The sequence below is a fragment of the Chlorocebus sabaeus genome, chromosome 20 (assembly GCF_047675955.1).
Source record: "Chlorocebus sabaeus isolate Y175 chromosome 20, mChlSab1.0.hap1, whole genome shotgun sequence".
Lineage (NCBI taxonomy): Eukaryota > Metazoa > Chordata > Mammalia > Primates > Cercopithecidae > Chlorocebus > Chlorocebus sabaeus.
In genome coordinates, this window is record NC_132923.1 from 117,367,259 (window position 1) to 117,439,347 (window position 72,089).

A 72,089-nucleotide genomic window follows, 5' to 3' on the forward strand; every position below is an offset into this window, starting at 1 on the left:
TCCTGAGCTCAAGTGATCTTCCCTCCTCAGCCTCCCAAGTATCTGGGACTACAGGTGCATGCCACCATCCCTGGCTAATTTTTGTGGTTTTTGTAGAGATGGGGTCCTGCTATGTTGCCCAGGCTGGTCTGGAACTCCTGGGCTCAAGCAATCCACCTGCCTCAGCCTCCCAAATTGCTGGGGTTACAGGTGTGATCCATTGCGCCCAGCCTGCAACAACCCCTTAGGTTAAGGAAACTCCTCGTGGTCACCTGGCAAATAAGTGGTAGAGTAGGAACTTAGATCCAGTCCCCTGATTCCAAATTATTTACAGCCCTGCCTCTCCCTTGGTTCCTCTCCGTCAAGGCACTTGACAGCAGAACAGTTATCACTGACTCTCACTCTTGTTCCACACAGAGGCTACTCGTTAGACATGGGGTTTCTCCCCTGCTCCTGCCCCGGTCTGTCTTTACCCCAATCCCATGCTTTGGTGTCCAAGGGGAAGCGATGCTTGCAGCGCGCTTAAAGAAAAAAGTGGTGATAGCTTCCAGATGAGCTTATTATTCTAAATGTAACATTCCTTTTGGTACTTAGAATTTCCACTTTCTCCCTTCCACCCCGTTTGCATTTAGGTAATTAGAAAGCACGCAACAGGAAACCATTTGTGTCTCAGTACCATTCAGGATGAAGGCTGTCCAAGCGCCATGGAGTCACATCCTTGTGGAAATACTTTGCAGAGTTTATTTGGACAGGTTCAAAAATAGTCCTTCAACAATACAATCAGATCGAACCACGACAAGCAAAATGCAATTATGGCTTGGTTACATTTTTAAAAAATGTAAACAGTGAGGTTTGGGAAAACTAAAAGCAAAAAACTACATCATCATCTCCATTCCCAACCCCTGCATTTCCTACAAGCAGGACTTCGAGACGGCATCTGCCATCTTTTGAAATGGATGAGAGGATGACACTCACTAAAGGAGACAGCTCAACAGTGTGTTCTGAGGCCATTTCTCAGAACAAAGGCATACTTCTGCATAAGGTAAATGCAGCCTGATAAAGGCTCCCCTGGTGGGTACTTGGAATGCCAAAGTCATTCACCTAAATGAGCTCAAAATACATATTGTTCTGGGCCAAATTATACAGTGTCAAGCTCAGACTGTATGTATTTATGTATGCTGGCAGAGCAGGCCACTTTTGGGGCGCCACTGCTTTATCCTAGCATCCTGTGCCCCGCTGGGTTCCCATCACTGTCTCCCCAAACCCATGAATTTCCTTGGATTTGATTCCAGAAAGGCAGACAAGAAACAAAGTCAGTTGCACAAGCCCACAAGGGAACAGGGCCCCAGAGGACTTGAATTTCTAATGAAACTTAAGAGTAACACAGAATGTGTGCCTTTGCCAACAAGCCAGGACTTTCTGAAGGTTGATCTGAGATGGGGGCAGGGAGTGGGGACAGGATCAAGTGTGCCTTGGGCCAGCCTCTGCTAACGGCGACAAGGTGGGAATACAAAGCTCTCTAGAACTAAAGCAACTGGCCAGTGCTTCCTGTGGCCTCTGTCCAGAACTATTCCCTCAGACAGCTGACCCCTTTCTCAGAGCACTTCAGTGGTGCTTCCAAGATGCCAAAGAGATCCATCCAAATAAATGCCTAAAACCTAACAGCTAATGAGATAGAGAACTTTCATTCCAATGTCCCTCTCCACTCCTTATTTTTCTGACGTGTCTAGGGAATTTGTGGTCACCTTATGTTTTGTTGTTTTTGGAAGAGGGCATGTTATTCTTCTCTCTGCCTGAAGATGGGAAAATGACAGAAAAACTGGGGAAGGAGAATGCTTTTTTTGAGACAGATTCTCACTCTGTTGCCGGGCTGGAGTGCAGTGGCGCGATCTCAGCTCACCGCAACCTCTGCCTCCCGGGTTCAAATGATTCTCCTGCCTCAGCCTTCTGAGTAGCTGGGACTACTGGTGTGCGCCACCATGCCCGGTTGACTTTTTTATTTTTAGTAGAGACGGGTTTTACCATGTTGGCCAGGATGGTCTCGATCTCTTGACCTCGTGATCCGCCCGCCTCGACCTCCCAAAGTGCTGGGATTACAGGTGTGAGCCTCCACGCCCAGCCAGGAAAATACTTTTAAAGCAAATAGGAGGCCGGGTGCAGTGGCTCACGCCTATAATCCCAACACTTTGGGAGGCCGAGGCGGGAGGATCACCTGAGGTCGGGAGTTTGAGACCAGCCTGACCAACATGGAGAAACGCCATCTCTACTAAAAATAAAAAATTAGCTGGGTGTGGTGGTGCATGCCTGTAATCCCAGCTACTCAGGAGGCTGAGGCAAGAGAACCGCTTGAATCCAGGAAGTGGAGGTTGCAGTGAGCCGAGATCGCCCCATTGCACTCCAGCCTGGGCAACAAGAGCAGAAACTCCATGTCAAAAATAAATAAATAAAGCAAATAGGAAGAAAACAAGTGGAAGGGATGAAACAGGTTGTACATTATTTTTCTTTCAATTACATGGGTTGCCTTCATCATGGAATGAAGCAGACCAAGTGAAAAACAGCCAAGCAGCAATGACAAGCCATGGCTGAGACTTCCAGTCTAGGGCTAAGCCCATCTTTGGACTTCAGATGACCCAAAGAGGAAAACAAGCCCAGAAGGCAGAGAAGCCTGGACAGTTTATAGGGCAGAGCCTAGCAGACCTTTCTGGAAAAGGGAGTGGGGAGGCTGAGGGAGGGTATTTGCTACCCTGAATGTACTCACTATAGCACTTGTAAGAACTAAGGTCTAATCAATGTTCCAGAACTGGAGTCAGACATGAGTTGTACCCTACTGCCCAGCCTCCCTCTCCATGCCTCTTCCCTGCCCCTGCACACCCTGGCGATGCTGAACTACTTGCGATTTCCCAGCTATAATATGCATTACATGACCCTGAGCACACACAGAGGCTACCCTCCTTCTGTTTGGGATTCCCAGTCAACTTCGGGTCTCAGTACAGGCATTCCATCGCCTGTGGGGCCATCCTAAGAAGACGTAGTTGCTCCTTCTCCTTTGTTTTCAGTACTTTGCCTACACCTCTCCTCTCCATTAAAACACTTCTTTCAGAGTTGTGTTTGCATGTCTGTCTTTCCATCAGACTCTAAGCTCCTTGAAGGCAGAAGCCTGTGTCTTTTTATCCATTTATCTCTGCTGCTTACAAGAGTGTTTAGCTTACAGTAGATGCTCAATCAACATTTACAGGATACGGGGGCAAGTGAGATCGGGCTCTGCTTGTCTTACTTCTATGTTAAGGAAAAATAAGAAAGGCTGAGCTCCAGGGTTCTGTATATCGTCTGAAGAAATTGCTAAAATATGACTTTTGCATCTAGCATCCCTGGTTCAAGTGAAACCACAGGAACAAACTCAGAGGGGTTTGTCCTCAAACCTCAGCTGCTACGTGAAGACAAAGTTAACCCCAAACGGGCCCCGCCGGCCAGGTGGGTAGGCCATGAGCTTTCCTCCACCCTCCAGAGCTGAAGCTTGGACTGTCTCAAACTCTATGAAGCTGCAGGACTTGACTTCAGTGGAGTGGGCCATCCACACAGCCAGGATTCCTCCCCTGCTAATACAGCAGCAGTGGGACCGCCTCTCGGTAGGCACAGCTGAGATGTGCCCTGCCAGGTCCCCAGGTGAGAACACATGAAGAGTTGCCACAGAACGAAAGGCACCTTAAGACATCAGTCATCTCCATCAGGCCACACAGCAGCAATCTTCAACTTCTGATTACGAGGCGGAAGCAGTTCTGAAAACTACGCATGAGGGGCCAGTGGGAAGGAATACCCAAAGACTGGTCTCAGGGGGTTCTCAGAGGGGCTGTGAGCAGGTGGCTACAGCTGCCGGCAGTTCACACACAGGCCTCCTCCAGCTCAGAGACCACAGGTGAAGAAACAAAGGCCATGCAATGGGCTTCCTATTTTTGTTTAATTTATTTAAGACCACCTCCTTACAACTTCCAGAGAGAAAATACAAAACAAGAAACAGACTTGGTTTCAAATACATAACCAGGTGCTGGAGTTTAAAGCATCACTGATAACATTGTTACAGAAGAATGGCAGCTTACTCCAGGGCACTTCAGTATTCCTGAGGAATAAACATGATTTCTCTTGTCCTCCCGCTGGGATGTTCTCAGGTGAAGTCACTGCTCCTGCTCCTGTAAAGCAAGGACACTGAGCTTAAAAACACGGCATTCTGACAACCCTCTCTAATTGCTGTATCAGGTCAGACCCAAAGAGCCAGAGGCCAAAACCTGATCACACTGTTTACATTAAAACTGTATCACAACAGGACTATGTACACCCCACCCAGGTTTCTAAGAGTGCCCCCCGGCCCCAGTCTTACAGGAAGAAGAGAAATGAGTGGAACAGGGCCAAACCATCATGACCTGGATAAAGATTACTAAAACCTGTCAAAGGCGTCCCAGGGGAGCGGGAGAGCATGGTTCTAACCAGCCTACGAACTACATGGCCTTGCCAAGTTTCTCAACCCCGGTAAGAGTCTGCTTTCTCATCAGCTGAATGAGGATAGTAACATCTCTCACAAATCCACTGGCAGGTCTAGAGGGAAAGACTATTAACGATAAAGCACCCAGGATGGTCTTGGGGGCAGATCAGGCACTCAAGAGGCAGTTATCATAATAGGACTACACTGAATAAGGCCAAGTTGGGATTTTCCTCCATTTTTCAGGGAATAGAGGATGACAACATCAAGGCAGAGACTCAAGTTCAGATACAGTTACAAGGCCATTTTGGAGCAGGACACACAAATGTAAAAAATGGAACAATATTTTCCACAGGAACTCCCAGTCATTAAATACATAATATGCATACAATCACCCCGAGCCATTATCCCTGACAACGCAGTTTGGAACAATGGAAATGTTTTAAGCAAAAGAGCTGAAGCTTCTCTCTCTGCTCCTTTTGTTTCTCCCCACAATGAGCTCTGGTGCCAGGAAAGTGAGGAGCCAGGGGGCGGTGGAAAAGGCCGGCTGCCGGCTTCAGTGCCACGCAGCAGCGCCTCTTCTTGCACAGTCACAGTCCCTGTGATGACCTCACTCTTGGTTTGGCGCAGAGATGGCTCCGCTACTCCCATCTCTCCAGCACCCATGGGCTGGCTGCAGGCAGCTGACGGTGTGAACAGGTTCTAAAATGGCAGGTGCAGGGCCGTGGCAGGATACTGCAACTTCAGATTTGGTGGCCCTTGTGGCCACAGCTCCTGACTAGAATTAGGATATGCATTTGTACCACATTTTCCACTCTATTTGTTATTACAGTGGAACAATGGACAAGTCAATCACCCTTTCTGCGCTGGCCTCATCTACAACAACCAATGTTTCTATATATTTAGCACTTCACAGCTTAAAAACATTTTCGTGTCTAAATCTCACAACCACACTATAGGTAGAAATTATTACCCTCATTTTATGGAGGAAAAATGGAAGCTCAGAAGTGAAACAACTTAAGATCACACAGGAAGCAAGTGACGGGCTTGCACCCAGGTCTCCTGGCTTCTGTGCCCTTTCCACTAGCCCAGCTGCTGCCCCGTTCACAGTGATTCTAGCCCAAGAGTAACCTGGAAAGCGGAGGCTTCTGTGCATGCAGGGAATGTGAAGCTGTTCACTGAGAATTGTGCTGCTACAAAGGTTATGCCTTGGTAAGCCTGAGGCCATCAGCACTTACCTCTAATAGAATAATTTACTTCGTTCATTCATTTTACATTTATTTGAGTGCCTATTTTGTTTCAGGTCCTGGAAATACAAAATAAGTGCCACCTCTGTCCTTGGGCACCAGCCTCCAATGTTCCTGTCACTTAAACCCCATAGTAACTAATCATCGAGTAAGGAAGACTGCTACACATGAAGCCCTAAGGAAGCCTGCCGCCCTCTTCCCTTTGGAAGTGTGGGTAAGAAGTTTCCAGCTTGTGTGCAGCATTAAAAATCCACCTGAAGGCCACGCGCGGTGGCTCACACCTATAATCCCAGCACTTTGGGAGGCCAAGGCAGGTGGATCACCTGAGGTCAGAAGTTCGAGACCAGCCTGGCCAATATGGTGAAACCCTGCCTCTACTAAAAATACCAAAATTAGCCGAGCATGGGTGGCTCGTGCCTGTAATCCCAGCTACTCGGGAGGCTGAGGCAGGAGAATCACTTGAACCTGGGAGGCCAAGGTTGCAGTGAACCAAGATTACGTCACTGCACTCCAGTCTTAGTGGCAGAGTGATACTCCATCCCTCCAAAATAAATAAATAAATTAAATTAAATTAAAATAAAAATCCATCTGAAGGCAGGACTTCAGCAGAATCATGTGACACTTACAGTCGAGACTGCCTTCTTCAGTTAAAAAGCAGAACCATAGCCTGGCCAACATGGTGAAACTCCATCTCTACTAAAATACAAAAATTAGCCGGGTGTGGTGGCAGGCACCTGTAATCCCAGCTACTCGGGAAGCTGAGACAGGAGAATTGCTTGAACCCAGGAGGCAGAGGTTGCAGTGAGCCGAGATGGTGCCACTGCATTCCAACTTGGGCGACAAAGCAAGGCTCCATCTCAAAAAACATAAAATAAATTAATAAAAAGCAGAATCATGGCTGAGTCCCGGAAGTCTTTGGGTTTAGCTTAAGTATATGTGAGATGTTTATAGGGCACTCAGATCTTAAACGAAAAGTGCTACTTACAGATAGTTAACACAATCTACCTTACCATTGATGATAAACGTTCAAGCAGGTTCCTTAATTCCAATCAGCTAGCACATGAGTATGTATCTGAACACACATATGCATCTGAAGGCACAAGGGAGACTTTAGCACCAAAGCAGTGATGACATCACTGGAGGCCAAAGAGCAATTAGCATCTCAGAGTGGTGCCACAATGACACACATGGTTTACTCATTACATACAGTCTAAAGAATTCTTCAGGGGCTCAGGAGAAATCTTTTTCTTCTGAAGGAAAGAGAAATATATATTCTGTACATACTTTGACATATTTTCCGTGTAGAAGATATGGAGCCTGGAAATCATGCTGACAGTTGGAGTAAGCCATTCCTAATCCCATGCCAGAACCGAAGGCTAATGGCCACATTCTTCCTAGTGAGCAGAAAAGGGAAAATCCCAATAGGGGACTATTAAGAGAAGATAAAGCTCCCCATCCTCTTAAATACATTTACTTAGGATTCAACATGCATCATACTAATGACTATCATAACCATACATTTTTATCAATGTTTCACAATGGCCCCAAAAAAGAGGTGTAAATTAGTGAAGTTATTCGTTTAGCAAATACTTGTTAAGTGCCTATGCTGATAACTTTGAGGAAAAATTAGTAGTAAAGGCTGGGTGTGGTGGTTCATGCCTGTAATCCCAGCACTTTGGGAGGCCGAGGTGGGCAGATCACGAGGTCAGAAGATCGAGACCGTCTTAGCCAACATGGTGAAACCCCGTCTCTACTAAGATACAAAAAATTAGCTGGGCATGGTGGCGTGTGCCTGTAATCCCAGCTACTTGGGAGGCTGAGGCAGGGGAATCACTTGAACCAGGGAGGCGGAGGTTGCAGTGAGCTGAGATCGCACCACTGCATTCCAGCCTGGTGACAGAGCAAGACTCCGTCTCAAAAAAAAAAAAAAAAGTAGTAAAATATGAAAACAGTAGATAAATCTTTTAACTTTTCTATATTAGTTCTAATCATCTGCTCAGTTTAACTAATATCTTAGCCAGTAAGATGCATGAATTCTAAAAAGATGTAAGCATTTTACCGATATTTACATGCTTTGATTATAGTAGTAAGTCATGGGGTTTACATAAGCCACTCTGTAAGTGATTCTTTCATATCAGCACTATGTGTCAATTATGATTCTCTAGTCAAGTATTTCCCACTGGTCTTCACGGAAAGAGGTCAAAAGGATCCCTCGGCATCTATTCAGTATCCAAACTTCAGAAGTTCTTCCACAGAATGAAAAGAATATTGCCTGCCCTTTGCTTAGGAGAATTTTTGACCAAGAAGTATGTGTTTGGTCTACTTGTTTCTATTACCAGCAAGATTCTCATTTTCAATTCCTCTAGAAAAAAATTACAATTAATTAGAAATATCTGAGCATGCAGACTTGGCCAAATGACTCACTGGCATCAAGTACAGGCTTCTGCAATGATATCATATTTAGGATAACAGGCACCTGCCTCAGTGCCCAGGGGAATGCTGGAAATGCCCAACCCATTTTGACCTCTTTCAAGTCCACATTCTTTATCTAATTCATTTTATAATGGGCTACCTAACCCCATAAATGGATGGGTTGGCAACCCACAAATTGATGGGTTCCAATGTATCCTCTGGAAGTGTCCCTGCTACATGTATGTATACACTACGACATTATGTTGAAAAGACAGAGTGACACTTACTTTTAAAGAAGGTAAGTGAGAAAACAATTCCTAATCCAAAACCAGTACCTACAAAGAGGGAGAAAAGACATGATCAATCTCATAGCAGTAACTTCACAAAGCTAACATTAACCTTTCTTAAATGTGAACATTGTAAAACAGATTTTCTTTCATAATTTGGTAGAGAACTAATTTTCTAATTTCTAACTGTCTTTATTTGTCAGAGGTTTTACTGATGCCTTTGGTTCTCCTGCCCAACAGGAAATAAAAACTTGACTCCCTGTTCTCTCTACACAAGTTGTGGGATGTGGGGCAGGGAGTCGACCCTCTCTACACTGCTGGCAAGTGGCCTCCAGCATCCTGGGGTCTCCTACCAACCTCAAAGAGGGATATCACAGCCAAAACAGGAGACAGTGCCAACAGGGCGCTCCCTTGCCACCTCGGCACTTGGAGGAAGATAAAAAGCAGTAATCCAGAACAATTCCTAAAGGCTGCGCTATCACACAAGCCAGAATATCTAGGCAGAGGAAAAAGACGTCCCTCAAGAGCCGCAGATGAAGAAAATGACTTGCCCGAGGACACTGTTTAGTTAGTTGCGGCACAGTGATCTGGGCTCAAGTCTGCCAGACTCAATGATACTGTATCTGCCATGTCCAGACGCTGGATTCCTCTAGAGTTTCAACCCCTAAACAATTACTACCCCTCAAGGGAAATTGGAATGTCAAGATTTCCACTGCCAGTGAAATAACAGCCAAAACATGACTGTGCTCCCCATACAGCTCAGAATGCTAGACAACCCGGGTAGTAACAAGTCTTCACAAAGCCGAAAGGGCCTGTTAGATTCATTCCCAGACTAATCCTACCGCACAAGTCACAGACACAAGAAGACGACCTGGTAGGTGTGATTCAAGAACTTCAGGGACATGGAAGCCATTGATACTGATATTCCTTGGCAAGATTCTGCTGTTGCTTGGCTTATAAAATGGTACAGGTTCAATTTTAAGGCGATTTGCCTCACTCCTTGCAGCTGGAAGATGAGTAAGACAGTAAATTGGTACTAGAAAATGAGGTAAAGGATTTGGACTGGCTTACAGATTCCAAACCTGGCAATGGAATGGGGAGATAGGCCAGTAAAAACATAATGGCTTACAATCAGAGCTTTTGCTCTTCTCCATCTGGAGGCAATTTTTTGGCAAAGAAATCAAAAGCCCCAAAGGAAAATATTTCAGCATTTTTCTTGTCCCCTGACTCCACGCCTGTCTCTTCTATTTTCCCCCAAGGAGAAAAAGCTATCTGATGCTCAACTTTTCCTAGCAGCAGACCAAGAATGATGCCAACTCCATAGCTAACAGTACCACTCAATCAAAAAGATGAGCAATGCTTCCACATCAATCAATATCAAGCAGAAAATCTTTAATCTCTAGAATTCAGATAGATGCCCAACCACCCAGTTTTGTTCCTATTATAGGCATTTATCTGCAAGTATAAATATGAAGTAAAAATCAACAGTTCAGACCAGCAAAAAGGAGTTATCAAAGAATGTGCTCTATGGTCTTAGTTCAGCTGGGCTGCTGTATCTTCAATTCTTAAGGGTGATTTTTCCCTCATTTCTATATTTTTAAGACAAAAAGTAATAAGACTATTCTCTTCAGAAAAAAATAATTCAGAAAATGATTTTTAATTGCAATGTTTTACTTAGAGTTAGCTATCTCAGTTACTTACAAGATAAACAATGGTGGAACCGCTGATGAGTTTTACAGATTCAAGTTCTCACATGCACAATTCTCTTTTAAAAGGCAACATGTTGCTTCAAAGAAGTCCCACCTGATCAGGGGACACCAACTCTGCAGCTGTTTCCACTAAAGATTGGCACCTCTAGGCCAGGTTTAGACTTCATAACAATAAAACATGAAAGGTTTGTCTTACAATAAAAACAAACCAACATGGAAAAGAGAAGAGTTTTCTCTGCCTTTGGCCACTTTTTGTTGTTGCATGACAAGCTCTTTTGAAGGAAAAAAGCCAAAGGAAAAAGTACAAAGCATTTTTCACCTTCCCTGGAAGCAAATATTTAACAATGAATACAGTTTATGTAACCCTGCCTTCCCCAACTTAAGCCTGTTCTCAAAAGTCCATGCTGTCTGAAATGACAAATAACCCTAAAGTAAAGAAATGCCTGATTATAGGCACACATCTTCCTCATGGCAGAGGCCAGTTGCGGGCGTGTGGTAGGGGGTGGGGAACATAACAAAGGAGCCTTATGGAATTAACATTAGGCACAGGGCCATGCTCTGAAACCATGCCTTTTGGAGAGGAAAAAGAATTGGCACATATTCCTCTAAAATGAAATTACTCCGAATCAGTCTAACCATGCAATTTAATGCATGCCTAGTGCCCAACAGAACATCATAAAACCGGCTAATAGATAAATACACATTTTTAAGAAGGAGCAATTCCTTAACATTTCATCGGATGGTATTTTAACAGTAAAAAGCACAGAGAACTCTGGCCCAGTATATATACAATATATCAGTATATATACAATACTGATAAGATACAGAAGATAACAGGACTTATCTTATGCCTAAGAGGATTTTACAACAAATTTAAAAGGAGAACAACCAGTGGAGGTACAGCAATGTACACCTTAAGCCACGTTTTGGTAAGAAAAGGGGGAAAATGTATGTCGTTGGCCATTACAGTTATGGACAATTTCTAATTGCTCGATGCAACTGTATTTTACATTTAGAAAATTCTTTGTTCTCACCATGCCACAGATCATAAAGCTTTACCTCACTGCAAATAATTTGAAGCAAACATAATCAGCAGGAATTAACAAGCAGGCTCTATAATCTGATTGCAGTCTCGGGGCAGCAATGTATTTTGGATGTTAGCCCCTAACAGAACAAGTTGTAGTCACATATGCTCCTGTACAACCAACTTCACAAAAGTTCCAATTGCCTATGGACTTTCAATGAAGGAAGAACAACTCACTGAAGAGGAACAGAAACAGAAATTTACTTGGAAACATTTCTATAAAAGATCAAAGGGGAAAAAAGACTATAGACCCATTTCATCTATCAGTAACTTATGGCAATTATAAAGACCTCACTCCGGCTTACATGTAACATTTTAAACAAGGCTCCTACATTCGTAAGCCTAAGGTATAGTTGTCAGTGCTACATTTTAATCTACAACTAAAAGATTAGTTAAAATAGCAAAGTAACTCCATTTTATTTTGTATAACTTACATCAAGATGCATGAACAAAAACTTAAGTACCATATTCAACTGGCAGTTCACAAATATGAGAAGCTACAGGAATTACCAGTCTTTAAGATCCTAGAAGTCTTGTGCTAGAAAACTTCTTCATTCTTACATGTCTGAAAGAAAGGATCCAATTTCTAAATAAATGCTGAATGTACTCTCCTGCTGAGTGAGTGGCAAGAGCACTGATGCTGCAGCAAGACAGGCCGGGCCCAAACGGCTGCTCCAGTCCCTACAAGTCAGCTCTCTGACCCCAGGCCAATTAGTCAACCCTACCCAGCCAAAACCTGCTCATCTGTAGAGTGAAAACAACCTTACAGGGTTGCTACATTAGAAAAATGGAAAGTCTCTAATAGTGTCTGACACGGAATTCACTAAGTGGTAGTAAGTTCTGCCACCTCCCTGATAAAAGATTTCAGAAGTGTAATACAGGCTGTGTGCAGCAGCTCATGCCTGTAATCACAGCACGTCAGGAGGCCAAGATGTGGGGATCGCTTGAGCCCAGGAGTTTGAAACCAGCCTGGGCAACATAGTCAGACTGCATCTCTACAAAAACAAAAACAAAACAAAGTAATAATAAATGAGTAAATAAATAAAAATTGGCCAGGCATGATGGTGCATGCCTGTGCTCCCAGCTACTCAGGAGGCTTGGGTGGGAGTATCACTTTAGCCCGGGAGTTGAGGCTGCAGTGAGCCTTGATCATACCACTGTACTGCAGCCTGGACAACAGAGTGAGACCTTGCCTAAAAAAAAAAAAAAAAAAAAAATTGTAGTATAATAGCTAATCCTTTATTAAAATACAACTCACTGGCTGTGTAGGATCACACTGTGGATGAGCCACAGCTGAAAATGAGAACCAGTTTTTTCCTGCCCTTTGCACAGTTGACTGTATTTCATCAACATTAGCAATTGTTTATATGACACATCAGGCTTTGGTGTGTATGTGTATACATATACATATATATACATTTTTTTAAAATAGAGGATCCTTTCAGACTTACTGCTGAACTAGACTATTTTGGTTTAAAATGTCATCAATATTTTCCTAGAATTGTCTTGTGTCTAATAAAGCTATATCTGTGCTTTGAACATAAATTTATATCAAACTGACCCATTTATAATGGCCATGCTTCCTGTTCAATCGTGTTTCTGTCAACGCTATTACAATCACCAAATGCATGTGTTATGACAGAACAAACAAGAATGTGCTTTTGTAGAAAATACGCTTGGAACTGAGTTTAGTGAGAATTACATTTCCAAGACACATATCTGATTTATGAAAGATGCTCAGGGCCCCATTAATGAGGGAAAAAATAGTTTTAAGTCAGCTTCAAACTGTGTTACTTAATCCTTTGAGGAAAAGACAGATTGTCCCAGGTGTCCACATGTAAATGCCATTCATGTGAAAGTGCCAGACTAAGGACTCAGAGATGGTGATTTTGGTCTGTATTAATCAGCTTCTCAAAAGTCAACACTGCCATAGGGCATTTAGGAAACATACTAAGAAGGTGGCTATTTTACAAGACCTTACCCTTCCTGTGGCTATCTGGACTAGACAGGGGCTAGAACATCTGCAGGGATTTCTCGGGTGGACATCAATTACCAGGATTCTGATTAGAACAAGCAAACAAACCAGGCAACGGAAAGGAACAAAGATATGAAAGGTAAATGTGGAGTCATTACTGGTGTGCTCTGCTTCAAGAAAAGCCAAACTCAAAAAGGGGTCCTTTTAAATGAGTGTGTAAGCACTTAGTTCAACTTTCAGAATTCTGACAGCCATACAGCTTCCAAGAATGCATAAAACAAGAGACGTAGTTGAAGAAATTTTACCAAAATATAATTTGTTAATGCACATGTAGATAAAGTATGTAGGAAAATGAGAAGCAGCTCTGAAGATTAATTACTAAAGGGAAGCTGAGAAAAAAGATACAAAATTGGTAAGTTTAGATAAACATATTAAAGACAGGTCACATTTATGGGGGGTGTGCTTTGGAGGTACTAACATCTACAAAGTGTCAGGCAGTGTATCACATTATAAAGTTTATTATGAAAACCTATAAAAAGTAGAATTCAAACCCAGGCTGTCTGACTCCGAGTCATGGCTCTTTCCTACACAAAGGGATAGAACTCATGAAGAGGTCAGCAGAGCAGCAAGGTGAGTGTCTCTTGTTACATATGACAACAGTGTGTTTTTCTGGATTTTAACACTATCCATGGTTAATTTACGACTATGTTACTCTGCAGCCCCTCCAGGAAACAGAAACCACAGATGTTTGACCTACAGGAGTGGCAACAAAAACCTGAATTACTTAGAAACAATGAGAAATCATCAACAAATCAAGCCAGAAAATACTTTCCTTCCTTCTGTGCACTGGTTGGAGATACAATGAATCCAAATGCGCTGAGGTCTATAAACTGCTGAAAAGGGTATTTTCTTTTTTTTTTTTTTTGAGACGGAGTCTCGCTCTGTCGCCCAGGCTGGAGTGCTGTGGCCGGATCTCAGCTCACTGCAAGCTCCGCCTCCCGGGTTCACGCCATTCTCCTGCCTCAGCCTCCCGAGTAGCTGGGACTACAGGCGCCCGCCACCTCGCCTGGCTAGTTTTTTGTATTTTTTAGTGGAGACGGGGTTTCACCGTGTTAGCCAGGATGGTCTCGATCTCCTGACCTCGTGATCCGCCCGTCTCGGCCTCCCAAAGTGCTGGGATTACAGGCTTGAGCCACCGCGCCCGGCCTGAAAAGGGTATTTTCTATGGACTCCCTTTTTCCCTAACATCTCCAATATCTCCAGCTCCTCCTCAACTGTACCAGCAGTAACTGGATTCTCATCCTCGTGAAATTAAATATAAGAATCAGGGATTCATTATATCCTATTTATACATCATTATAGCTATTGTGTTAATGTTTATTCCTATGATTCAAATAAAAAATTCAATGTGGCCAGGCGCGGTAGCTCACGCCTGTAATCCCAGCACTTTGGGAGGCCGAGGCGGGCGGATCACGAGGTCAGGAGATCGAGACCATCCTGGCTAACACGGTGAAACCCCGTCTCTACTAAAAATACAAAAAATTAGCCGGGCGCGGTAGTGGGCGCCTGTAGTCCCAGCTACTTGGGAGGCTGAGGCAGGAGAATGGCGTAAACCCGGGAGGCGGAGCTTGCAGTGAGCTGAGATCGCGCCACTGCACTCCAGCCTGAGTGACAGAGTGAGACTTTGTCTCAAAATACATACATACATACATACATCAATCAATCAATCAATAGAAAGTGGCCTGGTGCAGTGGCTCACACCTATAATCTCAGCACTTTGGGAGGCCGAGGCAGGCGGATCACCTGAGGTCAGGAGTTCAAGCCCAGCCTGGCCAACGTGGTAAATCCCATCTCCACTAAAAATACAAAAATTAGCCGGGTGGTGGCATGCACCTGTAGTCCCAGCTACTCGGGAGTTGAGGCAGAATTACTTGAACCTGGGAGGCAAAGGTTACAGTGAGCCAAGACCACGCCAACTGCACTCCAGCCTGGGTGACAGAGCAAGACTCCGTGTAAAAAATAAAAATTCAAAAAAAAAAAAAATTCAATGGAGAAACAGCATCATTAATGTATTTCCCTTCATACACTGACTTGATCAACATTTATTAACATTTATTAAGTAGAAGGCACTCGGGAAGATTTCCTTTATCCTTGGAGAATATCAGTCCAGTATAGAGTGTTTATTCTTTGAAAAATGGAAAGTTTAGCAGGGCATGGTGGCGCACGCCTGTAGTCCCAGCTTTACTCGGGGGCTGTGGGGGGCTGAGGTGGGAGGATCGCTTGAGCCTGGGAGGTCAAGGCTGCAGTGACCCGATTGTGCCACTGCACTCCACCAGCCTTGGGCAATAGAGCAAGACTCTGTCTCGGGGCGGGGGGGCAGGGAAGGAAAGTGTTGTACAATGATTATTCTTCAGTTTTGAGGTTATAAGGATTTGGGGTAAGACAGGTTAAAACCATTGTGAATACTATTAGATTATTTACTAGCTGTGTGTCTCAGTCCCTGGGCAAACTATGTAACTTCTCTATGTTTCACTTTCTGCATGTGGCAAAGAAGAACACTAACAGTGCCTTTCTCTAACTGGGGAACAGTGTGAGGATAAAACCGCACGAGATGTGTAAAACCCTTGGAAGAACAGTACATTGCACATAGTAACTGTGATTCACCTTCTTCCCCCACAAAAAAAAAAAAAAAAAAAACCACTTCAAGAACAAATCGGAAGTCCAAATATTTACTGGGCACTAAAGGGCAAGAGTACTGGCTTCAGCAAGGATCACAGAGAAATAAGACAGTCTCTTCCCTGGGGAGCTTGTGATAAAGAAGGGTAAGAAGTCAGAAAGAAGTCCATTTCACCCAGAAAACTGATTAAAAGCATAACTGCAGTGCTATGAAATGACACTGTTCTATGGGTCCAGAGAAGGCAGATGGGAATACATTTGGCTAGGAAGATTTTTTTTAAGTTGTCAAAAAGAAGGTGGCATTTGAGTTGTCTCCGAAGGGCAGACATTTAACAGCCAAAGTTTGTGGAGAAGGGAATGCACTCCACTCAGTGGCAGAAAAGCAGGGCAGTGCAGGGAACTGAGGAGTGGCCCAATCCAGCTGAAGCATGAGGCACATCCAGGACAGCAGGAGAGGAGGCTACAAAGGAATCTTGGGCCTTTCTGCAGAAGGCACCAGAAGCTGGGTCTACAGCACTACACTCAGTCAGCAGTGGGCTTCCCTAAAGAATGTTTTAGAAGGAATAACATGACTGAAGCTCTGCTCTAGGCAGATTCTTCTAAGGTGTGTAGGATTGCTTGGAAAGGAAGAGCATTTTGCTGGCAGAATATATAGGGCTTAACAATCGATTAAGAGAGTGAGTGGTGGCCGGGCGCGGTGGCTCACGCCTGTAATCCCAGCACTTTGGGAGGCCAAGGCGGGCGGATCATGAGGTCAGGAGATCGAGATCATCCTGGCTAACACGGTGAAACCCTGTCTCTACTAAAAATACAAAAAAAAAAAAACAAAAAGAGAGTGAGTGGTGTGCGTGTGTGTCTAAGAGACAGGAGTGAATGTGTGTGTGAAAGAGAGAGTGGGGGTGTGGGTGTATGTGTGGGTGTGGGGGGTGTATAGCTGGGCTTTTTTATAAGGTGAGGTGAGTGGGGAAAGGCTGTCAAAGAAAAAGCTGAGAACTTCCACCTGGATAATTATAAAAACAATGATGCTACTTACAACAGGCATCAGATAATCTTTTAACACTAAATTCCCTTAATCAATCTAAAATATAACTGGATTCTTGAACCTGGGAGGCAGAGGTTGCTCTGAGCTGAGTATCACGCCACAGCACTCCAGCCTGAGTGACAGAGTAGGACTCTGTCTCAAAAATAAATAAATAAATAAAATATAATATAACTTGATTTATAAAAACATCTACATTGTTTTCTGGAATAGTAAATAAAAGGAATAGCATTCACTAAGCACTTATGCTCAAGAATTAAATTTTCTCATCTAATCTTCACAATAAACTTATTTTATGAGCCCCATTTTATAGAGATACTGAGGCACAGAACCTCAGGTCAGACATGTGAGATGTGAGCCAGGCAGCCTGACTCCAGAGGCGTGGTGCTTCATCCCCACACTATACTGCTCCCAGTGCAGCCTCCTCACAGACACATGAAGCTATTATAATACATTTTAAACCCACCACAGGAAAACTCAACATCTTCCAAACTTCTTTATGGCCAACATTATGTGTGGGCATTTCCTTAATTATACAAACCGTGTACCTACTGTGTGCCAGGCACTATGCCATGCCCTGGGGAATGATAAGTTCCTGCACTATGTTCCCTGTTTCAGTGTTGGAGCCAGCTGATAATCAGACCCACGAAGTACAGGGTACAATGACAGAAACAGGATGTACTAAGAGCACTGAGGATACCCAAACTGTCCAGGGGGGCTAGAGAAGGAAGTGGGAGGGAAAGTGGCAAGAGACAGGAGCTACAGCAAGCTCCTTGCTGCCAAGTTATCAAGTGTGAGGTAGGAGATAAAGCAAGACAACCTTTTATGCCATTCATCTAAGGATCCTGGCCTCTACCCTGTAAGCAATAAGGAAGCAACAGACGGAATTAAGTAGAGAAGCTATACATCAGATGTGTACTTTTTGTCGTTCACTATGGCAGCAATGAGGACAGATCTGAAGCAGCCGCCATCAGAGGTGAAAATACCAGTTGGCTTCTGCAGCCCCAAAGCAACTGCAAGTGGGAGATAAGGTCCAGACTTCAGACTCTTCTCGGCTCATCTGACTGGAAATGTTACGGCCTTGCATCCTGTGGTCTCTCAACAGCCCTCCCTCCACCTTTCCTGTATTCCATGATAGGCAGAAATGAAAGAGACGGTATGGAAGACAACCAGTACAGGCAAAAGCAAGGGTTTGACCAGGACTAGGAACTTCTGAGAAGGGGGAAGTGGCCACACTTAATGACAATTCGTAGATCAGGGATCCATAGGAAAGAGTATATTAAAAAGCCTCATGGACAAAGACAAACAGAAAAGGCAGTCAAATATTTTTAAGTACACCCATGTTTCTGCATTTAGGATGTGTTGATACAAACGACGATATCCCAAGTCAGCATCTAAAAAGGTGTTGAAAGAATCTGCCTGAGTTTCAGGCCTTCTGAGAGCCTGCTAAAATCTGGCAAGGACAGTAAGGTGAGGAAGCAGCACCCAGCTGACATGACAGTACAGCGGCACTCTAGAGTCTTTCTTTTTTGAGACAGTGTCACTGTGTCGCCGAGGCTGGAATGCAGTGGAGCGATCTTGGCTCGCTGCAACCTCCGTTTCCTGGGGTCAACTGATTCTCGTGCCTCAGCCTCCCAAGTAGCTGGGATTACAGGCACGTGCCCCCACACGCAGCTAATTTTTGTATTTTTAATGGAGGTGGGGTTCCACCATGTTGGCCAGGCTGGTCTCGAACCCCTGACCTCAGGTGATCCACCCGCCTGTCTCCCAAAGTGCTAGGGTTACAGGCATGACTCACCACGCCTGGCTAGAGTCTTTCTTAAAGGTTGCACTACTCTACCAAGCCCCATAAAAAACCTCTCCAAATCCCTGGACTTGCATACATTATAAAACCAAGAACTGGCCTGGCATGGTGGCTCACACCTGTAATCCCAGCACTTTGGGAGGCTGAGGTGGGCGGATCACGAGGTCAGGAGATCGAGACCACCCTGGCTAACATGGTGAAACCCCGTCTCTATTAAAAATACAAAAAAAAAAAAAAAAAATAGCCAGGCGCGGTAGCAGGCACCTGCAGTCCCAGCTACTTGGGAGGCTGAGGCAGGAGAATGGTGTGAACCCAGAAGGCGGAGCTTGCAGTGAGTGGAGATCGCGCCACTGCACTCCATCCTGGGCAACAGAGCGAGATTCCATCTCAAAAATAAATAAATAAATAATAAAATTTTTAAAAAAAGAATTTAGCTTTCATAAAGAAAAAATATGTTTTTTTTGAGATGAAGTCTCACTCTGTCACCAAGCTACAGCACACTGGCGTGATCTCGGCTCACTGCAACCTCTACCTCCCAGGTTCAAGCGATTCTCCTGCCTCAGCCTCCCAAGCAGCTAGGACTACAGGCGCGTGCCACCATGCCCCGCTAATTTTGGATTTTTAGTAGAGACAGGGTTTCACCATGTCGGCCAGGTTGGTCTTGAACTCCTGACCTCAAGTGATCCACCTGCCTTGGTCTCCCAAAGTGCTGGGATTATAGGCGTGAGCCACCGCACCCGGCCTTAAAACATCTTCTAAAGTAGAAGTTATGAGCTAAACTAAATTTCAAGTTGAGGCCGGGCATGGTGGCTCACACCTGTAATTCCAGCACTCTGCAGTGAGATGTGATTGTGCCACTGCACTCCAGCCTGAGTGACAGAGGAAGACCGTGTCTCAAAAAAAAAAAAAAAAAAAAAAAAAAAAAAAAAATTCCAGTTGCAGCTGGAATAAAGAGAAAGATAAGTTCTTCATAATCTTGTCTGGGAATACATACAATAAGTAGCATTTATTTTAGTGTCAAGACAAAATATGTGATTGAAACAGTAATATATTTTTGCATCTAATCAGAATAGGATATTTATAAGCTAACAAGCTAATGGTTTCTCACATACAGGACTATGCTGAAATGGTAAAGAAATTAAAAATTTTGACCGGGCGCAGTGGCTCACGCCTGTAATCCCAGCACTTTGGGAGGCTGAAGTTAGGGGATCACTTGAGGTCAGGAGTTCGAGACCAGTCTGGCCAACACGGTGAAACCCCATCTCTACTAAAAATACAAGAAGTGGCCAGGTGTGGTGGTGGGCGCCTGTAATCCCAGCTACTTGGGAGGCTGAGGAAGGAGAAATGCTTGAACCCGGGAGGTGGGGGTTGCAGTGAGCCAAGATCCTGCCATTGCACTCCAGCCTTCCAGCCTGGGTGACAGAGCGAGACCCTGTCTCAAAAAAAAAAAAAAAGGAGAAATAAATAAACTCCTACAGCAAATGAATTTCAACTTAGTCATCTGAAATGATGCCAAGAAACTCACAGCTTTCTTAAGACTACCTTCCTAGTAAAAAGTGAATTATGTTGCTTAAATCAGTTGCTTTAGTTAATCATTTAAAATCTATCAAACAGGAATTCTGAGTGGTTTATATGTGCAGGTTCTGACAAACAATCAGAAACATTTGTTCTAACTTGTAAACATTTGTCAAAGTAAGGTAAGTCTACAAATCTGTCGACAATTATGTCAGAGTGTTACAATAATTATAAATTATCCTAAGCATCCTAATGGCTTAGACTGGATAAAGAAAATTGAAGTAAAAGCACTAGATTTCGACTCCTCCCAAATACACCTTGTCTCTCAGTATCGGTTAAGATCAATCTGCTAGCTGGGCATGGTGGTGCGAGCCTGTAATCCCAGCTGCTCTGGAGGCTGAGGCAGCAGGATCGCTTGAGGCCAGGAGGTGGAGGTTGCAGTGAGCCACAATTGTGCCACTGTACTCCAGCCTGGGCAACAGTAAGGCCTTGTCTCCAAAAAAAAAAAAAAAGGCCGGAGGTGGGGGCTGGGGGGGAAGGGGTGGCTTTGATTTGCTGTCTTCTTAGACCACCTCCTCATTTATCTAGAGCCTCCAACATTTTTTCTAATGTGTACTCATTTATCCTTTCTTTCTCTTTCATGCTATCTATCTAAAGAGCATTTTAAAACAATCTCTACCTTCTATTTTAAAAAATGACAAGTTTACAAGACCTAAGAATTATGGGCTATGCTTTTTTTTTTTTTTTTTTTTTTTTTTGAGATGGAGTCTCCCTCTGTCCCCAGACTGGAGTGCAGTGGTGTGATCTCAGCTAACTGCAACCTCTGCCTCCCAAGTTCAAGAGATTCTCCTGCCTCACCCTCCCAAGTAGCTGGGATTACAGGTGCACACCACCATACTCAGCTAATTTTTTTATTTTTAGTAGAGACGGGGTTTCACCATGTTGGCCAGGATGGTCTCATCTCTTGACCTCGTGATCTGCCTGCCTCGGCTACCCAAAGTACTGGGATTACAGGCTTGAGCCACCACGCCCAGCTGGACTATGCTTTCTTTAGTCATTTTAATTATTCTGTTTTTCCCCCTCTTTCCTTCAACTTCATTAGATTGGTTTGTATTTCCTAGAAATTTGTATGTGAATAGAATCATACAGCATGTATTCTTTTGTGTCCAGCTTCTATCACTCAACAAAATGATTCTGAAATGTATCCACGTTGTTGTATAAAAGTAGTTGGTTTCCTTTTATTACTGATACTCCACTTTAAGGACAGACCACATTTTGTTTTTCCATTAACCAACTGATGGGTATCTCAGTTGTTTCCAGTTTTTTAACTTTTACAAATAAAGCTGCTATGAATACTCATGTGTAAGTCTTTGTGTGGATACGTTTTCATTTCTCTTTGGTAAATATCTAGGAGTAGAATGGCTATATCATATGTTTAACTTTATAAGAAACGGTTAAACAGTCTTCCAAAGTGGTTCTACCATTTCCCATTCCCATGAACAGTGTATAAGAGTCTCAGTTGCTTCACAGCTTAATGAACACTTAGTATTGGCAGTTTTTAAAAATTTTAGCTACTTTAATGGGTGTGTAGGTATATCTCATGATTTTAATTTGCATTTCGCTAACAGCCACTGATGTTAAGTATCTTTTCATGTGCCTATCCACCACTGGTATAGTGTTGTTGTCTTCTTATGATTAAAAAAATTTTTTTTTAAAAATTAGCCTGATGTAGTAGCATGCACCTGTAGTCCTAGCTACTTAGGAGGCTGATGTGGGAGGATCATGAGTCCGGGAGGCTGAGGCTCCCGTGACTGTGCCACCGCACTCCAGCAAGGGTGACAGAGTGAGATCCCATCTCAAAAAAAAAAAAAAAAAAAAAAAAAAAAAAAAAAAAAAAAAAAAGCTGGGAAAAGTGGCTCACATCTTAAATCGCAGAATTTTGGGAGGCTGGGGCAGGAGGATTGCTCGAGGCCAGAAGTAGTAGCCTGAGCAACATGTGAGACCCTGAATCTATGGGGGCCGGGGAACCTTAAAATTATGAGATCTTTATGAATTCTAAGCCCTTTATCAGATATGTGTATTACAAGTATATTCTCCCATTCTGTGGCTTGCCTTTTTGTTTTCTTTTTTTGTTTGTTTTTTTATTATACTTTAAGTTCTAGGGTACATGTACACAACACGCAGGTTTGTTACATATGTATACATGTGCCATGTTGGTGTGCTGCACCCATTAACTCGTCATTTACATTAGGTATATCTCCTAATGCTATCCTTCCCCTTTCCCCCAACTCCACAACAGGCCCCAGTGTGTGATGTTCCCCTTCCTGTGTCCATGTGTTCTCATTGTTCAATTCCCACCTATGAGTGAGAACATGCAGTGTTTGGTTTTTTGTCCTTGCGATAGTTTGCTGAGATTGATGGTTTCCAGCTTCATCCATGTCCCTAGAAAGGACATGAACTCATCATTTCTTATGGCTGCATAGTATTCCAATGGTGTATATGTGCCACATTTTCTTAATCCAGTCTGTCATCCATGGACGTTTGGGTTGGTTCCAAGTCTTTGCTATTGTGAATAGTCCCACAATAAACTGACAAAGGGCTAATATCCAGAATCTACAAAGAACTTAAACAAATTTACAAGAAAAAAACAAACAACACCATCAACAAGCAGGCGAAGGATATGAACAGATGCTTCTCAAAAGAAGACATTTATGCAACCAACAGACACATGAAAAAATGTTCATCATCACTGGCCATCAGAGAAATGCAAATCAAACCCACAATGAGATACCATCTCATACCAGTTAGAATGGCGATCATTAAAAAGTCAAAACAACAGGTGCTGGAGAGGATGTGGAGAAATAGGAACACTTTTACACCGTTGGTGGGACTGTAAACTAGTTCAACCATTGTGGAAAACAGTGTGGCGATTCCTCAGGGATCTAGAACTAGAAATACCATTTGACCCAGCCCTCCCATTATTGGGTATATACCCAAAGGATTATAAATCATGCTGCTGTAAAGACACATGCCTTTTTGCTTTCTTAATAGTGCGATTCAAAGAGCAAAAGTTTTTAATTTATATCAAATCCAGCATATCAGTTTTCTTTGAAACTGCTTTTTGTATCCCCCAAAATCTTTTCTGACCCCAAGGTCACAAAAGATTTTCTCTTATAGGTTTTACTTTTTTTATTTTTTTTTAAATGAAGGCAATTTATTAACAGAAAATACTTTGAGGAGTCTTGTTCACAGACGGCGACCACGGCAACCCCCATTCCTGTGAGTGCTGTCAGAGGGGATGGGGGTGGCGTCCTCAATCCTCCTGATCTTCATACCAAAGCAGACAAGGGCTCTGAGGGCCAACTGGGCCGCAGGTCCAAGGGTCTTGGTCCTATTTCCTCCTGTGGCCCGGAGTTGGATGTGTAGGGCAATGATACCCAGCTCCTTGCACCTCTGGGCCACATCCTGGGTGGCCAACATAGCAAGGATTCATCTCGGTCTGCCTTCACCTTCATCCCACCAGTCACATGGTGATGGTTTGTTTGCCAGAAAGATCCATGACATGGACAAAAGTGTCATTGAAGGATGCAAATACATAGCAGACACCAAATACATTCTCCCCTTCAGCCACCTGAGGTCTGAGGCTGATGACCTGTTCTTCCTTCTTTTCCTTCCCCTTTCGAGATGCCATTTCTGCACGTTGTCTCCAGACTCCACACTGGAAAGCTCTTATAGGTTTTACAGTTTTAGCTTTTATATTTAGGTCTACGATCCTTTTAAGCAAGGCTCATTTTTTTATCTATATGGAAACCTAGTTGTTTTAGCATGGTTTGCTGAAAATATTTTCCTTTCTCCATTAAATTGCCTTGTCAAAAATGAATTGACCATTTATGTATGGGTCTATTTCTGGACTTTACCCTATTCTACTGATTTATATGTGCAGCTCTTCTCCACCACCACACTGTCTTGTAGCTTTACTGTAAGCCTTAAAATCAGCTAATACAAGAATCTCAACTTTGTTCTTTTTGAAAATTGGTTTGGCTATTTTGGATTGTTTACATTTTCAGAGATTTAAAAATCAGCTTCTCAATTTCTATAAACTTCTTTGAGCATTACTTTTCTTGCTGGAAAAACAGATAATATAAATTTCCCAAGTTGTTGGGAAAGCAAAAAAGAGATAATAGTGTACCAAATATGATGGCATAATAGGCATTCGATTAATGTTAGCTTTCTCTTTCTCTCCCTCTCTTGGCCTTTAAATAAACAGGATCCAATCTAGCAATGCCCTAACATTTCACTAGTGGGTCAGTGGCCATAGGAAAAATATTACTACACCAAATGACTTTTATAAGTAAATATTTGTGTTTTTACTTGGATTCAATACCGAAATGCACTTGCCAAAGAAAGCAATTCAGCGTATTTACTAATAAACTGTTACAGGCCACATTTTAGGAAAGCATGAAACCACAGCCAGAACAAAAATTTAAGTATGTTTTCAAGTTCCATATAGCGCCTAATTACATTATTCTGTAATACTAACAGAAAATACTTCTCTAGAAGGTCACAATGTTCCATTATTCATATTGCTGCCACAAATGGAAAAAGTATTTTTGGTCACATTGTTTAAATATACATAAGACAAACAAAATGTGGCTACCCAATTCAACAATTAACATGTACTAATTTAAAACCCAAACCAATAAACAATCAAAAGCCTTTGAAGTATTTAAGTATAACCTAATTGATATCACTCCATGAAATAGAGAGGTATCAGTTTGCAAACACAGGCTACCAACAGGCAATTTTTGGTGAGCCACCAATGCTTTGTGGTAACCCACATCTATCAGATGAACTGATACTTAAAGAAAAACAATAATTTGCTTTCTTTTTCCATGACTATTCAATGGCCTCTTTTAGTATTTTTTTAAACATTAAAATGACTTCAAGCAATTTAACTATACTTGATTATTGAACAAATACATAAAATCTGCTGGTTAATTTTAAGGCAATTCAGCTGCTAAGTTTTTTACTGTCCTACTTTCTTTTTTCTTTTCTTTTTTTTTTTTTTTTTTTTGAGACAGAGCCTTCTTGCTTTGTCACCCAGGTTGGAGTGCAATGGCCTGATCTCGGCTCACTACAACCTCCCCTTCCCAGGTTCAAGCGATTCTTCTGCCTCAGCCTCCTGTGTAGCTGGGATTACAGGCATGTGCCGCCACACCCAGCCAATTTTTGTATTTTTAGTAGAGATGGGGTTTCACCATATTGGCCAGGCTGGTCTCAAACTCCTGACCTCAGGTGACCCACCCTCCTCAGCCTCCCAAAGTGCTGGGATTACAGGTGTGAGCCACCGTGCCCAGCCCTGGCCATATACTTTCTTAACAAGGAAGAAGCAAGGCCAAATCCTTTCTTTTCATGAAGATGAATGCATGACAAACCAGTAACTTTCATCTCTGTTAACTGAGCTGCATATAGAGACCTATCTCAAGACACACTAGAAATTAAGAAACTACAAAATGTTATTCCCCTTTTTGCCTTTTCTATTTGTCAAAAGCATTACCATGCTCATTTATGTAGGCTTGGCACCACCTGACTCCTCCCACTCTTTAGCCTGCATTTCAAGTTCTGTAAATATAACCTCTGTACTAGCATCATTGTATCTCTCTTTTCCACTCCTGCTGCTCCCATCTTAGTTCATGCTTCCCCTCATTTGATCAGCTCATCTTTGGCAGGATTTGCAATAATATACTAAGCTAGCTCCCCGCCCCTGCATCCTAGCACTCTCTGATTCATTCTCATCACTTTAGTGATCTTTCTGAAATCAGAAATTCAATCATGTCGCTTTTCAGCTTACCATTCAATGAATTTCTTCAAATGTTAAACACAGAATTGCCACACAACCAAGCAATTCCACTCCTAGGTATATATCCAAGAGAAGTGAAAACATGTCCACATAAAAATTGGGGGGCTGAGCACTCTGGCATGCACCTGTAATCCAAGCTACTCAGGAGGCTGAGGCAGGAGGATCACTTGAGCCCAGGAATTTGAGACCAGCCTGGGCAACACAGACCCCATCTCAAAACAAAACAAAAACGTGTACACTTGATCACAGCAGCATTATTCATAAAATGTAAAAGTGTAAACGAACTAAATGTCCACCAACTGACAAATGGATAAAGAAAATGTAGTACAAATATACCACACAACATTATTCGGAAACAAAAAAAGAGTGATGAACAGATAAATGCCACAGCAAGACGAGTACCGAAAACACTACCTAGGTGAAAGAAGCCGGATACAGAAGACTCCATATTATATCATTCTATTCACGTAAAATGTCCAGAATAGGAGATTCCAGAGACAAAAAGTAAATTGGTGGTTGCCTGGGGCTAAGGTAGCTGGTGAGAGTTTGGGAATAGGAGCAGCTGTGTCCAGTGTTTCTTTTGGGGGAAGCTTAAAATATTCTAAAATTAGATTGTGATAATTGTACAATTTGGTGAATAAACTAAAATTGTACACTCTAAATAGGAAAATTTGTGCCATGAAATATATCTCAACAAAATAGTTTTAAAAATCTCCGTAACTTCCTACACCCTTCCGCCTTTCCTGCCTCATCTTTTACCCTCCCCCGCCCACATAAGTCCTCTAACCCCTAAAGGATAAAATCTCCTGCATTAGCATGTGATAGCTACAAGAATGAGGTTCACCTTCCTACCCTTGCAGCTGTAGCCCCTGTGATCTTAAAGGAGGGATTCTGCCACCATGAGCTTCCATTGTAAAAATGGAGAAATATCTTACAAGGATATGAGATAATGACGTAAAACATAACATGCTTAGCACTGTGCCTGGCATGCGGTTAAGTGCTCAATAAGTGATGGTCATTCTCATCATTCCCAGAAGGAATCAAAGTATCCCTCTCCTCTGGGACACTTAGAAGGCTTGAAACACCTGGTCCACCTATTAAATGTCTGCATCTTTTCCAAAATGGGGGTCAAATGTCCCTCATCCCTTTCACATTCCTCAAGGTAGTAAGCCCCTCCAGGGTAGGGCCAGTGCCTATTCACCTGTGTGCCACCCCCTGCCAAGGCTTACCGCAATACCCAGTATTAAACTGCTTCAAGAAGTATACATTAATGATTACTATGACATATATAAACTAGAATATTGATTGTCAGACCCACAGTAGCCAAGACCCACAATAAGACCCACCTACGACCCACAATAGCCAAGATCAGGGTAAATGTGTTAATTATTTTAACTCTTTTACCTCCACTCCTCAGTAACAACCTCCAGTTTTTATTTATTTATTTGAGACCGAGTCTCGCTCTGTTGCCCAGGCTGGAGTGCAGTGGCTCCATCTTAGCTCACTGCAACCTCCAACTCCCAGGTTCCAGCGATTCTCATGCCTCAGCTTCTCGAGTAGCTGGGACTACAGGTACGTACCACCACACCCAGCTAATTTTTTTGTATGTCTAGTAGAGACTGGGTTTCGCCATTGTTGGCCAGGCTGGTCTCAAACTCCTGGCCTCAAGCGATCCACCCATCACAGCCTCCCAAAGTGTTGCGACTACAGGCATAAGCCACCACACCCACCCTCCAGTTAATATTTAGTTAAGTACAGGCAACATCCTAACTGCTCTAGAGATTATCTCATTTTATCCTCACTTGCAACAACCCTCTGTGGCAAGTACTATCATTTTATAGAAAAGAAAACTGAGGCTGAGAGGTATTTACTGGTACATTTATTTCAAATGAAAAAAATGAGGAAAAGAAAAACAAAATGCCTGTGTCCACCACTACAGTTCACTGAACTGAATACATTCTAAGGCTGTTTGAAAATGTCCATGACTTGCCTTTTTCCTTGCTACTAAGATAACGGAAATCATTGTTGTGCTAGACACACCTGGCTTGCCAGGACAGCCTTCTCCAGGAAACTCTCTAGCTTTGGGCGACCTCACCCTCCACCATGACATCTCCTCCCTGCCTTTATCCTAGCTAGCCCTTGATTCATTCTTATCAACCATTTTTCTGAAATCAAAAATTCCAACCATGTCACTCTTCAGCTTACCATTCAATGAATTTCTTCAAACGCTAAAATAGAGTTGCCACACAACCTGACTTCCTTTAGAATAAACTAGAATTCTAGGCCAATACATGGATCAGTAAGACTAGATATTCCTTACTCTGGTCTCACATTGGAGCAAAACAAAGAGAAAAGGGACACAGCCAATTTTAAAGCTTTCCAAGTCACACTAAGGATTCCCAGGACCTCCGCATGAATCCAGGAAGTGCTGAAATCAGATTTTCCTCAAAGTGTCCTCTGGCAAATCCATAGTTTGAGGCCTGGCCACTGTCACATGAGCAACATCAATTTGGTCAAGAGGTCCCCGGCCTGCCGGTGCAAGCCTTCGGCATTCAAGAAGAGTAAGTTGTAACAGAACTCTGAGGGCAATGACGGTGCTTCTGCTTCTGTTTTGTGTTTGTTTGTTTGTTTGAGACGGAGTTTCGCTCTTGTTGCCCAAGCTGGGATGCAATGGCAGGATCTTGGCTCACCGCAATCTCCGCCTCCCGGGTTCAAGCCATTCTCCTGCTTCAGCCTCCCAAGTAGCTGGGATTACAGATGTGCACCACCATGCCCGGCTACTTTTTTGTATTTTTAGTAGATGGGGTTTCGCCATGTTGGCCAGGCTGGTCTCGAACTCCTGACCTCAGGTGATCTGCCTGCCTCAGCCTCCCAAAGTGCGCAGACTACAGGCGTGAACCAGCGTGCCCGGCCTAGTGCTTCTATGACCCACACTTGCAGGACTCATAAATTCTCAAACCACAGGGAAGCAGCCCCTGGAAGTCTGACTTTTCTCATCTCCTAAAATCTTATTTTCCTTGGGAAATTGAAAACAGACATAACCTCCCATCCAGTCCAGGGTGACAAGCCCAAGCTGAGGACATCGGCTCTGTGGAGACCAGAACGATTTAAAGTCTCCTCTGTTGATCAGACACTATGCCTTCTAGTCTCACTAACAAGAAATGTGTGGCTGATTCATGCTCATGGGCACTAAGACAGATTATCCATACATACAAGGAAAATGAACAACACAGCACTTGAACTGAGTGGATAAAGAAAGCCAGAGCATCTAATAAATCTGATAAAACTTAAAAATAAATCCATAAAATAAGCAAAACCCATTAATGACGCATTCACATAAAACTAACGGAACATGCCATTCATAAAATGTAATATTCTTCACTCCTTTTTAATTTCCTGCAATAAGGCTTTGGCACTACCCCTTAAACCAACATCATCCCTCTACTTGTTTAAATACAAAAGTGCTCTCTGGTTTATGTTTCTCAGTTGACTATTCCCAAATATTTTTAATACTACTTTATTATTAAGATCTACTGACAGTAACTTACATTCCCAGATGAAATTAAAAGTTGGTATAAGTCCCCAGAACACAAGGATACATGATCAAACATGTGAACGGGCAGAAATCTACTTTACTTGGAGTTTTTCAGTTAAATACTAATTCATTCAGTTAATAAACACACTCTAAGAAGCAAATATGGGCAGAGAAGAGTCTACACAATTCTCAGCAATACATGTCATTCATTTAACAATAATTATTGTATGCCTCCTCTAAACCAGGGGTTAAGGGATCAACAGTGAACACAACAGCCTTCGGTTCTTATGAAGTTTACATTCCAGGGAGAAGGAACAATCAAGTAAAGAAGCCAACTACAAATTTCAAATGGTGAAACATGCTATTAAGAAAAATGATGTGATAAAGAATAAACAGAATACCTAGGAACTTCTTAAATGCTAACAGGGTTACTAAGGAAAAAAGACCTATCAATGTCAAACTTTACAGATGAACTAGGCAATGTATGTAGTGGCAGTGGCAGGAATAACAATAGCGGTCAAAAAGAAGTGTAAAAATGTGACAGGAATAAAGAAAAAGAAAGGAACAAGGGCTTAAAGAGTGGAAAAAAGAGAAGTGGATGTGTAACAAAACAAGTAAGGGCCCACTGTGCCCATCACTCAGACCTGCCTTCCACGAAGAGAGAGACACGGGTTTTAATTTTTGCTGTTGTTTTCAGATCCATGAGCTTAATTTATCAGTTCAAACCATACTAGAAATCACCTATTCTTCCATACTATGATACAAAATAAATAGAGCTTTAAAAACCCGAATAAACAGGTAAAATATAACTGCTTTTCTTCTTTTTTTTGAGAAAAGGTCTTGCTCTGTCACTGTCATCCGGGCTGGAGTGCAGTGGTGTGATCACAGCACACTGCAGCCTCAACCTCTAGGCTCAAGCCACCCAAGTAGCTGGTACCACAGGTGTACGCCACCACACCCAGCTAATATATGTATTTTTTGCAGCAATGAGGTCTAACTATGTTGCCCAGGCTGGTGTCGACCCTCTTGGGCTCAAGTGATTCTCCCACCTCAGACTCCCAAAGTGCTGGGATTATAGGCATGAGCCACTGTGCCTGGCCTAGAATTGCTTTTCTTAAGACAGTAATGGGGCAAGAGTGTTTATAAATAAATGTATCTCTTCCTACAGGACAAAATCATACGGTAAGTTTCTTTTTTTTTTTTTTTTTTTTGAGACGGAGTCTCGCTGTCTCCCAGGCTGGAGTGCAGTGGCCGGATCTCAGCTCACTGCAAGCTCTGCCTCCCGGGTTTACGCCATTCTCCTGCCTCAGCCTCCCGAGTACCTGGGACTACAGGCACCCGCCACCTCGCCCGGCTAATTTTTTGTATTTTTAGTAGAGACGGGGTTTCACCGTGTTCGCCAGGATGGTCTCGATCTCCTGACCTCGTGATCCGCCCGTCTCGGCCTCCCAAAGTGCTGGGATTACAGGCTTGAGCCACCGCGCCCGGCCGGTAAGTTTCTATTAAGATTCAAGCTTCAAGGAGAAAAGATCCTTGAAGAAGACTTTTTTAAGCGACCACTCCCTAAAGTACAGGCTTAAGAAAGCTATTTAACTCAGCTATACAACACCTGTGCTAAACACGAGTGATTAAAATAGTCATCTTACAGCAAACTAGTGGGAAAATAACCCTGGTGAACCCTGGAAGCAAAACACTTTAGGTATAAGACAACCAAACAGAGAAGGACTCACAGAAGCTGCTGTGCGTTCACCATGGCTTCCCTTCAGTCTGTGCCAAGCCAGAGTATGAAATTATCAAGATGGACCAGGTGTGGTGGCTCATGCCTGTAATCCCGGCACGTTGGGAGGCCAAGGTAGGTGGATCGTTTGGACCCTGAGTTCAAGACCAGCCTGGGCAACATGGTGAAACCTCATCTCTACAAAAAATACAAAAGTTAGACAGGTGTGGTGGTGCATACCCACAGTCCCAGCTACTCAGGAGGCTGAGGTGGGAGGATCTCCTGAGCTCTGGAGGTCGAGGCTGTGGTGAGCCGTGATTGCACCACAGCACTCCAGACTGGGTGACACAATGAGACCTTGTCTCAAAAACAACAAAAACCCACAAGGAAATTATAAAGATGTAGCGGAAAGCCTGCATTGGCCTTCTCTTCCTGTCTGTATCTTCCACCAAACCTCTTAACTATATTACCACAGGCTGCCATTCCCTGAGTCTCTATCTCCATTTTGAAATACCAGAAAAGCAAGCAGCCAATGAGGTTTAAAGAGTTCCAGAACCTCACTACCCAGAGACAACAGGAAGCAACACATTCACTGTAGAAGAGCGTCCACCTTCATCGTCTCAAAGACAACTCAGACTAAAGCCTCCCTTGCTTCTTCTCTCTTCTGCCCTCTCTCTCAGCCCAACAGGACAACTCCCTTAGTTCACAGATGGGAAAAAGTTTGAAATTTCTCAAATATGCCCATTTATTCCACTCTAACAGGTCAGACTTTTATCACCTCACAATCACAGTACTGCTAGTTTCCTCTGCTCCAAATTCATTCTGCCAGAACAATCATACTAAAATTTCATTTACTAGGTTGGTGCAAAAGTAACTGCGGTCTTTGCCAATTTTTTTTTTAAATGGCAACCTAATATATTACATCAATTCCCTGTTGAGGGCAGTGAAATGTCTTATGCTTCTCTATTTGCCCGCTGACTGACCCAAAGCTCAATAAATATTTGTTGCTTGAAACCATCCCATGATCACCCACCAGCCTATGCCTAGTGAGCCCTGGAAGCAATAGATTTTTAAGGCAGAGGTGTTGAATATGCAGAATGCATGTGAAAAAGTCAACAGTCAACTCAAACACCTCCAAGATAAAATGGAATATCTCTAAGACATTTCACAGTTCTGACTCCACCTAAACCAGCCTCTCTGCACTGAAATTAGGATGTCTGGGTTCTAACCCCAGCTCCGCCACTTCTGGCTATTTAACCTCTCTGCGCTTCAATTTACTCCTCATGAAATCCAACTTGGCTTTTGTCAAGTTCTTCTTCCATCCTACCTGACTATTCAATCCCAAGCCATTCTACAAAGGTCAGTAAGAGTCTTACTGAATGACCTCAGCCCATCCCTTCAGTCACTTAATATACAAACCTACAGCAAGAGTCTGAATCATTCATTTCAACTTATACCTGAGATCGTACATTACCTTGCCTCATTTAATTACTCCACATGTATATGACGCACCCCTACCAATGTTCCACGCATGAGAGACAGAGTGACACTATTCACTGCCTCACGTGGTCTTGAGTAGCACAATAATATTAATATCAACAACCACTGGCTGGGTGCAGTGGCTAAAGCTTGTAATCCCAGCACTTTGGGAGGCTGAGGAGGCCAGATCACCTAAGCCCAGAAGTTTCAGACCAGCCTGAGGAACACGGCAAAACACCGTCTCTATCAAAAAATACAAAAATAGCTGAGCATGGTGGCGCACACCTATAGTCCCAGCTACTTGGGAGGCTGAGGTGGGAGGATCACTTGAGCCCAAGGAGACGGCGGTTGCAGTGAGCCGAGATCCCACCACTGCACTCCAGCCTGGGTGACAGAGAGAGACCCTATTTCAAAAAATAAAAAAACAACTATTATAAGTGTGGCGCACTGGCTCATGCCTGTAATCCTGGCATTTTGGGAGGCTGAGGCAGGAGGATCGCTTGAGCCCAGGAGTTAAGAGACCAACCTGGACAACATAGGGAGACCCTGCCTCTATAAAAAAAAGTTAGTTAATTAAAAATAAATAGAAATAAAACAAAATACATTTAAAAACTTTAAAATCCAGTTATTATGACTACCGTTTACTGTATACATAAAGCGCCAGGCACTGTGCTAAGTAGCTTATGTATTTTTCTGTCCTTTACTTTTCTTAATACTTTCAGGTAAATTTCTTTTTACCACCACTTCGTAGTTGAGAAAGAGACTTTACCCAAAGCTACAAAATTAGCAAGGATGGGCGAGAAGAGCGAGAGTGGATAATTCAAACTCAGCTCTGTCTACCTCCAAAGCCCCTTCTTCTTATTATTTTTTTTTTAAATAAGGGTCTCACTTTGTTTCCCAGGCTGGTCTCCAACTTCTGATCTCAGGCAAGCCTCCCAACTCGGCCTCCCAAAGTGCTGGGATTACAGGCCTGAGCCACTTGGCCCAGCTCAAAGCCGTTTCTTAACTACATGACATTGCCTAGTAACTACTGTGGTCATTTCATATCTAGGTGTTAAGTCTTCTCTCTGAACTGCAAGCTGTTAACAGTAATAAAACAAAAGTGGCTGTTTAGTCGCTTCCAAAATAACCCATTCCTAAGTGATCCATATTCAAGCCTGTACACGAATTCACTAATTTAATCCTCCCAACGACTCTATGAGATAGTAATAATTACTACTACCAATTTCCAAATAGGAATCAGGCACAGAAAAGTTAAATAACTTGCGTCAAATCACTTGACTGTAAGTGCTGAATTCAGAGGTGAAATGTTAACTGATAAGCTGTTTCATTTATTGACTCACTCTCAACAACTTTTATTAAGCACTCTTTCAGGGGCTGGGGATGGGGCAGTGACTAAACTAGAAAACATCCCTGCTCTCATGGAGCTTACAATCTTATTCCTCAATGTTTTCATTCAAAGACACAATCCTAAATCCTCTTAAATACCCTAAGATTACCACACAAAAACATCACATTTGGGTAACAAAAATTAATACCAAAGAAGGAGCATGGGACTTGACCCCAGAAAACCTAGGTTAAATCCCTAATTTTGCCATTTGTGAGCTGTGACCGTGGGCAAATTCCTTCACCTGACTCCATTTCATAGCCTGTAAAAAGATTATTTCGCACAATGAAGACCATATACGCTCAATAAACGAGTTTCCTCTCCCCTCCCCGCCATACAGTGACTTCATAATTTGTGCCGTCACTGAGCACGTGTTAAAGGACTACGCAGAGTTCCATTAAGGACTGAACGTGAACAACTTCTTACTTTTCAGCGCAGTTCTCTCCAGATCATCACCCCTCTGTCTCTAAGTTCAGGCCCCAGAGTACTCTGACTCAAATCAGGTGGCAAGTCGGAAATGACAGCAACTCGCATCAGGACCTGGCGGTGTCTATGAAATGCTCCAGGTGACCTTCTGCAGAAGGCACTTTGATTTCCGCGGGGGAGCAGCGTGGCCTCCTAAGCCGGTACCCCGCGGCGTGCCGGGGGATGCACCACCCAGGAGGAGAACCCGGCGGCTCCGGCAAGAGGGTGTGCCTCGACACTGGCTTCCACTCAAGAGCTCTGCGACCGTCCTGCCACCTGCCAACCCCGACCACCTCCTCGGGGCTGCAACTCCACCCCGCACCCGGGCGGCTGCTCCGGCTCCTCGGGTCTATGTGCGCCGCCCGAGTGACCGCCCGCCTGGGAACTGGCGGCTCGCCCTGGCCTGAGGGGCCGGAAAAGGCCGAGCGGCCTGACCTCCCGTGGGGCTTTCCTTCCTTCCTCCGGGGCAGCGCAGCCTGGAGCCAACAGCTCGGCTACCTGCCGGGCCCGCAGGGGCGAGAAGCCCCTTACCTATCTTCACGACCGCATCCGCCAGGCACCGGTCCCACTTCCTGCCGAGCTCCGACTCCGACATGTTCCCCACCCGCGCCTCCAGCTTTCCTCTCGGCCGGCCCCGGCGCTCCGACCCCTTCAAGTCTCGCGAGAGCTGGAAACAAGTCCTAGGTCACGAAGGCCGGCGCAGACGTTCCAGATATCGCGAGATGATCCGCTGCTTCCATCCCTTCCGGTTTTTTTCAGTTGGTTGTCAAGGTGACGAGTTGCCTGGAAGCTCGAGGTGACCCTGACCTTGGGGCTGCGCCTATGGGTTGCAAAGCTGACAGTTTCCTAGGCGTCACCCCGAGCCGTTTCCAGGCCTTTCCTCCGCACCAAAGTGCGACATTGGCCCTGGAAATCCCCCGGGCAAGAGAGGGGGCACAGACTTGATTTATTCGCTAATTCGCTAACGTACTCACCTTCACTTTCCCTACTCACTCATTCGTTCGCTGGTTTCTTGCATTGGAATTCCCGCCTGAACCTCTAACACCGAAACTGCTCTGGGAGAGGTCACCTACCGCCAAATGAAATGGACGCTTTTCTGACCTCTGTACTGCATTCCACACAATTGTCCCTCCCTCTGATCCTCCCCGGCTCCTCTTCTATTCGTTTCACTCCCGGTAACGCTACTCTTTCCTCTTCTCCCCATCTGCTGTTGTCTTTTGGTTTCCTCCAGGGCTATCTTTTCTCTGCCCGCTGTTTAAGGAATGTTGGTTCGCAAGCTTACATCAATTCTCTTTTCACTCTACAGACTCTCCCTGAGTAATTGCAAACACTGCCAAATTGTATCTCCAGGTAAAACGTCTACCTCAGGCCTCCTATCCACGTATATATTTACACACACACACACACACACACACACACACACACACGGTGCCTTCTGTATCTATGGGCTTTGCATCCATGGATTTAACCAACCATGGACCAGAAATATTTTTAATCAAATAAAAAATAATACAAAATTTAAAATTCAATGCAACTATTTACGTAGCATTTACATTGTATTAGGTATTATAAGTAATCTAGAGATGATTTAAAGTATATGGGAGCCAGTGCAGTGGCATGCACCTATAGTCCCAGCTACTTGGGAAGCTGAGATGGGAGGATTGCTTGAGACTGGGAGTTCGACTTTATCTCTCAAAAAAAAAAAAAAAAAAAAGTAATTTTTAAAAAGGGTATGTGAGAATATGTGTAGGTCGTATGCAAATACTGTGCCATTGTATATATGGGACTTGAGCATCCTGCATTTTGGTAACTGCAAGACCCTGAAACCAAATGCCTACAGCTATCAAGAAAGATTGTATATCCAGCCTACTGGCTAGTGTCATTGATTTTAGTCTTCCATCCTACCAACAAATACAAATCTGACCATGTTATGCCTCTGATTAGAAGCTGTCAGTGAAGGCCGAGAGCAGTGGCTCACACCTGTAATCCCAACATTCTGGGAGGCTGAGGCGGGAGGATTGCTTGAGGCCAGTAGTTCAAGACCAGCCTAGGCAGCATAGTGAGACTCCTGTCTCTACAAAAAAATTTAAAGAATTAGCCAGGCTAATGTGATGTGCACCTTTAGTCCCAGTTACTTGGGAGGCTGAGGTGGGAGGATCACTTGAGCCCAGAAAGTAGAGGCTACATTGAGTCATGTTCATGCCACTGCACTGCAGCCTGGGCATCAGAGTGAGAACCTATTGCAAAAAAAGAAAAGAAAAGAAAAGAAAAACTGTCAATAACTCCCATTCATACACCAGATCTATCCAAGCTTCAACACTGCACTGATTCTACGAAGCCTAGGCAGATAGAGCTTAGAGCTGCCTTCCCCTTCTTATTGTCCCACTAGTCTGCCTACCCACATTGAATTCTCTACCTAGTACTGAAACATCTGGTTGTAGAAGTTATCTGCTAGTAGAACTAGAAGTTGCCGCTTCGTCTTCATACTTGCAGTCAGAGCACAATGCCTTGCATAGTAGGGTCTTCTACGAAGTATTTGTTGAACTGAATTGGATTTATTCACCTATTTATTTGTTTATTTATTTATTGAGACAGAGTCGTGCTCTGGCGCCCAGGCTGCAGTGCAGTGGTGCGATCTCGGCTCACTGCAACTTCCGCCTCCTGGGTTCAAGCAATTCTTCTGCCTCAGCCTCCCAAGTAGCTGGGATTACAGGCACCTGCCACCATGCCTGGCTAACTTTTTGTATTTTTTTAGTAGAGATGGGGTTTCGTCATATTGGCCAGGCCGGTCTTGACTCCTGGCCTCAAGTGATCCGCCCACCTCGGCCTCCCAAAGTGCTGGGATTACAGGCATCATTCACCTATTTATTATTTGTAACTTTGACAGCAAAATTCTGTTGTACCAGACCTTGCTATGACAGCCTCTTCCTTCAAGATAACTTCTTTTTTTTTTTTTTTTTTTTTTTTTTTTTGAGACGGAGTCTTGCTCTGTCGCCCAGGCTGGAGTGCAGTGGCCGGATCTCAGCTCACTGCAAGCTCCGCCTCCCAGGTTTACTCCATTCTCCTGCCTCAGCCTCCCGAGTAGCTGGGACTACAGGCGCCCGCCACCTTGCCCTGCTAGTTTTTTCTTTTGTATTTTTTAGTAGAGACGGGGTTTCACCGTATTAGCCAGGATGGTCTCGATCTCCTGACCTCGTGATCCGCCCGTCTCGGCCTCCCAAAGTGCTGGGATTACAGGCTTGAGCCACCACGCCCGGCTCCTTCAAGATAACTTCTATGACCACCCTTCCCTTCTACTAGTTCTCAATTTTTTTAAATTATTATTATTATTATTATTATTATTATTATTATTTTGAGACAAAGTCTTGCTCTGTCACCCAGGCTGGAGTGCAATGGTGTGATCTCAGCTCACTGCAACCTCTGCCTCCCAGGTTCAAGCGATTCTCCTGTCTCAGCCACCTGAGTAGTTGGGATTACAGGCATGTGCCACCACCCCCAGCTAATTTTTGTATTTTTAGTAGAGATGGGGTTTCACCATGTTAACCAAGCTGGTCTCGAACTCCTGACTTCAGGTGATCCACCCGCCTTGGCCTCCCAAAGTGCTGGGATTACAGGCATGAGCCATCGTGCCCAGCCCTATTATTCTTATTCTTTAAATTTTTCTTTGCTTTTCCTTTTTTACAGAGGTGAAGTTTTGCTATGCTGCCCAGGCTGGTCTTGAACTCCTGGGCTCAAGCCATCCTCCCACTTTGTCCTCCCAGAGTGCTAGGATTATAGGCATGAACCACCATGCCCGGCCCCTTCTCCTAATTCTCATCAGAGCCACTTATCAGATGATTTATGTTTTTAATGATTATTTGTAATTTTAATAATTATTTGTGTGTCTTTTGGATTTTGACTGTGAGCAAATTGAGAATGGAGGCTGTGCCATTTCTGTATCCCTAATGCTTAGCAGAGGGCTTGGTATATATTGGGTTCTCAATAAATGCTTGTCGAATGGACATAAAAATGAATAAATACATGAACAAATGATTTAATTAATCAGAAAGAGAAAAAGTCCCTGTTCTGGGGAAACTGTATAGTGTAACGTTTGTGTTGAAAAAGAAAAGGAAAATAAACTTAACTAAAATACCTGTGACATGGCTGGGTGCAGTGGCTCATTCCTGTAATCCACTTTGGGAGACCGAGGCAGGAGGATCACTTGGGCCCGGGAGGTCAAGGCTGTAGTGAACCGTGATGGTGCCACTGCACTCCAGACTGCGCGACAGAGCAAGACCCTCTCTCTAAATAAATAATACCTACGGCGTGTCATAAATAGCTCCAGGCACTTTGCATAACTTCATTTATTCTCACAGCAGGTTGAGATTAGTATCTTCGTTTTCACATTTGGAAACTGAGTCTCTGAGAAGTTAAACAACACAGAAGATGCACAAAGCTCCACATCGTCTAGATTTAAAACTGACAAAGGCATTTTTATTGGATTCAACAGAGTTGTAAACTCTTGCAAAAGGTAGAGAGCATAATACAAAAGCAATCGGAGGCAGATGCGATAGCATGAATCTGGAGCCAGGCTCTCTGGGCGCAGATCCCAGCTTTCCCATTTCCTAGCCTTCTTTCTATTGTTCTCTTTCCCCACCATTCCTTCCCCAATACAATGTTCTGTTCACTGCTATATCCCTAGCCCTATAAGATTATCTCACACATAGTGTCTGCTTGATAAATATTTATTGGTTGAATAAAATGAATGAAAACGCTGGCGTTTTTGTTCTTCTTGAAGAACAAAGATTAATACAAGTGGGGAAAAATATTTTTTTAAAAAAAACCAGCAACACACTCATTATAAACTAAGTTACATTCAAAATGATTAAAAATAGGTTTTTCATTGCTGGGGTTACAAACATGGAAAGGAGGAAAGCCAGAAAGAACTCTGTGCTGTTGGATTGGAATTGAAGGTGTCAGTATGACCTCATGATATTTAATATAATAAAGATAAGAAAGTACTCAGAGGATGATAGTGACATGTCAAAGTATTTCATTTATTTATGTTATTTAGAGACAAAATCTCATTCTGTTGCTCAGACTGGAGTGCAGTGACACTATCATAGACCACTGTAGCCTCGAACTCCTGGGCTCAAGCAATTCTCCCACCTCGGTCTACCAAGTAGTTAGGACAACAGGCACATACCACCTGGCCTGCTAAATTTTTTTTTATTATAATTGTTATTATTAGAGACAGAGTCTCTAGCTGTCACCCAGGCTGGATTGCAGTGGTGTGATCTTGCCCAATGCAAGCTCCACCTCCCAGGCTCAAGTGATCCTCCTACCTCAGCCTCCCAAGTAGCTGGGACTACAGGCGCACACCATCACACCTGGCTGATTTGTGTATGTTTTGTAAAGATGGGGTTTCACCATATTACCCAGGCTGGTCTCAAACTCCTGGGCTCAAGCAGTCTTCTCACCTCAGCCTTCCAAAGTGTTGAGGTTATAAGTGTGAGCCACCGCGCCCAGCCCAAACTGATTTAGTAACTACAAACTGCCTAAAATAGTGCTTGGCTTCTAATTGGAATTCTGTAATTCATTATTATTGTAGCACTGCTCTTAATTGTCTGGAACAGGTTTCACAAAGATAGTTTACATTTCAAATGAGTAAAGACAGACTCCTGTAAGAGGAAGAGAGCTAACATCTTTTTACACTGTCTTGAAGAAAAATAAAAAACCAAACACTGTCACTTAAATAGGCTAGACTTTAGCCTCAACTGGTTAATCAACTAAACATAAACTCTTTGTTTAGTCTACTAGGTCGTAAATTCAGCTTCCTTAACATCGCAGATTGGAATGTTCTATACCACAGCACCTGCATAAATAAAGGTCTTTTAGATGCCAGTGATTTTCTTCATGGTTTTTCTTCAATTAAAAACTAATTTCTTAGGCTGGGTGCTGGCTCACGCCTGTAATCTGAGCACTTTGGGAGGCCAAGGTGGGAGGATCACTTGAGCCCAGGAGTTCAAGACCAACCTGGGCAACATAAGGAAACTCTGTCTCTATAAATAATAAAAACAGGTAGCTGAGTGTGGTGGTGCACACCTGGAGTACCAGCTAGATAGGAGACTGAGGCAGGAGGATCACTTGAGCCCAGGAGGTCAAGGTTGTAGTGAGCTGTGATCATGCCACAGCTTTCCAGTCTGGGTGACAGAGTAAGACCCTGTCAAAAAAAAAAAGAAAAGAAAAAAACTCTAACTCCTCTCTTAAAGAAGAGTCACTTTTTTGTCGTTGTATTTCATATCTTCTTTTTCCAAGAGGGGTCCTATATCATTTTGTCCCTTCAGGAATGTGTTCAGAGTCAAAAATCTACTACACAGCTGCTTTGTTTGGTTCCAAAGCCCAGGGACCCCCTTCCCTTTTTAATGTATGTGTATGTATGAAATATTCCAAGCATTCAGAAAAGTGCTAGGAACATAGCCAGGTGCGGTGGCTCACGCCTGTAATCCCAACACTTTGGGAGGCCAAAGTTGGAGGATCTCCTGAGTCCAGGAGTTCGAGACCAGTCTGAACAACATAGTGAAACCTTGTCTCTACAAAAAAAATCAAAAAATGAAGCGGGAGGATAGCTTGGAGGCAGGAGGATACCTTGAACCAGGAGGTTGAGGCGCAATGAGCCGTGATCACATCACAGCACTCCTGCCTGGGTGACAGAGTGAGACCCTGCCTCAAAAAATAATAATTAATTAATTAATTAATTAAAAATTAGTCGGGTGTAATGATGGGAGGCTGAGTCCAGAGGATTGCTTGAATAAAGGAGTTCAAGGTTGCAATGAGCTATGATCACGCCACTGCACTTCAGCCTGAGCAACAGAGCTTGACCCTATCTCAAAAGAAAAGAGCTGAAAACATAAATACAGCTTAACAAATTGTTTTTTTTTTGTTGTTTTTTTTTTATTTGAGAGGGAGTCTCGCTCTGTCACCCAGGCTGGAGTGCGGTGGCCAGATCTCTGCTCACTGCAAGCTCCGCCTCCCGGGTTTACACCATTCTCCTGCCTCAGCCTCCCGAGTAGCTGGGACTACAGGCGCCCGCCACCTCGCCCGGCTAGTTTTTTGTATTTTTTAGTAGAGACGGGGTTTCACCCTGTTAGCCAGGATGGTCTCGATCTCCTGACCTCGTGATCCGCCCGTCTCGGCCTCCCAAAGTGCTGGGATTACAGGCTTGAGCCACCGCGCCCGGCCAACAAATTGTTGTAAAATGAACATTACTAGCACCCCAGAAGCCCCTTCTCTGCACGTCCTTCACCAGATCCAAACTGCTCCCCGCTTGCCAAGGGAGGATAGCATAACCACTATCTCGACTTTTTTTTGCCCAGACAGAGTATATCACTTTGTTGCCCAGGTTGGAGTGCAGTGGTACAATCAAGGCTTACTGCAGCCTCGAAGCCTCCTGCCTCCAACTCCCAAGTAGCTGGGGCTACAGGCACGTGCCAGCATGCCTGGCTAATTTTTTGCTTTTTACTTTTTGTAGAGACAGGGACTTGCTATACTGCCCAGGCTGGTCATGAACTCCTGGGCTCAAGTGATCCTCCCATCTCAACCTCCCAAAGTGCTGGTATTATAGAAGTAAGCCACAGCACCTGGTATATCTTGACTTTCATGTTATTCATTTCCTTGTTTTTCCTCTAGTGTTACTACCTGGTTATATATCCTTTAAAAATGTAGTTTAATTTTGCCTAATTTTGAACTTTGCTTTACTAGAATCATACAGTCTATATGTTATGGTATTCAGCTTCTTCTCCTCATTAGTATCCATGCTTTTGTATGTAATTATAGTTCGTTCTTTTTCATTGCTATATCATATTCCATTATATTCTGTCCATGATGTATTTAGTCTACCGTCCATGGATATTTGGGTTGTTTCTAGCTTGAGCCTTTTTTTTTTTTTTTTTTTTTGAGTCTGAGTCTCCCTCTGTCGCCCAGGCTGGAGTGCAGTGGCGTGACCTCGGCTCACTACAACCTCCACCTCCCAGGTTCAAGCGATTCTCCTGCCTCAGCCTCCTGAGTAGCTGGGACTACAGGCGCCTGCCACCATGCCCAGCTAATTTTTGTATTTTTAGTAGAGACGGGATTCAGCTATGTTAGCCAGGCTGGTCTCAAATTCCTGACCTCAAGTGATCCGCCCGCCTTGGCCTCCCAAAGTGCTGGGACTGCAGAGGTGAGCCACTGTGCCTGGTCCCAGCTTGAGACTATTGCCAACAAGTCTTCTCATTCTTCTGTGAATATCCCGATACACATTGGGATTTATATATATACAGACAGGGTCTCATTCTGTTACCCAGGCTGCAGTGTAGTGGCATAGTAGGCCTACTGCAGCCTCGACCCCTCAGGCTCAGGCAATCCTCCTACCTCAGCCTCCTGAGTAGCTGGAACCACAGGTGGTGCATGCCACCATCCCTGGCTAATTTTTGTATTTTTTTGTGGAGACATGGTTTTGCTATGTTGCCCAGGCCGGGCTCAAATTCCTGGGCTCATGGGATTCACCATTCTCAGCCTCCTAAAGTGCTGGGATTACAGGTGTGAGCCACCACGCCCAGCTCAACTGGCATATATTTTTATAGAATGTGTAAGTCAGGAGGGCAATAGGGTATGCATACTTCAGCTTCACTTGGTACTGCCAAACTTTATCCCAAAGTGATTGTACCATTTACATTGTCTCCAGCAGCATAGGACCATTCCCTTTACTCCATGTCCTCACCAACAGTTGGGTTGTGATGATACTTTAGTATTGTTGCCAGTCTGGTAGGTGTATAGTACTATCTCACTGGGGTAGTGCTTGCTCCTTCCTGTGAGTGAGCTACTAGTCATGTACTCTGAATATATAATGTAGCAGGACTGGGGGATTCCAATCAAATCAAAGGGGCCCTGAAAGAGAAGGGAAATTGACAAAGACATTTTGCTAAAGTAATGCCTTGCCAACTTGAGGAAGGTATGCTGGGTTAAATAGTGTCCCCCCAAATTTATGTCCTTCCTAGAACCTCACAATGTGGCCTCATTTGGAAATAGGGTTGTTGAAAATGTAATTAGTTGGCCAGGTGTGATGGCTTATGCCTGTAATTCCAGCACTTTGAGAGGCCAAGGCGGGCGGATCACCTGAGGTCAGGAGTTCGAGACCAGCCTGGCCAACATGGCGAAACCCCGTCTTTACTAAAAATACAAAAAAGTAGCCGGGTGTGGTGGTGCACACCTGTAATCCCAGCTACTTGGGAGGCTGAGGCAGAAGAATAGCTTGAACCCGGGAGGCGGAGGTTGCAGTGAGCCAATATCCTGCCATGACATCCCAGCTTGAGCAACGAGAGCGAAACTCCGTCTCAAACAAACAAACAAACAAAAACAAAACAGAAACAGAAGCACTGTCATTGCCCTCAGAGTTCTGTTACAACTTACTCTTCTTGAATGCCGAAGGCTTGCACCGGCAGGCCGGGGACCTCTTGACCAAATTGATGTTGCTTGTAATTCCAGCTACAAGGGAGGTTGAGGCAGAAGAATCCAGGAGGCAGAGGTTGTAGTGAGCCGAGATTGCATCACTGCACTCCATCCTGGACGACAAAAGTAAAACTCTGTGTCAAAAAAAAAAAAAAAAAAAAATGTAATTAGTTAAAATTAGGCCAGGCGCTGTGGCTCACTCACACCTATAACAGTTTGGCAGGCCAAAGTGAGAGGATCACTCGACTCCAGGAGTTTGAGACCAGCCTGGGCAATATAGTGAGACCTTGTTTGTACAAAACATTTTAAAAATTAGCCAGGTATGGTGGTGCATGCCTATAGTCCCAGCTTCTTGGGAAGCTGAGGTGGGAGGATCATTTGAGCCCAGGAGGCAGAGGTTGCAGTGAGCTAAGATCACACCACTACTACTGCACTCCAGCCTGGCGAGAGTGAGACCCTGTCTCAAAAAAAAGAAAAAGAAAAAAAAAAAAAGGTTAGCTCATACTGGAGTGACATGCACACTAAACCAAAAAGACTGGTGTCCCTATAAGAAAAGAAGAAAAGACACAGAAACAGACACAGAGAAGATGGCCCTGTGACAACACAGGCAGACAATTTGGCTTATGTAGCTATAAGCCAAGGAAGACCACGAATCACCAGCAAGCACCAGGCGCCAGGAGAAAGGCATGGAACAGATGCTCTCTCTGAGTCCCCCTAAAGGAATCAGTCCTGCTGACACCTTGACTTTGGCCTTCCAGCCTTCGGAACTGAGAAACACTATAATTCTGTTGTTTCAAAGCCACCCAGTTTGTGATCCTTTGTTATGACATCATGAGAGAACTAATACAGCAGGGAGCACACTGGATTAGAGATCATGAGAGCTGTACCCCAGTCTCGTCTCTGCTGTTAACTGCTGGTTCTACACATGTAGCCACGCCTGTCTTGTTAGGTGGGCCTTTCTGTGGACTCACCTCTTTAGATTTATTTTTATTTTTTATTTTTTTTAGTCAGAGTCTCACTCTGTTGCCCAGGCTGGAGTGCAGTGGCGTGATCTTGGCTCACTGCAACCTCCACTTTCCAGGCTCAAGCAATTTTCCCACCTCAGCCTCCTGAGTACCTGGGATTATAGGCATAAGCCGCCACCACACCCGACTTTTTTTTTTTTTTTTGTAGAGACCGGATTTTCTCATGTTGCCCAGGCCAGACTCAAGTGATACCCCTGCCTCAGTCTTCCAAAGTGCTGGAGTTATAGGCGTGAGCCACCAAGCCCAGCCTCTTCAGATTCCTGTATGCACCGCATAATGACGTTTCTGTCATCTGCAATCTAATGATGGTCCCATAAGTTTATAATACTGTATTTTTACTGTACTTTTCTATGTTTATATATGTTTATGGCCGAGCATGGTGGCTCATGCCTGTAATCCCAGCACTTTGGGAGGCCAAGGCGAGTGGATCACCTGAGGTCAGGAGTTCGAGACCAGTCTGGTCAACATGGTGAAAATCCATCTTCACTAAAAATACAAAAATTAGCCAGTTGTGGTGGTGCATGCCTATAATCCCAGCTATTCAGGAGGCTGAGGCAGGAGAATCACTTGAATCCAGGAGGTGGAGTTTGCAGTGAGTAGAGATGGTGCCATCGCACTCCAGCCTGGGTGACAGGCTGGACAAACAAACTGTATTTATACTGTCCTTTTTCTGTGTTTAGACATGTTAAGGTACCCTCTTACTATTGTGCTACAATTGCCTGCAGTATTCAGTACAGTAACATGCTGTACTGGTTTGTAGCCTAGGAGCAATAGGCTCTGCCATGGTGTAGCTGTGTAGTAGGCTCTACCATGAAGCACACTCCATGATGTTTGCATGACGACAAGGTCCCCTAACAGTGCGTTTCTCAGCATGTATCCCTGTGTTTAAGTGACTCACGACTGTGCTTGCTGCCTCCTCTTGGACCTTCCAGCCTAAGGCTGGGAAGGGCTCCCACTGTTACTAACTCTAGGGTACTGCATCATTCCTCATTGCTTGTAAATAGCCCTTTTATTAAACTCTCAACCATTTTTCCCCTTTATTTATCTTTTTTTTTTTTTTGAGATGGAGTCTTACTTCATCACCCAGGCTGAAGTGCAGTGGCACAGTCTTGGCTCACTGCAACCTCCACCTCCCAAGTTCAAGTGATTCTCCTGCCTCAGCCTCCCGAGTAGCTGGGACAGCAGGTGCACGCCACCATGCCTGGCTAATTTTTTTTGAATTTTTAGTAGAGACAGGGTTTCACCTTGTTGGCCAGGCTGGTTTTAAACTCCTGACCTCAGTTGATCTTCCTGCCTTGGCCTCCCAAAGTACTGGGATCACAGGTGTGAGCCACCGCACCCGGCCTATCTTTCTCTCTCTCTCTCTCTCTCTCTCTCTCTCTCTCTTTCTCTGTACTGAGACAGGGTCTCACTTTATTGACCCAGATTGGAGTGCAGTGGTGCAATCTTGGCTCACTGTAGCCTCAACCTCCCTGGCTCAAGTGATCCTCCCACTTCAGCCTTCCAAGTAGCTGGAACCACAGGTGCAAGCCACCACCCCAGGCTAATTTTTTTATTTTAATTTTTTGTAGAGACTGGGTCTCCCTATGTTGCCCAGACTGGTCTCGAATTCCTGGACTCAAGTGATCATCCTGCCTTGGCCTCCCAAAGTGCCAGGATTACAAGTGTGAGCCACTGTGCCCTGCCTCTCCTCCCTTTCCTTTGCATTTTAAAATATTTATTAATTTATATATTTATGTTTCTTCTCCCATGCCCTTCAGGAATGAATACTTCCCAGTTTGAATGTGCCACCTGCTTCCTGCCAGGACCCTGACTGCTACATCTATGAGAGGTCCTTTCCCTGTCCCATTCCCTCCCTAGCCCCACTCCCCTCTGTTTCCTTCATGTTGCATACCACAATTTCCAATTATCTCCTCTATTTGTTACTCCTCCCACACCCGCTGTTTCTCCCACTAGATTGTAAGCTCCATGAAGGCAGGGACTTCATCAGTTCTGTTACTATTATATTCCTAGTTCCTTGCAGTGTCTGGTACATTGTAGGCATTTAATCAATATTTCTTGAATGAATGAATTGGGAGCAGGAATTCTTTATTTTTCACATCTTTAGTATTAGCCATGGCAGGTATTCAGTGGCGCTTAACTGATGTAGTTTTTTGGTTTGATTGTTTGTTTTTTGAGACAGTCTTGCTCTGTCACCCAGGCTAGAGTACAGTGGTATGATCTCGGCTCACTGCAACCTCTGCCTCCCGAGTTCAAGCGATTCTCCTGCCTCAGCCTCCCAAGTAGCTGAGATTACAGGCACACACCACCACACCCAGCTAATTTTTGTATTTTTAATAGAGACAGGGTTTCACCATGTTGGTCAGGCTGGTCTTGAACTCCTGACCTCAAGTGATCCACCCATCTTGGCCTCCCAAAGTGCTGGGATTACAGGCATGAGCCATTGTGCCCAGCTTCAACTGATGTTCTGTGTTCTCACATGGCCCTACCCTTGAGCTCAGAAGGTCTCAGTGTAGGACACAAGCTTGAAAGTTAGAACCAAAGTGGGTTTAAATGTGGCCTCATGTACAGTATGTGTTTAAATTACCCTTAGAGAGAGTTTGAGCTGAGGAAATGCTTGGAAAGGTGTGTTTGATGGTGGAATTTTCACATTTACCCACATTTAAGGGTGCACATAAATAGATTTGTGAGACAGCATAAGTTTGAGGCAAAGAGCATCACTGAATTAGTTTGGATTTAAGTATGTGAGCTTTAGAGTGAGTCAGCGAAAGTTTAAACATTATATCTTGAGGACAGGTGCAGTGGCTCACACCTGTAATCCCAGCAGTTTGGGAGGCCGAGGCAGGTGGATCGCTTGAGCTCAGGAGTTCCAGACCAGCCTGGGCAAGATGACAAACCCCCCTCTCTACTAAAAAGCACAAAAATTAGCCAGGCATGGTGGTGTGTCCCTGTAGTCCCAGCTACTTGGGAGATTGAGGTGGGAGGATCGCTTGAACCCTGGAGGTGGAGGTTGAAATGAGCTGAGATGGTGCCACTGCACTCCAGCCTGGGTGGCAAAGCCAGAGCCTGTATCAAAACAAACAAACAAAAAACAACAGTAAAGCTTGAGTATGAATACTTCAAAAGCCAGCCCAAACCCTGTATATGTGTATATGTGTCTACAACAGGGCAATCGTAGGCTTTTTTTTTTTTTTTTTGAGATGGTCTCACTCTGTTGCCCAGGCTGGAGTGCAGTGGCACAATCACGGCTAACTGCAGCCTTGACCTCCCAGGCTCAGGTGATCCTTCTGCTCAACCCTCCAAGTAGTTGGAGCTACAGGCACGCACTATCATGCCTGGCTAATTTTTGTATGTTTTGTAGAGACAGGGTTTCTCCATGTTGCTCAGGCTAATTTTGAATTCCTGGGCTCAAGGGATCCTCCGGCCTTAGCCTCCCAAAGTGCTGAGATTGCAGGCATAAGCCATTGCAGTCAAGTTAGCTTTGATTTTTACCTGGATTATGTGAACTCAGCCATGATGGAGTAACTGGCTGTCACTTGCCTGGTTCTGTTTGGTTAATTAAAAATTAGAGCCTCCGCTCGGTGACTCACGCTTGTAATCCGAGCACTTTGGGAAGCCAAGGTGAGTGGATCACTTGAGGTCAGGAGTTCCAGACCAACCTGGCCAACATGGTGAAAACTTGTCTCTACTAAATATAAAAAAATTAGCCAGGCATAGTAGTGCACGCCTGTAGTACCAGCTACTTGGGAGGCTGAGGCAGCAGAAGTGCTTGAACCCCGGAGGCGGAGGTTGCAATGAACTGAGATCGCGCCACTGCACTCCAACCTGGCTGACAGAGCAAGACTCACATTAAAAAAAAAAAAAAAAAAAAAAAAAAAAGGGGCCGGGCGCAGTGGCTCACGCCTGTAATCCCAGCACTTTGGGAGGCCAAGGCGGGTGGATCATGAGGTCGGGAGATCGAGACCATCCTGGCTAACACAGTGAAACCCTGTCTCTACTAAAAATACAAAAAAAAAAAAAAAAAAATTATCCGGGCGTGGTGGTGGGTGCCTGCAGTCCCAGCTACTCGGGAGGCTGAGGCAGGAGAATGGCGTGAACCCGGGAGGCAGAACTTGCAGTGAGCCAAGATCGCACCACTGTACTCCAGCCTGGGCAACAGAGCAAGACTGGGCTCGGCGGCTCATGCCTGTAATCCCAGCACTTTGACAGGCTGAGGTGGACGGATTGCTTGAGCCCAGGAATCCAAGACCAGCCTGGGCAACATGAGAAACCCTGTCTCTACAAAAAATAAACATTAGCTGGGAGTGGTGGCACATGCCTGTGGTCACAGCTACGCAGGAGGCTGAGGTGGGAGAATTGCTTGAGCCTAGGAGGTGGAAGCTGCAGTGAGCTATGATGGCACCACTGCACTCCAGCCTGGGTGACAGAGCAAGACACTGTCTCAACAACAACAACAACAAATTAGAAAGCCAGGCACCGTGGCATGTGCCTGTAGTCCTAGCTACTCAGGAAGCTGAGAGACAGGAGGATTGCTTGAGCCCAGGGGTTTGAGGTTGTAGGGAACTTCGATCACATATGTGACTGCACTCCAGCCTCAGCAACCCAGCAAGATTCCATCTCTAAAAATACATACATACATACATAAATACATAAAATAAATAAAAATTAGAGTGGCCAGGCACAGTGGCTCATACCTGTAATCCCAGTGTTTTGGGAGGCCGAGGTGGGCGGGTCACTTGAGGTCAGGAGTTTGAGACCAGCCTGGCCAAGGTGGTAAAACCCCATCGCTATTAAAAATACAAAACTTAGCCAGGTATGGTGGCATGTGCCTGCAATCCCAGCTAACTCAGTTGGCTGAGGCGAGAGAATAACTTGAATCCAGAAGGCAGAGGTGCAGTGAGTCAAGATTGCGCCACTGCACTCCATAAAAAAAAATATGTATTTTTTGGGACAGAGTCTCACTCTGTCTCCCAGGCTGGAGTGCAGTAGCACATTCTCAGCTCACTGCAACCTCAACTTTCTGGGCTTAAGGGATCCTCCCACCTCAGGCTCCTGAGTAGCTGGGACTACAGGTGCACACCACCATACACAGCTAATTTTTAAATTTTTTTAAATGCTTTTTGTAGAGACAGGGTTTCACTTTGTTGCCCAGGCTGGTCTCGAATTCCTAAGCCCTAGCAATCATGCCACTTCAGCCTCCCAAAGTGCTGAGGCTACAGTTATAGAAAATAATTCTAAACATGGGGTTCAAGTAGGGGGAAGGGCATTCTTGGCAAGAAATAGGTTGGGTGCCTCTTCTTGGTTTTTTTCCATCTTACAGAGGAAGGGTAGGTATCTCAGTTCTGAAGTGGCACTTAGGTCTATCTGCTTCTAAAGCCACACCTTTACCTGGGAGGTGGATGGATGGGTTTCAGAGGGTCTGTCCACGAATCCCTGAAACTCCATGCAAATCTTATATATGAGTGCATATCGTGTTTGCTTTGACTCCATAGCTTTCTTCAGCTTCTCAAAGGGACCCAGATGCAAAGGTACAGACCCATTGACTGGGAGCCAAATACAGGTCTTGGGAGGATGCCAGTCCCTCCAGCAGAGGGCAGTGGCGCTCACATTCAGCGACCTCCTTGACCTTGTAATACTGGTTATCAAGAGCTTGGAGAGGTTGAGCCGGGTAGACCTGAGCCAAGGGCACCAAAAGACAACTCAGACCTTCCCCTTCCCTTCCTGTTGGGTTGGTTTTGAAATCCCATGTTTAACCCCAGTTACCACACCATGGGATGCATAAGCGCTCAAGCAGTGGCTCTGAGAAAGAGCACCTTCTCCCTTCAACTTCCTGAAAGGGCCTGGAAGATTCTTCCCAGAGACAAATATCTTTCCAAGCTTTGTTGCTCCTTCATCAATCCTGATTTCTCTTGCTTCTTTCAAGAACATGTTTAGACCGCCAGGACTACCATTGATCCAGAGGTCCTGGTTGGAAGACATTTTTTTCAGTGGAAATTTGAGTGAACTCATTTTCTCAGTTGGATAACCCGTACCCATAGAATAAACACCCTAGCTCCTCAACTTTTAAGAATGGTTTCACTTTCTTCTTATCTCTTTTATTACTCTCCCACGCATAAAGTCTCCATCTTGGTGAAACAGTTTCTGGAAAGCTTTGGGCTTTCCAACAAACTCTTGAAGAGCTTACTCCTTCCTTCCTGTTTTCATTCTCTTTCCCATCCTTCAGTTTCTTCTTCTGCCATTGAGCCTTTTCTGACTGAAAAGAAGCAGTGGAGGGCGGGTCACGATGGCTCATGCCTGTAATCCCAGCACTTTGGGAGACCAAGGCGGGCAGATCACCTGAGGTTAGGAGTTTGAGACCAGTCTGGCTAACATGGTGAAGCTGCATCTCTACTAAAAATACAAAAAAGTAGCCAGGCGTGGTGGCGGGCGCCTGTAGTCCCAGCTACTCAGGAGGCTAAGACAGGAGAATTGCTTGAGCCGGGGAGGCATAGGTTGCAGTGAGCCGAGATCGCACCACTGCACTCCAGCCTGGGCAACAGAGCAAGACTCTGTCTCAAAAAAAAAAAAGAAGCATTGAAGCATAGATGTTAAGGGCTCGGAAGGATTAGGGAAGCCAGCCTTTAGATAACTGGAGAGACAGTCTTGCAGGCACAGAGAGGAACAAGTGCAGTGGCCCTTGGGTGGGAGGCTGTTTGACCCTTTAGAGGCACAGTGAATGGACAGAGTGCACAAGCAGGAGATAAAGTTAGAGGTCTGATGGACACAGATAGTGTAGGGCCTTGTAGGCCATGCCAAAGACTGGTTTAACTCTGAGTGAGAGGAGAAGGTCCTAGAGGGTTTCAGGAGGAGGAATGACACCATCTCTCTTATTTAATTTTTTACAAAAACCACTCTGACCATGGTGTTGAGAATAGAACGTTGGGGGCAAGGGCAAGAGAGCCAAATAGAAGACCCATATAATGATCCAAGAATGACGGGAAAGGAGGTGGTAAGGAGAGGTTGGTTTCTGGATATACTTTGAAGGTAGAGCTGTTGGGATTTGCTGATACACTGGACGTGAGGTTTAAGGATAAAGAAAGAGGAGTAAAGGATGATTTTAAGATTTTTGGTGTGAGACAATGGAAAGATGGAGTTGACACTGAGATGGGAAAAGCTAGGAGAAAAAAGTTTGGATGTGAGGGGTTGGAATCAGTTCAATTTTGGGTAGGTTAGGTTTGGAGTTGTCTGTTAGACCCAGTTTATACGCTGCCCCATCTTCCCTCAATCCTCTCTGCTGCCCCAAGCCTGGACTCTCCCTTGACTGTTTACTCAAAGAAGAGCCCTGAGGCCAGGCGCGGTGGCTCATGCCTGTAATTCCAGCACTTTGGGAGGCTGAGGCAGGCGGATCATCTGAGGTCAGGAGTTCGAGACCAGCCTGGCCAATATGGTGAAACCCCATCGCGACTAAAAACACAAAAATTAGACAGGTGTGGTGGCACATGCCTGTAATCCCAGCTACTCGGGAGGCTGAGGCAGGAGAATCACTTGAACCCAGAAGGCAGAGGCTGCAGTGAGCTGAGATTGCACCACTGCACTCCAGCCTGGGCAACAGAGGAAGACTCTGTCTCAAAAACAAACAAACAAAAAAAACAAAAAAAGAAAAGGAAAAAAGAGGCCAGGCACGGTGGCTCATGCCTGTAATTCCAGCACTTTGGGAGGCCAATGTGGGTGGATCACGAGGTCAAGAGTTTGAGACCAGCCTGGCCAACATGGTGAAACCCCGTCTCTACTAAAAATACAAAAATTAGCTGGGCATGGTGGTGCATGCTTATAGTCCCACCTACTCGGGAGGCTGAGGAAGGAGAATTGCTTGAACCTGGGAGGCAGAGGTTGCAGTGAGCTGAGATTGTGCCACTGCACTCCAGCTTGGGCGACAGAGTGAGACCCCATCTCAATAAATAAATAAATAAATAAAATAAAAGAGAAAAGAAATGCCGAGACTTTCTATTCCAGAGGGCTAGAAGTAGGAGGTTTATTTCTAAGAAAAGGGAGAATGCTGGACATCTGGAATTTCCTCTCCATGGATGCCTGGGCCTCTGGGGCCCAACTTTTAAAGTTGAACACTTACTTTTTGATGTGGTTAGAATCCCTGAGCCCACAATATGTTCCCAAGAGTATTTAATTAAATGGGAATCTGGTGTGCATCTGTGACTAATTAATGCTGATCAAAACAATTAAATATTAAATGTCAGTGGTTTCTTACCTGGTTTCTTACCAATAATTGCAAAAGGCTGAATGCAATTATCAAGTCCTGACCTCCATAAGAGCCAAGTTCATGCTAAAATAATGAACCACTGAAACAGAGCCAGTGAAAGAGCAGATTTTGTGAATTTTTTAAAAATTGAAGCAATGAAATGCTAACCATCAGGGCAGAGTTCTCTTCTTCAGCCTATGGGTGTAGACATGTCCTCTCTCCAACAGAAAGGACGGAAGCCCTACTTAGCAATGTAGCAAACATTTCTAACAGTTCTCCTTATAGTAAAATGTTTTCATGTGCTGATAACTGTTATAGGATATAAATATATATAATGATGTAATTCACTCAACAAGTATTTGATGAGAACTTGATTTGGCCAGGTTCTATGCTAAGCTCTGGAAATAAAGAAACACTGAAGAATGCTCTATCTTCAAGGTCTAGTCTAAATACCCTAACACTCACCATTATCAGAACCACCTGGTGTGCTTTGCCCTTTTCCTCTCTAGTTCAATTAGTATGATTAGGGGCTGCTGTTGTCTCCTGGTTTCCTAAACAACATAGATGTTTCTAAATTTATTGTACTGTTTATTTTGGGGTGATTTTTAAAGATGGTAGCAGAAATGCCTTTATTGTGCCATCTTGAAGCTGGCAGGCCCCCACGCCCCTCGTGGTCCTGGTGAGAGGTGAGACACATCAAGTGTATCTCACAGATGAACTGCTTCTTCCCTTTGGGAGCCATGTGGGGGATTGAAGAACAAAGACCAAAGGCAGTGGCGTGGATCCATATGGTTGTTGAGAGCCAGAAGAATGAGTCAAGCCCAGCAGACCATCCCGCAAAGACATGGGCGGAGGATAGAAACCGTAATGTAAAGCCAAAACAAAGACAGCTGAGAACCAAGAAATTTATGAACAAGGAGCAGCAGGGTGGAAAAACGAGGTAGTCTGGGAGGGTTCCAGAGACAAACTGGGGATGCTTGTGGCAACTTTTTTTTTTTTTTTTTCATTTTTTTGACATGAAATCTCACTCAGTCACCCAGGCTGGAGTGCAGTGGTGCGATCTTGGCTCACTGCAACCTCTGCCTCCCGGGTTCAAGCGATTCTCCTGCCTCAGCTTCCCGAGTAGCTGGGACTACAGGCATGTGCCACCATGCCCGGCTATTTTTTTTTTTTTTTTTTTTGTATTTTTAGTAGAGACGGGGTTTTGCCATGTTGACCAGGCTGGTCTTGAACTCCTAGCCTCAGGTGATCCTCCTGACTCGGCCTCCCAAAGTGCTGGGATTACAGGCATGAGCCACAGCTCCAGATCTTTTGTGGCAACTTTAAATCTCACCCCTGCACTGACTTGAATATGCTGCTCAGGTCACTTCAAGGGATCGTGGTGGTTGGACAGCCTGATCCTATATCCTCCACTGGCCATCTCTAAAGTGAAGAGTAAGCCCCCTTCAGGAAAGCCTGAGTTCTGAGCCTTTGTAAACTGTAAAGCTACAGGAAATACTCATTTGATGTTCTCGCGATGGTGCTTGGTTCTTCAAATTCTTTATCTGTAAAGAGAAGACAACTGCAGTTCTCTCCACCTATTTTACAGATGCGTAGGGATGCTGTGTGGATTAATGAGATGTTCGGCCTGACTTTCCCCCTTGGCTGTGCAGGATGCTCCTAAAAGGCACTGTTTTTCCTGACGGTTCAGACACATCTGTCTTTAGCTTAAAACTGAATGCAAGAAGCTTAAATGCATATTACTAAATGAAAGAAGCCAACCTGCAAAAGTTGCATAGTATATGATTTCAACTATATGATATTCTGGAAAAGGCAAAAACTACAGAGGGAGGCCGGGCCTGGTGGCTCATGACTATAATTCCACCACTTTGGGAGGCTGAAGTGGGTGCATCACCTGAGGTCAGGAGTCCAAGACTAGCCTGGCCAACATGGCGAAACCCCACCTCTACTAAAAAATACAAAATTTAGCCAGGCATGGTGGCGAGCGTCTGTGATCCCAGCGACTCAGGAGGCTGAGGTAGGGAGAATTGCTTGAACCCTGGAGGCGGAGGTTGTAGTGAGCCGAGATCGCGCCACTATACTCCAGCCTGGGCAACAGAGCGAGACTCTGTCTCAAAAACAAAACAAAAACAAAACCAAAAAAACGACAGAGGCAGTAAAAACGTCAGTGGTGTCCAGGTGTTGCAGGGAGGGAGGGAAGAATCGGCAAAGCACAGAGGATTTTAGGACAGTGAAAATACTCTGTATGATATTTTTTGGTGGATACATGTCATTATACTTTTTTTTTTTTTTTTTTTTTGAGGCAGAGTCTCCTTCTGTTGCCCAGGCTGGAGTGCAGTGGCACAATCTCGGCTCACTGTGACCTCTGTCTCCCGGGTTTGAGTGATTCTCCTGCCTTAGCCTCCCAAGCAGCTGGGATTACAGGCACGCACCACCACACCTGGCTAATTTTTGTAGTTTTTAGTAGAGATGGGTTTTGCCATGTTGCCCAGGCTGGTCTTGAAATCCTGGGCTTGGCCGGGCGTGGTGGTTCACGCCTGTAATCCCAGCATTTTGGGAGGCCGAGGCAGGTGGATCACGAGGTCAGGAGATCAAGACCATCCTGGCTAACACAGTGAAACCCTGTCTCTACTAAAAATACAAAAAATTAGCCGGGCGTGGTGGCGGGTGCCTGTAGTCCCAGCTACACGGGAGGCTGAGGCAGGAGAATGGTGTGAACCCGGGAGGCGGAGCTTGCAGTGAGCCGAGATCACACCACTGCACTCCAGCCTGGGCAACAGAGCGAGACTCTGTCTCCAAAAAAAAAAAAAAAAAAAAAAAGTTTTTGTAAAAAATTAGCCAGGCATGGTGGCACGCACCTGTAATCCCAGCTACTCAGGAGGCTGAGGCAGGAGAATCGCTTGAACCTGGGGAGCGGAAGTTGCAGTGAGCCTAGCTGGTGCCACTGCACTCCAGCCTGGGCAACAAGAGCAAAACTCCGTCTCAAAAAAAGAAAAAAAAAAAAAAAAAAAAAAGAAATCCTGGGCTCAAGTGATCTACCCACCTTGGACTCCCAAAGTGCTGGGATTACAGGTGTGAGCCACTGCACCTGGCCGTCATTATACATGTGTCCAAATCCAACATCTAGAGTAAACCCAAATGTGAACTATGGACTTTGGGTGATAATGATGTGTCAATGTGGATTCATCAATTGTAGCATATGTACTGCTCTGGTGGGGGATGTTGATAATGGGGAGCGCTGTGCCTGTGTTGAGGAGGGGGGTATATGGGAAATCTCAGTTTCTTCTGCTTAGTTTTTATAAAATTATTTTTTTTAAATTTTGAGACAGGGTCTCACTCTGTGGTCGAGGCTGTAGTTCAATGGCACAATCTTGGGATCTTGGCTCACTGCAGCCTCAACCTCCTGGTTCAAGTGATTCTCCTGCCTCAGCCTCCCATGTAGCTGGGACTACAGGACTACAGGTGCATATGCCACCACCGCTGGGTAACTTTTTGATTTTTTGTAGAGACTGGGTCTCACTTTGTTGTCCAGGCTACTCTCAAACTTCGGGGTTCAAGCAAGCCTCCCGTCTCAGCCTCCCAAAGTACTGGGATTACAGGCGTGAGGCACCGTGCCTGGCCATCTTCTGCTTAATTTTCCTGTGAACCCCAAACTGATCTTAAAAAATAAAGTATTTTAGGCTGGGTGTGGTGGCTTACGCTTGTAATCCCAGCACTTTGGGAGGCTGAGGCAGGTGGATCACGAGGTCAGGAGTTTGAGACCAGCCTGGCCAACACAGTGAAACCCCGTCTCCACTAAAAATACAAACACTAGCCGGGTGTGGTGGCATACACCTGTAGTCCCAGCTACTCAGGAGGCTGAGGTGGGAGAACCACTTGATCCCAGGAGGCAGAGGTTGCAATGAGCTGAGACCATGCCATTGCACTCCAGCATGGGTGACAGAGTGAAACTCTGTCTCAAAAAAAATAATAAATAAATAAATAAATAAAAATAATAGTAATAATAAAGTATTTTTTTAAAAAATGGTCACCAGCATTCACAAGAGAGGTCAGGGCTGGATTTACTAATAGGGAAATCACTCACCTAGAGGGACTGAAATCTTGAGAATTTCTCAGAGAAGATGGAGTTTTGAGGGATAAAAAGAAAGACAAGCATAGTCTTAAATTACACCGATTTTTAGGAGCTGCAAGAAAACGTTAAGCCAGGAAAGCCCTAAGGGATGAAAGAGGAGGAAGAGATAAAAGAAGAAAAAGCAAACAAGGATAATAAGTTCGGAAAGGGTACTGCACACGGAGTTGCAAGAAAGGGAGATGGTCGAACGTGCCCCGTACTGCAGACAGGGAGAGATGAAGGAGAATTTTTTCAAAGCCCCTGGAATAAGAACATTAAGAGGGTACAATTCTCTGCAGATGTAGTATCTTAAGATGGTGGTAAAGCAGAAACCAGAAAGCAGAGAGGTCAACACAAGCACAGAAAACTGATTCATAACACAGGAAAAGAGAAGAAAATTGGCTAATACCCACATTCAAAGTGGGCTCCAGAAAGATTAAAGACCTAAGTGTGAACGATAGAAATGTATTCAAAGCAAGGACATAATTTAGGAGGACACCTTTGTGGCCTAGAGAATGGAGGTGGATTTTATTTTATTTTTTATTTTATTTTTATTTTTTTTTGAGACAGAGTCTTGCTCTGTCCCCCTGGCTGGAGTACAGTGGCACTATCTTGGCTCACTGCAAGCTCTGCCTCCCGGGTTCACGCCATTCTCCTGCCTCAGCCTCCCGAGTAGCTGGGACTACAGGCGCCCGCCACTGCGCCCGGCTAATTTTTTTGTATTTTTAATAGAGACGGGGTTTCACCGTGTTAGCCAGGATGGTCTCGATCTCCTGACGTTGTGATCCGCCCGCCTTGGCCTCCCAAAGTGCTGGGATTACAAGCGTGAGCCACTGCGCCCGGCAGGAGATGGATCTTTTAAACAAAACTCTCAAAGCAGAAATCCTTAAGGAGGAAAATTTATTAACTTGGTTACATCAAAATTAAGGAATTCTGCTCCAAGAAATAACACTAAGAGAAAGCTAACAGACTGATGATAGATTGAAGGAAGATATTCACAATGTCTAAAATTGACAAGAAGCTAATATTTAAAATGTATAGGGGTCTGGGCACGGTGGCTCACACCTGTAATCCCAGCATTTTGGGAGGCCAAAGCAGGCAGATCGCCTGAGGTCAGGAGTTCAAGACCAGCCTGGCCAACATAGAGAAATCCCGTCTCTACTAAAAATACAAAAAATTAGCCCGGCCTGGTGGCGGGTGCCTGTAATCCCAGCTCCACAGGAGGCTGAGGCATAAGAATTGCTTGAACCCAAGAGGCAGAGGTTGCAGTGAGCCGAGATCACGCCATTGCACTCCAGCCTGGGGAATAAGAGTGAAACTCCATCTCAAAAATAATAATAATAATAATAAAATAAATAAATAAATAAAATGTATAGGGAATGCTTGCACATCACTATGAAAAAGACAAATTCTGTGGAGGATGCTGTGATGGTCTCGCAGATCCCCTGCATCAGTGGCTGAGGCACTCCCTACCCCAGCTCGCCAAAGAGTGTTGCTTTGTCCAAGATCAAGTCCCTTCCCAAAGGCATCCATGGTCCAGGAGGGAGTATAAATACCTCGCTTGCTAGCCTAGAGGCAAGATGTATTAGTCCATTTTCCCCCTGCTGATAAAGACACACCTGAGGTTGGGCAATTTACAAAAGAAAGGGGTTTATTGGACTAACAGCTCCATGTGGCTGGGGAGGCCTCACAATCATGGTGGAAGGTGAAAGTCACGTCTCATATGGTGGCAGACAAGAGAAGAGAGAGCTTATGCAGGGCAACTCCCCCTTATAGAACCATCAGATCTCATGAGATGTATTCACTATAACGAGAACAGCACAGGAAAGACATGCTCCTGTGATTCAATTACCTGCCACCAGGTCTCTCCCACAACATGTAGGAATTCAAGATAAGATTTGGGTGGCAACACAGCCAAACCATATCACAAGACACTCCAAAAATTCCATCTCAGGCTGGGCGCAGTCGCTCATGCCTGTAATCCCAGTACTTTGGGAGGCCAAGGTGGGCAGTGATGGAAGTTTGAGACCAGCCTGGCCAACATGGTGAAACCCCATTTCTACTAAAAATACAAAAATTAGTCCAGCATGGCGGTGTGTGCCTATAATCCCAGCTACTTGGGAGGCTCAGGCAGGTGAATCGCTTGAACCTGGGAGGCAGAGGTTGCAGCGAGCCGAGATTATGCCACTGCACTCTAGCCTGGGTGACAGAGCAAGACTCTATCTCAAAAAAAAAATCTATCCCAGCTCCAGAGCACCCCATGGTTCTGTCTAAAGTCTTCAGAGCAACTTCATCACAGTTTAGCTTCTCCTTCTGTCCAATTCTGCTGCTCTCACTTACTCACTTGCTCACAGGCATCAGTCCCTGGAATACTACCTCCCCAGTAAACTTCTCGCCTGCAGATTTCAGACTCAGAATCTGTTTCACAGATGTCTTAGTCCATCCAGGCTGCTATAACAAAACATCTTAGGTGGGCGAATCTACAAACAACAGAAATCAATGGCTCATAGTTCTGGAGGCTGGGAAGTCCAAGATCAAGGTGCCAGCAGAATTGGTGTCTGGCAAGGGTCTGCTCCTCATACCTGGCGCCTTCTTGCTGTGTCTTCATATGGTAGAAGGGCAAACAAGCTCCCTTGGGCTCCTTTCAGAAAAGCACTAATCTCAGACCTAACTATTTCCCAAAGCTGCCACCTCTTAGCACTACCACACTGGAGATTAAGTTTCAACATATGAATTGACGTAGGGGACACAAACATTCACATCATAGCAACACAGAACTCAACCTAGGTCAGCTGACACTGGAAGTCGTCTTAGGAAGCAAACTAAAATGAGATCTCAGAGCTGGATCACCTGCCATTTAGCCGGCAACAAAGACTCTGTCACTGGTCATTTGTGGAATACCAATAGCCTCTGGCACACAACTGCGTGACAATTGTTAAAATTTTCACTGATGTTGGACTAGAGTGGGATATGACAGAAATAAACTGATGAGTGCAATCTACCAGGTGTTTGAGAGTTTTAAAGACTTTGAAATTGGATAGTGTCTTGCTTCCTTTAGGCTGCTATAACAAAATACCTTAGACTTGCTAATTTGTAAATAATAAAAAATTATTTCTCACAGTTCTGGAGGCTGGGAAGTCCAAAATCAAGGCACCAGCAGATTCAGTGTCTGGTAAAGGGTTACTGTCTGTTTCCAAGGTGGCACCTTCTTGCTGTATCCTCACATGTTGCAAGTTACACACATATCATGTCCTCACGTGGTGGAAGGCGTGGAAGGGCAAAATAGGTTTCTTCAAGCCCTTTCATAAGGGCACAATCTCCTTCACAAGGGTGGAGTTCTCATGACCTTAGCACCTTTTAAAGACTCTACCTCTTTTTTTTTTTTTTTTGAGACAGGGTCTCACCTCGTCACTCAGGCTGGAGTGCAGTGGCACAATCTAGGTCGCTCCAACCTCCACCTCCGGGGCTCAAGTGATCCTTCCACCTCAGCCTCCCAAGTAGCTGGGACTACAGGTGCATGCCACCGTGCCCAGTTAATTTTTGTATTCTTCATAGAGATGGGGTCTTACCATGTTGCCAGGCTGCTCTTGAACGCCTGGGCTCCAGTGATCTGCGTGCCTCGGCCTCCCAAAGTGCTGGGATTACGGGTGTGAGTCACCACATCTGGCCCCACCTCTTAATACTATTGCATTGGGAATTAATTTTCAACATGAATTTTGGAGGGACACATTCAAACCATAGCAGATGGCAATCGTTGGAGGCTATCAGTGCAGTGGAGAAGGATTGAGGGTGATTAATCACCAACAAAAGGTGAATTCATCAGTGTGATTCCTAGAAAAATCAGTATATTGATATGAAGTCCATATTGTCAAATATTAATTTGATTCTCTCCAGATCAGCAAAAGGACTTTATGTGAAGCAGAATATCTAGTGTTTAGAATGTCAGCTTCTTGTTCGGCAGGCTGAGGTGGGAGGATCACCTGAACCTGGGAGGTTAAGGCTGGAGTGAGCTCTGACTGTACCACTGCACTCCAGCCTCGATGACAGAATGAAATCCTGTCCCCCCACATCAAAAAAAGGAGAAGAAGGCGGGGCGCCGTAATCCCAGCACCTTGGGAGGCCGAGGTGGGCGGATCACTTGAGGTCAGAAGTTTGAGACCAGCCTGGCCAACATGGCAAAACCCCATCTCTAATAAAAAATACAAAAATTAGATGAGTGTGGTGGTGCATGCCTTAATCCCAGTTATTCTGCAGGCTGAGGTAGGAGAATTGCTTGAACCCAGGAGGTGGAGGTTGCAGTGAGCTGAGATTGCGCCATTGCATTCCAGCCTGGGTGACAACAGTGAAACTCCATCTCAAAAAAAAGAAAAGAAAAGAAAAGAAAGAAAATAAAAAAAGAATATCAGCGTCTTGTGGGCAGAGATTTGTGGCTCTTGTTCACTGATACTTCCAGACGTCCACAACAGTGCCTGACATACGGTAAGAGCTAAGTAAATATTTGGGTAATGAATGTCTGAATATAACCTTAATAATTTGATTAGACATTCCATGAAATCCCCAAGAGTAAGGAAATACGGCTAAGAAAGATTAACAGAAAGAAAGGCAAGAACTAGGGAAATGGATGGGGCTTAAATGAGAGAGCAATGGATAATAATAATAATTAATGCTAACACATTGAGCATGTATCTCTTTAGGGATTGCTTGTACTAGTCAGTAAACATCTAAGGCTCTTGTATTCATTTTCTCATTTGATCCTTTCAACCACCCTACGAGGTAGGTATTACGGTCTCCACTTATAGATGAGGACAGTGAAGCTAAGAGAGATTAAATGAGTTGCCCAAGGTCACACAGTAAAAAGTTATGCTGACCTTCAAACCCAATCTGTTTTTCTCTGGAGCCAGAGCTCTCAATAAAAATAAATGCAAGCGGCTGGGCATGGTGGCTTACACCTGTAATCCCAGCACTTTGGGAGGCCGAGGCAGGCAGATCACGAGGTCAGGAGGTGGAGACCATCCTGGCCAACATGGTGAAACCCCGTCTCTACTAAAATAATAAAATTAGCTGGGCGTGGTGGCGGGCGCCTGTAATCCCAGCTACTTGGGAGGCTGAGGCAGGGAATTGCTTGAACCGGGGAGACAGAGGTTGCAGTGAGCCAAGACTATGCCACTGCACTCTAGCCTGGTGACAGAGCAAGACTCTGTCTCAAAAAAAAAAAAAAAAAAAAAAAAAAAAAGCAAGCACCTTCTATAATCCGGGTACTATTTTTTTTTTTTTTTTTTTTTTTGGAGACAGGGCCTCTTTCTGATGCCCAGGCTGGAGTGCAGTGGCACAATCTTGGCTCACTGCAACCTTGGCCTCCTGTCTTAGCCTCCCTAGTAGCTGGGACTACAGACACATGCCAACACACCTGGCTAATTTTTGTATTTTTTGTAGAGACAAGGTTTTGCTATATTGCCCAGGCTGGTCTCAAATTCCTGGACTCAAGTGATTCTCCTGCCTTGGCCTCCCAAAGTCCTGGGATTACAGGTGTGAGCCACCCTGCCAGGCCCAGGTACTGTTCTAAATGTCACACACTTGCTACCCTACAACACGTCTATGCTGGCAATATTATTGTCACCATCATGCCTGTGTTATGGGTCAGGAAACAAAGGCATGGAGAGGTTAAGTGATTTACTTAAAGTCATATATAAATAAGCAGAAAGGCTAGATTTGAGCTCGGACAGTCCAGCCCCAGCTTCCAAGCTCGTAACTAATAAATACTACCTGCTGCTTGGCTAAGTGAGGGGCAAGGCTGATTATCGGCATTTAGGTTGCAACATATGATCCAGTTTGATTTAGTAAAATAAACACAGACTTTAGGAATAGATAGCCCTGGGTTTGAACATCTGATTTTCCAGTGACTGGCTAGGTGACTTTCCCCATTCGTAAAATGCAAACAAAATCCATATCCAGGCCATGCACAGTGGCTCACACCTGTAATCCCAACACTTTGGGAGGCCAAGGTGGGCAGATCACCTGAGGTCAGGAGTTCAAGACCAGTCCGGCCAACATGGTGAAACCCCGTCTCTACTAAAAATACAAAAATTAGCTGGGCATGGTGGCGGGCACCTGTAACCCCAGCTATTTCGGAGGCTGAGGCAGGAGAATCACTTGAACCGAGGAGGCGTAGGTTGCAGTGAGCCAAGATCGCACCATTGCACTCCAGCCTGGGCAAAAAGAACAAAACTCCATCTCAAAAAAAAAAAAAAAAAAAAAAAAAAATCATATCCACCTGAAGACATTTAGCTTAGATCACGGGTCTTAACTCTTTTGTGCCACAGACCCCCTTTAGCAGTCTGGGGAAGCTGATAAGGCCTCTCTCAGAATATTTATTATTATTATTGTTGTTGTTGTTGTTGTTGTTTTTGAGACAGGATCTCACTCTGTTGCCCAGGGTAGAGCACAGTAGTGCCATCATGGCTCACTGCAGCCTGAATCTCTCCTGACTCAGGTGATCCTCCCATCTCAGCCTCCCAAGTAGCTGGGATTACAGGCGAGTACCACCACACCCAGCTACTTTTTGTAGTTTTTTGTAGAGATGGGATTTCACCATGTTGCCCAGGCTGGTAACTCCTGGCCTCAAGCACTCCACTCACCTTGGCCTCCCAAAGTGCTGGGATTACAGGCATGAGGCACCACATCCAGCCTCAGAATAATGATTTTACATACAGACAATAAAATACATAGGACTACAAGGGAGGTCAAATATAGTGAAATATCATTATCAAAAATGTTTTAAATTTAAATTTATGATATAATTTATGAGCTTGTTAATGCATTAAGTAATAAGACTTAATGGCAGGTCCAAAATGACCAAAAATTCAAAGAAGTGATAAGGGTAAAAGATATTTGGGGATAATCCAGAGCACCTGTTGTGTGAGATGAAAATACCAGTGGTTTCTTCCGTCAGGGACGGGAGCCAGTCCTGCTAAGTCTACAGGGGTTTGTTTCCTACACTCACAATGGAAGAAAATGCTAAATTCCAGTATGAGGTTAGTGAAGGGAAAAGAAAACAAGGTGTTTTATCCCATCCAACTTCACAGACTCCTGGGTTAAGAACAGCTGGTGTAGAGGAAGGCGGTGAGAGGAAACTCTGGAACTAGCCAGTTTGTTTGGAAGCGCCTCATACATGGGCATCTTCAGTCATCTTTGTGGATGTTATTGATTTGGTTTGGTCCTGAACGGAGAGCAGTGATACATATGAAATTCACAATTCTCAAAGCATAACTGCTGATCTTCCCTCCATACCCAGACCTGCCCCACCTGAAGCCTTCTTCAGCTCCGTGGATGGCTCCCTTCTTCCAGTTGCCCAGCAAAAACCCTGGCATTACCTTGAAGCCTCCCCGTCTCACACCCCACATCAAATCCATCGGGAAATCCTATTGGCTCTGCCTTCCTGACTCACTCTGCCCACCGCTGCCTGCCTCCACTGCTCCCAACCTTGTCTGAGTCACAATGACTTCTCACCTGGTTACTGCAATGGCCCCTCTACTCCCCCAGCTTCCTCCTTGTCCCCCTGAAGTTCATTTATTTTTATTTTTATTTTTAAATTAAATAGAGACGTGGTCTCACTGTGTTGCCCAGGCTGGTCTTGAACTCCTGAGCTCAAGTGATCCTCCCATTCTCAGCCTCCCAAAGTGCTAGGATTACAGGCATGAGCCACCATGCCTGGCCATCCCTGCAGTCCATTTTTTTTTTTTTTTTTTTTGAGACAGTGTCTGGCTCTGTCACCCAGGCTGCACATCTCAGCTCACTGCAACACAGTCTCAGCTCACTGCACAATCTCAGCTTACTGCAACCTCTACCTCCCAGGCTCACGCCATCCTTCCACCTCAGCCTCCCAAGTAGCTGGTACTATGGGTGTGTGCCACCACGCTTAGCTAATTTTTGTATGTTTTGTAGAGATGGGGTTTCACCATGTTGCCCAGGATGGTCTCAAACTCTTGGGCTCAAGCCATCTGCCCACCTTGGCCTCCCAAAGTGCTAGGATTACAGGTGTGAGCCACCGTACCCGGCCATCCCTGCTGTGTATTTTTAACACAGCAGGCAGAGTGATCCTTTATGTGAGGGCTCCTTGCTCACTTTGCTACAGCACTTTGGTCTCCTTGCTTCTCCTCAAACATGCTAGGCAAGCTCCTATCTTGGGGCCTTTGCACTGACTTGACTGTTCCCTTTGACAGCAGTAATCTTCCCTCCAACACCAGCATTTCTAATGCTCACGTCTCTTTGAATTCTTCATGCGAATGTCATCTCTTCTATGAGGCCTACCCTGATTACCTTATTTATTTGAGAATAAATAAATAAGGCTGGAGTGCAGTGGCATGATCTCGGCTCACTGCAACCTCTGCCTCCCAAGCTCAAGCAATCCTCCTACCTCAGCCTCCCAAGTAGCTGGGAGTACAGGTGCATGCTACCATACCTGGCTAACTTTTGTATTTTTAGTGGAGACAGGGTTTCACCATGTTGGCCAGGCTGGTCTCAAACTCCTGACCTTAAGTGATCCTCCCACCTTGGCCTCCCAAAGTGCTGGGATTACAGACGTGAGTCACTTTGCCTGGCCCCTCATTACCCTCTTTAAATGTGAAACCTCTGTCTTCAGCCCTCCCGATCCCCTTACCCTGTTCTAATCTTTCTTTTGTTTTTGGCACTTAAGATCTTACAGCATATTGTATAACTTACCTATTTATTTTCTGTCTTCCTCCTTTTTTCCACCCACCTCTAACTAGAAAATGAACTCCATACGAAAAAGAATCTTTGTTTTGCTGTTATCTTTATAGCACATAATAGGTACTCAATACATGGAGTAAGTCAAGGACGAAAGCACAGCCGGTGGGTTACATGTTGTAGTGAAACAACTCAGACCCCAGAACCAGAGCTGGACTCTGTTCCTAGCTCTGACACCAATAAGCTGTGCTACCCTGAGCAACTCACTGCATCTCTCTGAGCTTCCGATTCTTAGTCTGTAACAAGGAAGTTACAGAAGCTAACTCGCAAAGTTGTGGAGATTAAGAGAGCTAGTTAGAGGCCAGGTGTGGTGACTCACGCCTGTAATCCTAGCACTTTGGGAGACTGAGGCAGGCAGATCATGAGGTCAGGAGTTTGAGACCAGCCTGACCAACATGGTGAAACTCCATCTCTACTAAAAATACAAAAATTAGCCTGACATGGTGGCACATGCCTGTAATCCCAGGTACTCAGGAGGCTGAGGCAGGAGAGTCACTTGAATCCAGGAGGCAGAAGTGGCAGTGAGCTGAGACTGCACCACTGCACTCCAGCCTGGGCGACAGAGCGAGACTCCATCTCAAAAAAAAAAGAGAGAGAGAGAATTACCTGAGGTCTGGTGGCTCATGCCTGTAATTCCAGCACTTTGGGAGGCCGAGGTAAGTGGGCAAATCACTTGAGCTCGGGAATTCAAGACCAGCCTGGGCAATATGGTGAAACCCCATCTCTACAAAAAAAAAAAAACGAAAAAATTAGCCAGGCACAGTGGCACATGCCTGCAGTCTCAGCTACTCAGGAGGCTGGGGTGGGAGGATTGCTTGAGTCTGGGAGGCAGAGACTGCAGTGAGCTGTGATTGCGCCACTGCACTTCAGCCTGGGTGACAGAGCAAGATCCCGTCTCAAAAAAAAGAAAGAAAAGAAAAAAAAGAGCTAGTTGGCCAAGGGCGTGGCACTTTGCAGGTGTTTAATAAATGCCAGTTCCTGGTCCCCTTCTGATCCGGAATAAGTAACTTCCTCCTGTTGGCGTGGGGCCCCTGGACTCCAGTAAAAGAGCCGAGCTTCTGTCCCTCCCCCTTGTCATGTTCTCAGAAAGGCTCAGAATAGAACCCGAATCTCCCGGCTCCACTTGGACCTGTAGCCAACAGACCACACGACCACTTTTTTCCTGTCCGCTACTTTCTTTCGAGGTGGAAAGTAGTCAGTTGGAATAACTTACCCAGGGGCAGGGAAAGGAAAAAACAGCAAAAATTGTTTTAAAAGGGAGTTATACAAGCATTTGCAGGAAAACCCCACTGAGGGGCATTAATGCTGATTCAAAGGAGGAGGAAATATGAAATCTGACAGTTTTCCAGGCCTCTGGTCCTGAATTTCCTCTCTTCCATCACACATTTTTCTCGCCCACAAAATGGGCCTTAAAAAAAATGATGACAGGTTAGAAAATAGACCACGTCGAAAAAAGTAGGGAGTCTGAGGTGGTTGGTCAGCAACAGCATAAATGCTACTCCCCATTATGACCGGCCAGTTCCCTAAGTAATGAAGGGGAAAGGCAGGCTCAGGCAGAAGCTGATGTCTCCCAGGGGAAGGAGAATGAATTCTGGATTACGAATGGAGACCGTTTTCCAGGGCTGCTTTGATCTCCTGCCAGATCCAGGGCTGGAGACCAGCAAATTGGGACTCCAAGGAAAAAAGGACTTTGCAGCAGTCTCTAGCAGCTGTCTTCCCAAATGGGTGTGTGCCTGCAAAGCCGGGGCAGCACTACGGTCCAGCCCAGCTTCTGCCCAGTGCCTGTGCCCTTGTGCTTCTGCCCCTGGGAGTCCTGCCTCCCGCTTTTCCTCCCCACCCAAAACAGAACTGAGTTGGCGGCCGAAAATGAGTAAGTGTGAAATGAGACTGCACACTGGTTTTTGTCGAGGGTTTGTTTTTGCCAAGCAGCTTGGTGGAGAAGATTGCATTGCTTGGTTATTTTTAAACCTGGATTTCTGGAATTTTATTTGGACAAGAACAAAATAAAACAGAAACTCAAGTCCTGAGAGGCTAGTGGCTCCAGGCATCCTCTCTAGGAGGCTTGATATTGCCTAGAGTTGCCAGGAGCCCGGGGGAGTTTTGGGCCGGCAGAAGACGGAGGAGCAGAGGGTTTCCAGTCAGTTCTGGAAAGCATCCCTGCTCCCCATCCCCAGGGGAGAGAACGCCACACCTATATGAGGCTTCACTTCTGGCGCTTGTATTTGCTGTGTGCCAGGCTGGGTGGCGATCAAGACAGTTTCGGTCCCTGGTTGTGTGTGGCTCATGCCTTAGATGAAGATAATTTTCTTTTTTTCTTTTTTAGGTATGGGGTCTCACTATCCTGCCCAGACTGGTCTCAAACTCCTGGCCTCAAGCCATCCTCCCACCTTGGCCTCCCAAAGTGCTGGGATTATAGGCATGAGCCTGGCCTAGATGAAGAAATTGATAGTTGCAATATATTTACAATACCAACTTCACAGGGGAAGACACAAAGGTTGGGGTTGGGGCTGCTAACCTAGCCTAGAAGGACCCAGAATGAAACCCAAAGGATGTGTAGGGTCAGCAAAGCACAGCCAGAGAGGACTGTGGGTAGGAGAGGGGTGGGATGGGGGTGGGGGAAAGAAAGCAGGGACTTGATGGCAAACAGACTTGGCTTCTAGCTCCTGCTCCATCTCTGGCAAGCTGTGCCATTTAAGCAAATGTGCTTGCTTCCTCTGCACTTCTTTCTCCTCATCTGTAAAACGAGGGATCTTATTAATCTGTTACTTACAAAAGCTAACATTTACTGAGCCCATACTTGGTGGCAGGGCCTATTCTAACCACCTTACATTATTAAGCCCAGGGGTAATTTTCAAAAACAATAAAATTATGACTCTCATACGGATATTAAATGAACCTATATCAAAGATTTTATGGAACACATTAAGTAATGAGGGAATTGGTAAGATGTTATGACTAGTTCAAAATACCTCACAGCTATAGTCACGTAAGGAACAGGGAAGTGAACTTACAGATAGGTACAAAACTGGCAAAGTTGGTTGACATCCACAAGGCAATAATTAATTGCATTCTACTGGACACAATTTGCATTTCTATGGACAAGAACCAGGCCAGGCACGGTGACTCACGCCTGTAATCCCAGCACTATGGGAGGCTGAGGCAGCAGATCACTTGAGGTCAGGAGTTCGAGACTAGCTAGCCAACATGATGAAACCCCGTCTCTATTAAAAATACAAAAATTAGCTGGGTGTGGCGGCGCACGCCCGTAATCCCAGCTACTTGGGAGGTTGAGGCAGCAGAATCGATTGAACCCGGGAGGTAGAGATTGCAGTGAGCCAAGATCGCACCATTATACTCCAGCCTGGGATACAAGAGTGAAACTCCGTCTAAAAAAAAAAAAAAAAAAAAAAATTTGTTTTACTGACAGCTTTCTGCAAGATACAGAGCTATAAAGTAGCTCAAAAACAGCGAAGGGCCAAGAATAATCCTATGGGTTGAGCTAGTCAGGACACCCGCTGAATGTCAAGGTTTTTCTAATTTGTCCTTGTGATCTCCCCAACCCCTTAGGATCATTATAATCTTAAAGAAAAATGATTCTTGATTTAAAAATTGGCTGTTCTCATGAGATGTGGGCTGATTGTTTATGGAGGTACCGCAAGAGAGTTAATTTGTCAGCCAGACATGGTGGCTCCTGCCTATAATCTCAGCACTTTTGGGAGGCCGAGGTGGACGGATCACTTGAGCTCAGGAGTTCCAGACTAGCTTGGGCAACATAGTGGAACCCCTTCCCTACAAAAAATACAAAAAATTATCTGGGCATGGTGGCACACACCTGTAGTCCTACCTACTGGGGAGGCTAAGGTGGGAGGATTACCTGAGCCCAGGAGGTTGAGGCTGCGGCGAGCCATGATTGCGTCACTGCACTCCAGCTTAGGCGACAAAATGAGACTGTCTCAAAGAAAAAAAAAAGTATTAATTTGTCATATAGGTCTCCTAAATTTGCTTCACAAAATTTAGAGCCATACAGTTTCCAACAATTACAAAATTACCTTTTGTCTAGAAGTTTTCATAAGGAATCTCCAACTGGAATCTTTATTCTTTTCCCAGCTGGAATCTTAAAAAGGCTCTATTATTTGTGATTTCAAAGTTAAGAAACCCAGCTCAAGACACTTCCCACCAAATTTCTTTCACCTGTCAAACCTATATATTTGAGTGAATTCTTCTCTTTTTTTTGTTCTCTGAATATCATAAAGTTCCTGGCCTTCCAGGGAGTGACTGTCTTTAATACCTGTAAACCAAGTACCAAGCCAGTTTTGTTTTTTTGTTTGTTCTTTCTTTTTTTTTTTTTTTAAGACAGAGTCGTGTTCTATCATCCAGGCTGGAGTGCAGTGGTACGACCTCGGCTCACTGCAACCTCCGCCTCCCAGGTTCAGGCTATTCTCCTGCCTCCACCTGACCAATAGCTGGTGCTACAGATGCCTGCCACTACACCTGGCTAATTTTTATATTTTTAGTAGAAATGAAGTTTCACCATATTGGCCATGCTGGTCTCAAACTCCTGACCTCAGGTCATCTATCTGCCTTGGCCTCCCAAAGTGGTAGGATTACAGGTATGAGCTACCACACCCGGCCTCGAGCCAGTTTTCATGGAGACCTTCGTAGGCATGTGTTCCATAAGTATTAATACAAATGTTATCCCTTAAAATGCCCTGTCACACCTGATTTAGTGAGCACCATTCTCGATATGATGCTCCAAGTGAGGCCGTGGCTACAATAAATCCATTTGTCCTGGTAAGAAGGAGGACATAGTCTTGCTGAACATGTGCAAATAACTATTACCATGAAAAGTAAAAAGACTTCTGTTTTTTTTGAGATGGAGTTTCACTCTTGTTGCCCAGGCTGGAGTGTAATGGCTCAATCTCGGCTCACCGCAACCTTCACCGCCCGGGTTCAAGCGATTCTCCTGCCTCAGCCTCCTGAGTAGCCGGAATTACAGGCACCCACCACCACACACAGCTAATTTTGTATTTTTAGTAGAGATGAGGTTTCTCCATGTTGGTCAGGCTGGTCTCCAACTCCCGACCTCAGGTGATCCGCTCGCCTTGGCCTCCCAAAGTGCTGGGATTACAGGCGTGAGCCACCACACCTGGACAAAAAGTACAAAGACTTTATAAGAGTTTCTGAGTTCTAGAAGGCCAGGGAGAATCAGATATCATTTTTATTTTTCATTTTATTTTTTCAGACGGAGTCTCGCTGTGTCGCCCAGGCTGGAGTGCAGGGGCGGGATCTCGGCTCACTGCAAGCTCAGCCTTCCAGGTTCACGCCATTCTCCTGCCTCAGCCTCCCGAGTAGCTGGGACTACAGGCGCCCGCCACCACGCCCGGCTTTTTTGTATTTTTAGTAGAGAAGGGGTTTCACCATGTTAGCCAGGATGGTCTTGATCTCCTGACCTCGTGATCCGCCCACCTCGGCCTCCCAAAGTGTTGGGATTACAGGAGTGAGCCCCCGCACCCAGCCCAGATATCATTTTTAAATGGTTTCTTTCCATTTATAAAAGCAGAGACGACGAAATTGTTATGGTTACAGATGGATTAAGAAGGGAGAGAAAGGACATTTATTCTTTAATAAATAAGGAAAATAGAATGTTGAAACAACACCAGCAGTTTTCTAAACATATTTGTTTAGAAAAATACAATAAAATTTCCCTCAACAGTTCACTCAGTCCCATGTAATTAATTCTTATTCTATTGTCTTCTGAGTTAAACATGAAACTATTTGCTTCTAACCCTCAACAGCCCTGGAAATCCTGACTCATTCCACTAGTAATAGTCTAAGAATTTTCTAAGTAATG

General features: G+C 44.7%; 1 protein-coding gene and 1 pseudogene across 1 annotated transcript; both read right to left on the reverse strand.

The window, feature by feature from the left end:
- Positions 1 to 3,920: 3,920 nt before the first annotated feature.
- Positions 3,921 to 35,295, reverse strand: MICOS10 (mitochondrial contact site and cristae organizing system subunit 10). Its single transcript, XM_007980253.3, has 4 exons — positions 35,173 to 35,295; positions 8,397 to 8,444; positions 6,982 to 7,091; positions 3,921 to 4,163 (listed from the first exon to the last, which is right to left on the reverse strand). The coding sequence occupies exons 1-4, from the start codon at positions 35,234 to 35,236 to the stop codon at positions 4,149 to 4,151; spliced, it is 237 nt and encodes a 78-aa protein (XP_007978444.1). The 5' UTR covers positions 35,237 to 35,295; the 3' UTR covers positions 3,921 to 4,148.
- On the reverse strand, positions 23,383 to 30,805 carry LOC103225474 (small ribosomal subunit protein uS11-like; annotated as a pseudogene).
- Positions 35,296 to 72,089: the final 36,794 nt, after the last annotated feature.

Excerpts from the sequence above, each read along its gene's own strand:
- MICOS10 (XM_007980253.3), bottom strand. The coding sequence starts at position 35,236 with ATGTCGGAGTCGGAGCTCGGCAGGAAGTGGGACCGGTGCCTGGCGGAT. Across the intron at positions 8,445-35,172 it reads GGATGCGGTCGTGAAGATAG|GTACTGGTTTTGGATTAGGA; the intron begins GTAAGGGGCTTC and ends CCCTCTTTGTAG. Across the intron at positions 7,092-8,396 it reads CTCACTTACCTTCTTTAAAA|GAAGAATGTGGCCATTAGCC; the intron begins GTAAGTGTCACT and ends TCTGCTCACTAG.